Source organism: Chenopodium album, chromosome 10 (genome assembly GCF_948465745.1).
Source record: "Chenopodium album chromosome 10, dcCheAlbu1.1, whole genome shotgun sequence".
Lineage (NCBI taxonomy): Eukaryota > Viridiplantae > Streptophyta > Magnoliopsida > Caryophyllales > Amaranthaceae > Chenopodium > Chenopodium album.
This window is the reverse complement of record NC_137843.1, coordinates 13,996,145-14,068,233: the sequence shown is the minus strand read 5'-3', so window position 1 is coordinate 14,068,233 and position 72,089 is coordinate 13,996,145. Positions and strand designations below refer to the sequence as shown.

The window sequence follows — 72,089 nt, the reverse complement described above, 5'->3', positions numbered from 1 at the left end:
ATGCAATGAAAGTCTTAATGCTGCCAAAACTGTGGAGTTAATAGTTTGCAAATGGGGTCATGTAATGAGCATATTTCTGCACAAAATTAATAATGAAAAATCAAGTTTTTAGGGACATATTTCCGCACAAGTTTAATAGCCTGCATTTCACCACAAATGTTTCAAAGGCCAAGAGTAAAGATAGGTGTAGCAATACCTTACATATATCGCCTGCATGAACTAGGTCTCTTCAAGGGGATGATAAGTTACAATTACCAAAGCCATGAAATTGTACCTTACATGCTTATGTTCTATGTTATGTCCATCTGTAGCAGATATAAAAGACAAATAAAATGAAATCACCTCCTGCCAAAGAATGGTTTCATTAATTCCCTTTCCACCATGCTATCCTCATCACATCTCAACTACTGACAGTCTGTTGAAAAGCCATACTAGTCATCTCTTCATAAACTGTACAACACATGACGAAATCTTCATGAAGGTCACCCTGCCCATAAGCAATGTCCAAGCATTCAAATTTCAGTTTAAGAATAGAATTTCAAAATCATCTTGTGGCACACATTGATCTACAGTGCACCTATTGCTTTTCTCTTATCATCTAAATTGTGATACTCGCTCAAGTCCCCCCCCCCCCATGACAGTCCTTTCCTAATGACAACTTTGCCTATTTTCCTGTCAACACTTTATGACCCGGATACAATGAAATGCAGAGACTTTAGAAAGCCGAAGGCTTTATGATCGGAGAAAGGGAAGGGGCGTGGTTGGTGTGTCACTAGATCGGCAAGGGAACCCGTAGGAAGGCGAGTTACGTGAGGCCGAAATCACATCAGAAATCGCATTATTTCAATGTATCCTCATGAAGCATACTAATATAATAGTCAGTGGCGTGCACAGAGGGCACATGTTGATCTCCCTACAGTTCTATTTGGCCAAGTTCAGAACTCTAATAAACCTCAATCTCTTACTAGACCCAACCAATAGTTTAGACCTCTTAGGATCCAAGACCAATGGTTTTGTTTTTTTTTTTGGGAAAGCAGTTTTTACAATCGCAACCCCCTGCCTTCCTCAGATGTCAAAAGTTAATAGCAAACATAAGGAGCAACACTTTAGCAGGATAAGAGCATGGACGCATGGTTAGATATGTCAACTGGAAACTAAAGTTACATGTCTACAGACACCATCAAAAGGGTTACGACACATAAGTGGACCTGCATACCCAAAAAAACTACACTCCAAATCAAGTCCAAAACTGACAACAACGGACAACCACTTAAGTTAGTTCCAGAACGAAACAGAGACTAGACATCCCTTATAAGCATTCTTAAACCATAAAAAATGATCAAATACCCCAGATTATCACCATGTCCATTTTCCTAGTGCACAAAAGAGCATAGCTACACTGATACAAAACCATTTAAGACACGCCACTGCTGCCTATGAAACCATTCCCAATGTGCAATCGATTGATTCTTTATAATTTATAGCTTGGCAAATGACAGCTATTAAACTAAATGGCTTAACAGCTCTGATCCTGCAATGGCAATGGAAGAGAGCCAACCAATTACAATACATTCTGTCCAACGAGTAATTGACTATCATGAATCAGCAAAATTTAATTCCTAAGATAGTTGAAAACTGTGGACAGTGAACCAGTCAGATGAAGCAACCTTACCATTTGTGTAAAAGTATTCTGCACCTAAAGAACATTTTCTACCTTCTTCACTTGCACTCCTTTTGTAAGTTACTATCTTGCAAATCTGCAATCACAAAACTATACTTTCTTAGTGACTTTGAAGCAATGTTAATTACAGGTATAAATCATGTAAACTATTTTGCATACCATGTCATCGAACTCAGGCCTAGGTATAAGCTTTTTCTGGTAAAACCACAACCATCAATAACTAATTGCTCCACTGGATTTATAAATGTTACATGACATGGTTTGAACACTTCCTTACCACCATTGGTTCATCTTCCATCTATTCATCATCTCCATAGGAACTCTGCCTTTTCCTATTTATTTAATAGCCAGCATCATTACTAACAGCATTGGTAACTTCTTCGCCATCGTCACAAGGTGAGTGAATGCTGCATATTGAATACTTTTGAGCCACATAACCAGTCCTTATTGAAATTTTCCCAATTGAGCATCATCCATATAAGAGAATGCAATAACTCAGTTATATAATACTAGTCTTAGTAACTAATTTCATGCAAAATTTAAGCCTCATTGATGTTCAAAAGCATGAATTCAACTTCACATATATACTGAATTGCGCAATAAGTAAACTCGTTCATTGTCTAAATGAAAGGCAAAATAAGCCAACCGAAATTAGTTAAGTTCTAATACTACTGACCACAACTAACTCCTAAGGTTTGACAATTACATATTACTCCCAAACACACATCAAGTCCATTACAAAAAGGGTTAGAATAGATGAAAATTGACAAATTCTTTCCTAATCCAGTTTGCTAAACCGCCTTTGTTGTTCTCCCTTGGTCCCTTTCATTTATCTCCTTCCTTGAGCATCCCTAATGATTGAACATTGCTTGTAGCATCAAACTGAATCTGATCTTGCAATTTTGCAAAAGCAATCATATGTATAGGAAAAACATATTGATACATATGTTGCACTTCTTCAAGTGGACATAGTACCTATATTATAAAGGAAAAAAATATATTCTATCGTTACAAATCTATAATTAAATAGACTTAATATTGATAACAATAATTAAATGAAAAGTAAAATTCACTTACATTTGTGAGTTGGAAGGCGTGTCGATACATGTCTCGTAAACGAGTCAATCCTTGCTCTAATATCAAGTGTTCTAATCTCAACTGAGGAGTTGCTCCAATCATATGAGGAGTTGCTCCCATTACATTTGAACGCCGCCAGCTAGGATATGTAGTCCGAAATCCTTGAAAAAATTTGTCAGATTTATCCAAAAAGTCATTGTCGGCCTGTATTTGCGCATGTATCAGAATTGCATTTTTTGAATTACTAATAATATTTTGAAAATTTCTAGTTGTCGGCCTTGACATCTTGTAATTTTCAGCATCCGCAAACGCATCTTCAGCATCAGGATATATTACACATCGACCACTCTCCAAAGAATCATATAATTCAATGATATACTCGATTCTCATTCTATCATTCCAAAAAATCACATTTTTGAAAACCATATTAAAGTCTCTGTAAACAAACAAAAAGATCAATTAAATCAACTAAACTTAGAATCAAAATCAAATGTATATAAATGTCATTCAACAGTGAACTTTTCATATTTTTTTTTTAAATGAATAGACAATAATGAACTTTCGATTTAACCCGATCATGGCATAATGGTCATTATATAATAATAAAATTTTACAAAAATTAAATGTATACTTTAATTTGCATACGTAGCATATATTATATCATCATTTAACATACAACATAAATAAGGAAATATAAATATAAATAAATAATAATATGATTAACTCATTTTACTCACCCAAGTATATCATTATGACTAGTTGTAATCAACCAATCACCAAAGGCTTTCAGTTCTGAATATATGGTAGCTGAACCCCTTGCCTTATATTGTCCTATGCTTTTAAAAAACTTGGACAACTCAGTTGCTTCAAACATCCAATCATGATGCGCTTCTAAAAAAACAAAATCAAAATGAATGAAAAAAATCAATCAATCTTATATTATATTATTAAATCTTTTTTTTTAATAGCTTATATTATTAAATTTAAAAGAAATAAAGATGTACTAATATATACCTCTTTTTTCATAATTAGTAAAAACAACTTTATTGCCTTCACCAATGTACATATGCTGAGAATCCAATATGGGTCTAAAAGCTTTGTCTTTAAATGTTACAACATTCTTGACAATATTTGATATAACTTTTTTAAAACCCATACTAGCATACAAACGCACATTATTGAAGAATTTGTCCTCCAACTTGAAGCCTTTGCGAACCTTCAGGATTGGAAAAAACCAATTCGCATCAAATTCTGAGATTGGTTTGCCATCAACTACCTTAACCATTACTATATTTGGGTTGTTAGAACCCTCAAAAGTAAATGGAAAAAGAATAGTAGGAAACCACTCATTGCTCTCCATTTCTCTCAAACAATGATGGAGAGACTCCATTGATTCCAATTCAGTTAACCTTATTTGCTTGTATTGTAGTACATTATCACCACAACTAATGGAAATTCTATCTTCGGCGACTTGTGCTCTGTAATCATCGGGAAAATCCATAACCTAAATAATGCATACAACTTTATTACTATTTCCAATTAATACATTTCAAATCAAGAAAAAAAACAGTGATAAATTTATAAAACTAATGAAAGATGATAAAGGAGGATTGACGTGAATGTACAAATTCAAACTAAACACAAGCTGGTAATACAGAATTAATACATAAGACAAAAGATAAAATCGCAAAATTCAGTAGACATATCATATCCATGATCTCAAGAACACAAATGAAAGAGGAAAGTATTACTATTGCAGAAAAATCCGACAGACCAATTCGACATCAACTGCTGAAACCATGAAAAATTGTCAGTTAGACAATAAAGTTTGAATACATAAGGGAATATTTATATTGTTTAACTTTATTGTATTCAAACTTTATTGTCTAACTCGAGAATTTTTCATTGTTTCGGCACTTTATTGTCTAACTGCTGAAACCATTAAAATTCTCAAATTAGATGCTTTTTCTAATAATTATTTTGGTTGTTAAAAGTTTCATACACCTAATCTTTCTATCTAGTCATCACTATCAAACTTACCTTAGATATCCCTTTACCATGAAAATACTTATATAACTTATAAAACCCTATAAACAATATGTGTCAATTGACTTAATTGACTTCAATTACTCGCGACAATCTTTAAACTTTACATTTCCTACACGGCATCAATTTTTCCTTAGCTTTAAGGGAAGTTCCTTAGCAAACTCAACAAATTTCATGCATATGAAATATCGGGTAGTGCAATCCAACCTGTATAAGCTTAATAGTTATCAGAATCCATGAATAAAATACATGCAAAGGAAAATGCATGATAAAGAAGAACTGATGAACAAATTAAACTTAGCACAAGCTAGTTACACAATTATTAAAGAATATGAAATTACAAAAGTTCAAAAGATATATCTTATATATGCTTCTAAGAACAGATGTGAAAGACAAACTTCTTACCGAGAAAGAGAAAGTGAAGAATAACCGATGAATTAAGTAAGAGACTCCAACAACGATCAATAGTTCTCTGAAATAAGAGAAAGACTATAATTAACCAATCTCAAGCAAAAAAAACAACTAACCATTTAACATTTCATACGTGGAAATGATGGCATCGATCGTCACTTAGCTTCAAGGGAGGTTCCTTAGATGCTTTTGTAATTATTATGGTTCTGTAAAAATCCATACACCTAGGGGTTGTTTGGTTGACAAGGGAAATAATTTCCCATGGGATTTGACAAATTATGGGAATTAACTTCCCACATTAGAAATCCCATGAATTGTTGAAAGTTGTTTGTTATTCATGGAGGAATTTGCAAATCATGGAAATTTCAAGTTACCAAGGAGACACTTGGTAATTTAATTCCCATGTTTTGTGAGAATTGAAAATTCCCATGAATTTGAAATTCCCACATTTTTATGTTTTGTGGTGAACCAAACAAAATCCCAATATTTAAATTCTCATGATTTTCTATTTCCCCCATTTCTTTTATGCAACCAAACAACACCCTAATCTTCCTAAGTTAATAGTACCATGCATTGTCTTTTTTCCATCTCCTTTGAGTTCCTCAAAGTGTACAAAAAATCCTTGACTATTAAACCAACCAGAGTATCAAACATACACTCAAGCTATCCTATAACATGAAAATATATGATCTTATACAACTAATAAAACCCTTTAAACAATATGTGTCTTTTGACTTCATTTACTCTTTACCAACTAACCATTTTACATTTCATACATGGCATTGATCGTCACTGACATTCAAGGGAGGTTCCTTAGAATACTCAATAAATTTCATGCATATGAAATATCAGGTAGTGCAATTCAACTTGTATATGAGGGTTAATTACCAGGAAAATACTTGCAAAGGAAATACCATGATAACGAAGAATTGATGAACAAATTTCAACTAAACACAAGTTCGTATTATTATATAACCCAGAAAGAAAATATGAAACCGCAAAAGTTGAGAAGACATATGTCATATATGTTTTTATTATGAACAAATGTGAAAGAGGAATTTCTTACCTAAAGTGAAGAAGTATTTGATGAATTAAGTAAGAGATTCCAGGAGCAATCGGGCAGAAGAGAGTTCAGCATCAATAGTTCTCTAAAACAAGAGAGTCTATAATTAGACAATCCGAGAAAAAAAGTTTGAATAGAGAGGAAGGGGAAATGACTAATTTAATTCCTTGAACACCAAGTTATATAATTTAAAGTACAACCACAATGTGTTGGGCGACTACAAAGTACCAATAGTACTCAAGACTACTCAACAATTCTGCATTTCAAGTTTTCAACAATTCAACACCACAAATGACAAATCCACAATGTGACAAATTGACAATGAACAACATTACAACAAACTAACAGTCAATTACAAATTTTCAAGACTATAATTCTATGAAATTATAATTTATAAATCAATAAATGACTGAAATTAAAAATATAATTAATTAAGTAATTTACACAATAAATCAATAATGAACCACAAATCATCAATTCATTTCAATTTAATCAATCAAATGACTAAAATTATACAAAATTATAATTAACAAAACAAATTAAAACTTATAAAGTATAAATACCTTGCTGCTTCACTGCTTGGATGCTTGCTCAAAGCTCAATTGACGGTGGCTCGGTGAGTCGGTGCTCCGTGCTCGACTGACGACTGCTCGCCTGCTCGGTGGCAGCGCAGCGGTCGAGTTGAAGCCTTGAAGGACAGCAGTCGAGTTGGGCTTTTGAAGTCGAGTTGTTACTTGTTAGCGTCGTGCGTCGAACGACTGACTGAGTCACTGAATGTTGGCTGCTCCGGCCTCCAGCGTGGTTGCCGTCGCCGACGAAGTAGGCAAGTAGTGCTGTAGCGGCTGATTTGAGAGAGGGAATTAGGGTTTTGAGGTTTTCGTTTCAATTTCACGCGTTTTGGGCCTTTGGCCGTTTTCTCTTGTTTTTTGTTTTTTTTTTCCTTTTTTTTTAAATTTTTTTTTTTTTGGCACTGAGTCACTCAGTGTGCACACGTGTAAGTCCGCAACTGGTTGGGCTTAATACATGTATCGTGCGGAAACTTAAGTTAGAAACATCAAGAAAGCTATGAGTAAATTGTCATAAAGCTAGCATATAACAAGGTTTTACAAGATGTGTATTATATATGATGACTACAATAAGAAGCTCTAGTAAAATGTATAACAAATAAGACTATTAGTTACAAACTAAGTGCTTAAACGGTGCCTCCATTTTCTGAGTATAGAACTAGAATGACATTGAAAACTCAACAACGAAGGTTCTGAGCAAGTTGGTCGACTGCATAGGGGCCCTTAAGTGAAACTACTATAAAAGGGCCTTGGTTTTTTAATTTAGTAACATACTTTTCCTCAAAATATTGATTTTAGGTCTCAATTTAACAAAATTGAACCGGACGACTTTACTTTCAGTGTTAGCATTCGTAGTCTCGCCTCTGAAACTCAGTTTTATTCTATATAAGAAAAATAAAGTACATGCTTTCACATTTGGAGCAACAAGAACAACTACATGCTTTTGTAAATGTTTTGGTTGTGTAAAAACTCCAAACACACATTCTTTCTAAGTTTTCTTTTTTTGGTTCGACATTCTTTCTAGGTTAATAGTACAATGCACTCTCTTTTTTCCATCTCCTTTGAATTCCTCAAAATTTACAAAAAAATCTTTGACTAATATACGAGTCACCATTATCAAACATACACTTAACCCCCCTAACATGAAAATACCAGATCTTCAATGACAAATAACACTCTTTAAACAATATGTGTCTTTTGACTTCATTTCTTGCAACCAACCACTTCACATTTCTTACATGGCATCAATCTTCCCTTAGATTCAATGTAGGTTCTTTTGAAAACTCAACAAATTTCATACATATGACATATCGAGGTAGTACAATTCAACTTGTATATGCTTGATAATAATTATGAAAATCCATGACCAACATGCAAAGGTATTAATAGCATGATAAAGAAGAATTGATGAACAAATTTAAACTAAACACAAATTGGTATTACTGAATTAAGAAAGAATATGAAATATCTGAAGCTGAGAAGATATATCCTATATATATACTAGTAAAAAAAATGCTATTTATAACTCGCGAAGTTCACTTTTTGTAACTGGCAATTGATGGTTTCGAATGCCACCGTTACAATTAGTGAAAATTATTCGTAACCGACTAATGTTAGTTACAAATAATGTACTATTCCTAACTGGCTTAACTTAACGTCAATTACAAATAATCTATTTTCAAATTAGAAAGCATATTATTCGTAACTGGCATTAAGTTAACTGGCATTAAGTTACAATTAGGATATTATTAGTAACTAGCAAATGTTAACGCCAGTTACAAATAACATTTTTTCATATTTTTTTTTAAAAAATGGCAGTAGACTCCCTACTATGTCCCTAGACTCCCTACTGCCACCACCCACGCTACACTTTTTTTTTTTTGAAGCACCATAAATTATTAACCCAACTTTTATAATAAATACAATGAATATTAATCTAAACCACGTAAGGCCCAACTTAATCGACATTACATCATCAATTATACAATATAGAACATGATGTGCTTGTAAATTACAAATATGTCACCAACTATAAACTACAAAAGACATGTATGTCATCCAAAAAGAACAGAGTGATAAGAGATGATTTGAACTAAACAGAATAGAGCATTATTGTGATTTCTAAAACAGGACAATATGAGAACTTCTTGTAGAAATCATCCTCTCTTAAGTCAGTTCATCCTTTTAAAAGTGCTTGTACAATAAGCTTAAAATAATAAAGTGAAGAAGTAATTGATGAATTCAGTAAGAGATTCACAAACAATCAGGCACACAAGTTCAACACTAAACAGTTCTGTGAAACAAGAAGTAGTCTATTATTTGACAATTTATCTCAGACAAAAAAGTTTGAATAGAGAGGAAGATGGAAAGACTAATTCATTCCTTGAGCACCAAGGCTCCGTTTGTTTTCGATGGAAAACCATTTTTTTTTTTTGGAAAATATGTTTTCAAGGAAAACCATTTTCAATGGAATACGTTTTTGTAGAAAACATTTTCCATTCTTTGTTTGATTATGGAAAAATTTAAAGAGAAAAAAGAAATGGGAGTTAAAAGAAGAGGAACGATGGAAAGATAAAGCAAGGGGAGTAAAAGAATAGATTAGACTAGAAAATGTGGCATTTTTTTGCTTTTCAAAGGAAAATTGTTTTCCTTTTTCGGAGAGCGATTTTTCACCTTTAGAAAATGGCTCTCCTTCCTTAGCCAAAACAAACAAGGAAAAATGGAAAAGAAAAATCCAACCTTTGCACTTTTTTCTCCTAAAAATCCAAACTTAAGTTTATTCCACAAAAATTCAACCTTTATACCGCATCTTCTCCAACAAATCCATTTAACCTAAAACCTGTTAAACAAGTTAAAATGGATTTTTTTTTTTAATTATTATTATTCACTATCCTCCTACCTCCCCATCCCCCTTCCATGCCCACCATAACCACCGGTCCACCACCCCAAAAACACCTTGCCACCTAAAAATGCCCCTCACCCCTTGCTGCAGCCCTCCTGCCCCCCTAACACTCCTTGCTGCCCTGACCCCAGCCTACACCTTGAAACCCCAACATACACCTCTGTCGTATCTCCCTCGCAACCAGAACGCCGCATCTCAACCCCGACAAACCCCATTTCCCTCACTCGACCCTTGCTGCGTCGCATCTCCCTCACTCAACCATCTCCCTCGCACTCCCTCACTCAACCCCGACAACTACAGGAGCAGGAACATTCTCGATGTTTCCATTGTCAATCTCCTTAAGAAATTCAGTGTATGAGTGGATGGCTTCTTCCTTGAGGTAACCCAAAATACGATGGGCAAGCTTAGGAGACACAATGTAGGCGAGGAAGTAAGCATTGAAGAAAACACCCTGGACAGCAAACACTAGTGCACGTTCATATCTCCCTCGCGCTCCCTCACTCAACCCCGACAATCGCACTATCTCCCTCACTCAACCCCGACAACTACACCATCTCACTCGCTCAACCCCGACAACCGCACTATCTCCCTCGCCAAATAGAGCAGCCAGCAAAAATTAAATCTCCAATTCAGCCAATTCAAATTAATCGGAGAGGACTGTTGAGGTTTTGGGGGTCGGGTTGGGTTGCCGGGGAAGGAGAGGTGGGGAGGGGAAGGGGAAGAGGTGGGATGTTCTGATCAGGACGACGGCGTAAGGGTGGTCATTTGGCCGTCAAAGGGGGGTTAGGGGCTTTGATTTTTTTTATTTAATTATTTAAAATAATAATAGACCTATAAAAAGCTGACACGTGGCATATAACTTATAAAAACCGGTCACCAACAGGTAATGGATCTTTAGATGAAGATGGGGTATAAAGGTTGGATTTTTATAGAATAAACTTAAGGTTGGATTTTTAGGAGAAAAAAGTGCAAAGGTTGGATTTTTAATTTCCATTTTTCCAACAAACAAAGGATAAAGGTTAGGGGCATTTTCCTTTGTATGTTGGAAAAATGGAAAGGTGATTGGAAAGTTATTATTTAGGAAAATGTTTTCCTCCAAAGCAAACGGAGCACAAGTTATATAACAAAAAGTACAACCTCATGTTTATGTACAGGGCTATATATGTGTGTGTATCGTGAGGAGCGGTAAGTTAGAATCATGTAGAAAGCTTACATACACATTCTTTAAAAGCATATATAATTATATAAAGCTCTTACAAGATGTATATTATACATGATGACTAGAATAACAAGCTCTCACTAGATGTATAACAAATAAGACTCTTTTTGCATTAGTGTTACAAACTAAGTGCCTATACTATACTGTTAGTTCATCCATTTACCGAGTATAGAACTAGTAAGACATGGAAAACTCAAAAGTAGTCCATATAAGGAAAAATAAAGTACATGTTCTCGGGATAGTTATAGTAATTTGATAAACATTAGAAGCAACAAAAACAATTAGATGCTTTTTCAAAAACTTTGTAATTATTTTGGTTGTGTAAAAACTCCATTCACCTTTTTTATTCATTTCATAATCCCTCCATCTAGTTGATTTTGCAAAATAGAAAAATAAATCTCATACAATTTGCATGGGACAAAGGTAGTAATACTCTGCACTCTCTTTTCCCATCTCCTTTCTATTTGTCATAGTGTCCAAAAGATCTTTGACAAACAACCGAGTTATCACTATCAAACATAACACTGACATATTCCTTTTTATAGAAATTAAATCTCATACAACTAATAAAACACTTTAACAGCATCCCCATCAATGAGCATTTTTTTGCTCATGAGCAAAAATGGTAGAAGATGTTCCCCATCAATGAGCATATTGAAAAATGCTCATGAGCAAAATGAAAATTGCTCATAGGATGAGCATTTTTTTAGATGAATAGTAATCATGTGGGGTCCACAATACAAGTAAAAAAAAGAATTAAAAATAATATAGTAGAGAGAAATATAAAAGGATATTAGTAAAAGTAAGAGAGAAGATGTACTAGAGAGAGAATGGGGAAAAAAAATTTGATCATTGATGAGATAAAAATATGATCACAAAAATGCTCATGGGTTGAAAGAAAGAGAAAGTGGGTAGAGAGAGAATGAGGAAACCAATTTTTGCTCATTGGTGGGAATGCTCTAAACTATAGGAAAAATGGATTTTAATCCAACCTTAGCTTATCTTAATAACTCATAAATCCAACTTATAACACCCATATTCCCATCTTGGTCTTTTACCCTTTTTTTACCTGTTATAGTAGGTAAGTAACCGGTTTTCGTTGACTTAATGCAATTTGACCATCACCCCACATGAAACCCACCATTGCAAACTAATTAAAAACCTCAAGAACTACTGTCACACTAAATTAGGATAGCCACTATTCACTAATCAACTAAAACCACACCACACACCCTCCCCCCCCAAAACCCCAAGCACTGCAGCCATCCTTAAACCACGGCAACCGACAACCACTTAAACCACACCACCCACCTAAAACTGTTATCATCATAAACCATCTCAGCCACCAACTCACTAAAACCACACTACTTGCCTAAAACCCCAACCACCGTAAACCATTGCAACCAACAACGTTAAAACACCCTTTAAAACCACCACTCATCTAAAACCCCAAGCCCAACCACCGCTGATCCATCCAAAATATCGACAATGACTGTCACATAACCACCCACCTACATTTTCACCACCATTGCCACTAACCACAACCTCTTCACCATCACCTAAATTGAATGTGTCAAAATTCAATCAATTATAAAAAAAAAAAAAAATTAAAAAAAAACCCTAAACATTAAAGTTATCAATTGGAGAAAGCTACTTGGATAATATTCTCGCTTCTAACAATCGACTCACAACCTTTAGACCACTTTACATTTCTTAAATGGTATCAATCGCTCCTTAGCATATATGGGAGGTTTCTTAGCAAACTCGACAAATTTCATGCAACTAATGACATATTGGGGTAGTGCAATCCAAATTTGATTCATGCATCATATAGACAAACCAAACGGAGTACATTATATCCAGTAAAATATAAATCTAAATCATTCAATTTATTCTTGATGTAATTAACTTCATTCCTAAAAGTCATTAACAAGTGTACTTATTTCAAAAAAAAAAAAAGTGTGCTATCTAGGAGAATAAAAGTAATTTCTCTAATATAAGTATATAACATGAAAGTAACGCCTTAAGATGAGAACTTTTAACTTCCTATCAAATCAATCAAAGCCTATGTCCATAATTGGAGTCGGCTACATGAACCAAAATTGATTATTCCAGATAGTGACTTGCATCAAAAGTGATTATTCCATATAGTGACTAGCATCAAAAGTGATTATTCCAGTGACTATACACAAAGATCTATTAACTTCCTATCTGGCTATCTCCTACATAAGACTAGGATGTACCGCAAACCACAATCATACACAAGACTACTAACTTCACGTTATTGAAATCTGCACTCAAAAGGGAATATTCTAAAAGGTATACAAAAATATCTTAATGGAGAGTGATTATGTTTCTGCATTTTTCACAAGTGATAGTGACTTGCATAAAAAATACAAGGGATAGTGACTTGTTTACCATAGTGCCAAGACATATTTAAAATTGAAAATTGTTAAACATAATATGAGGTACCATAATTAGAACATATTTGACATTAACTAAGCATTAATTACACCGAACAACGTGTGAATTTGTTATGAATTTCTAAATTTATACTATAGTTGGCAATATATTTAGCTACACGCTCCATATAACACAAGAACATCACCCTTAAAAATTAAATACTTACCAAATAAAATTTTAAAAGCTTTAGTTATAAATAAAAAAAATAAAAACTGAATCACCTAAAGCCTTTCAGACAAGTGAAGACAATGAAATTCAACCAGATTTCTCATCAATTTCAGAAATTCAGCTAAATTAAAAGAAGCCCAAAAAAAATCATCAAAAACCCAATTCAGATTACTCTCTAAACAATTCAAATATCAAAGATTAACAATGAAAATCTGACATACCCACAATGGAATAAAAGAAAAAGTAGACAAAATAAAGAAAACCCAATATTCGGTTATAATTATCCATTTATATGAAGTTCCCCCAAAAAAAACCCATTACGCTCAAAAACAATAACGTAAAATTCAATTAAGAATCTCAAAAACGAAAATTTGTTGTATACCTTAAACAGAAATTTGACCAATCAGCTCAAAGGAAGGGACATGCAAGATGAAAATAGGACCGCCTGAGTGCCGCTATCAGCCACCACCGTCGTCTGAGTGCCGTTATCAGCCACCACTGCCTGAGTGCCGCCTTAGTCTATTTCCTCAGATTTCTTTGCTTATTGAATTTTTGAGTAATTTTTTTTTTAGTAATTTTCCTCTCAGAATTGAAAAACAATTTTCCTCTCAGAATTGAAAAACTAGCATAGTTCCCGTGCGATGCACGGATTATAAATCAAATTATTAAACCCGTAGGAAAAATAAAAATAAAAATAAAAACAAAGGTAATTCATTTACTATTAAAGAACTTGTACTAATGGTCAATAAAAAAAATTAAAGGAACGTTATTTGAATAGTATTTTATGTTATTTGAATTTCTTTTAATTTTTTATAATGTTATTTTATTAATTGAAAAATAATTGAATAATACTCCACATAGCTATATAAGAAGTGGACTAATTTATTTATATCTCCCGTTGAGAAAAAACTAAAATTTTCTTATCATACCATCCGCATCAGTAGCTACAATCAATCTAATATATACATGTTTTATTTACCCGTCGCATTATCTATAGACTTAAGTTAAGCATTGTGCCAAAAACTATATATTATATAATAGTCATATATATAACCAACAGCTGATTAAATATAGTATACGACACAAATACTTCGTATATAGGTATGGATACTGATAATTTTATATAAATAAAATATACGGAGTATATATTACTAAGATTTATCCTTACCTTAATTATAAAAAGGTTAACAAAACTCTTATAATAGTGCATGGACATTTATTTATATATCTAAAAATGTTCTTTTTACATATATTTTCCCCCATTTAATTTTAAATGTCTTAAAATTGTCTCTTGAATTCGCTAAATTGATTTAAAAAGTTATGTTTATTTCAATATTTAAAGCCATACTATTTTCATTTCCTTTTGTTTTAATTTTTCTATTTAGAATTTATTAGACTATTAGGCCAGGTTTCAAGATCGAAGTCAATATCTTTTTACCGTACAATCACTAAATCAAAGTCGCTCAACTAAAGTTTTGGACATTGCATAGCTACACAACATCCAACACATTTAATGATTACATGCAAATAATTTTAATAAAACTACGCATTTGATATAAGTTATTAAACAATTTAACTATACATACATTTTGATAGGTTTATATCTTTCATATTAACAAAATTTTACAAATGTTATTATCATATTTTGAAAAAAAAAATAGACTTTGGAATTTTGTATAAGATAGATAAAGGATAAGTTAATTCCAGTTAATTCCCGTCATATATGCATTGAGTTTTGGGTGTTCTATCCGGTTCACCCTTTGGGCTAATCTAGATTTGAGGATCAGTTCTAGGTTATTAGGTTCCACTCCCCTTTCGATTGTTGTTGTAGGGGAGCACACAGGTCCTCCCTACCAAGTGTAGTCTCAATCACCACTACACCAACAACCAATTGGTACGGTGTAGTGGTGATTGGGACTACACTTGGTATGAAGGACACGTGTTATAAAATATTATATTATATATGTATACTTTTTTATATTATAAAAAATATTATATTATTTACACATACTATTATAGTTAAAAGTATTATTATGTATAAAACAACATAAATTATTGCACATGATTGTTGTGTATCTAGTATAGTACATGAGCAATGCACGATTTTTAAATCAAAATGTTAGTTTTTCTAAAAAAAATTCATAAGTAATAGCATTGTTAATACGAATATTACAATTTAAAACATGAGTAATAGTTATAATACATTTTATATCTATCCCTTTTCCGTCAAATGTCTAATTCATTTAACTTTTATTCCTCTTGTTTAGATTGGTTATTGGTTCAGTTTTTTTTTTTTTTTTTTTTTTTTTTTTTTTTTTTTTTTTTTTTTTTTTTTAATGCAAGAAAAACAAAAGGTCATTGTAAAAGACATTGTATAGAAAATGAAAGGCCGATTAAAATTAAATTTATGTTCAAGATTATGTATTTTTTTCCAAGACAACATTTCGGCTCAGCATTCAGTATTTGTCAAGGAGTACAACAAACAATAAGTAATTTTTACACTATTTTGTATCTTTATCAAAAACTTTTGTATTCATCCGATTACTTGAATTGAATTTAGGATAACTTGCAGACTATTTTGGGTAACTTTTATCAATAAAGCATAAATAACTTTCATTCATTACAGGGTAGCTTTAATTTTATAATAGGTGCACAATATTTTATTGTACATCTGATTTTTTTTTTAAAATGTTTGTATTGATTTCATAATTGACGTCAAACTAAATATTATCGATTTTATTTAATTTTCATAAAAAAAACAATATTAGCCTTTCAAAATACGAAATATTTGTTTCCTTAATTATGCCACTTTAATCATATTGCTTCAAATTAGTTATTATTCTTTAACTTAACTAAAAATAAAGATTGGAAAGATTTTATGGATTATTTGTAGTATTGGAAAGTATATATTTATTATAAAAAATTAAATCAATATTTATGTTAGGAAATCATGGAAATCTTATCCATGTACAGAAACTTGCTTTTATTGTTTGAAGTTTAACAAAAATAACTATGCTTACATATGTAAACAGTAATTATATAGATATATTTTATACATAAGATAAGCTAATGAGAGAGTGACATTTGTCATCCTCACATCGAGGCGCTTGTCTTTTAGTATAATATATAGATGGAGAATCATCAATTACATACTACTAAAAGCGAATCTGAAGGAACACTTGGCAACATATTATTAAAAAAATTCCCGCCAAAATTACTTTCTAAAAATATCGTTATTATATAAAAATAAAGATTGCATTTAGTTATGACTTTTTTTTATATAAATTCTAAAATAAACTTCCTAAAATATCAACTTGCACATTATAACTATAAGTATTTTTTCTCACATGTTTTAATTGTTTTAATATATTTCCTGCACTTTGATACCTGATGAATCGATTCATTATTTTTTATATAATTATATTATTATCATAATTATTCAATAACCGTGCATTTGCAGTACCCCCTTATGAATAGTAGAAACTGGTGCTATTACACCCTTGCCCCCAAAATTAATATATTGCCAGTTTTGCCCTTGCTTGTGTTGACTGGTTTTACTTGCAGAGGTGGTTTTCCCTTTCCAATACTCACCCTCTTTCCTTGGTCGGTTCCTGGTTTTCCTCCCTGCCTTTCGTTTTGCCGCCTCTTCTCGAATTCCCTCAAAAACCGTCTTCTTTTTGGCTTTCTCTATTTCCATTCCCACCACCATTCCTGAGCATAGCTAACATCGCAAGAATGGAGCAGTAGCGATGATTTCCAAGGGCGGCGGCTTAACTATCAGAAGAATGGGGAGATATTCAGCTTTGAGCTTTTCGTGATATGCCTACCACCACCGATTTCCCCTCCGTCACAGCTTTTCGGTAACAAAAAAAAATGATTATTATTGTTGTTCATTTGATGGTTAATTACCCAACATTTGATTTTATTTTTGTTTATTGTGAAATGGGGTAATGTGAATTTTTGTGGGTATTTGAAAATTTGAGGTTTTTGTGGTTTAATTTAATATTGTAATTGAATTTTTCTAGGCATCCTCTCTTTAATTTAATTTTGTAATTGAATTGAGGAAATTTTAATCGGAAATAATCTGAGTAATCCATGAATGAAGGAGTGTTGATAAAATTCTAAGGATTTTTGCCCTTTTGATTCAGGCTTTCTTTTTTGTCGAACAAGAAAAAGAGGAGACATACTGCGATGAATGGCGGCAGGGGTAATGGTGATGGCGAAGTTTCCGGCATCAGACTGCCGCTATCTCAGGACTGCAACCACTTAAAATATAGACGAAACTCATTAACTTGTAATGTATTTTCTCTCCCTTTCAATTTGTTGTGGTTGAATAGAAAGATAGAAAAATTGATCATTTCTGAAAAATTAGGCTTCAATTTTTATAAATAATATTTCTAAATAGCAACTTCTTAATTCAGGCATTCTTTTTTGTCATTAAACTATAAGTTTTGAGTTTTCTTCTTATTTTGTTTATAATATTCATGGGTGTTAAAATTTCTACTTTACTTGAGCTTTTTCATTCATTTGGGTATCCATGTCTGTGAAATGATCTGATACAACTCATAATTTTTTTCTTTCTATTCTCTTAAATTTATTATCTGTAGTATGATCTTATATGATAGTAATTGTTAGTTCAATTATTCTTGCATTTGTATAATTGATCATTATCTCATAAAACCCAAAAGGGATCTTATTTAATTTTTATTATATACTTGTGTATGTATTTCCTTAAAAATTTGTTAAATTCATGTATTTGTTGGGTTGGATTTAGAAAAGATTAAAACAAAAAAAGAAAAGGGAAATTATGATGGACTAAATTTAGAGATTGATTTTAGGCAATGTATTTGATAAGACTGTTATATAACCTATATAAGCTTTGAGTAGAAGATGAAGAGTTCTAAATTTTGATTAAGAAATTGATGATTTACTAAAATTGAGTATTTTTTCATTATTAGCAGGAGTTGAAATCATTTAAATGTGTATAATGAAGATGTGATCGACAATTCAGAGTGTGAATCCTCCACTAGCACCTCCATTGCCCGGTGCACAACCTAAGAGGGATTTTCTTAAGTCCAAGGGCATGTCATCTTACGAAGACCAAGGCTCTGTGAGCACTGCAATAACGGATTTGTATGACCACCTTTTTAATGAAAAATGAGCTGATGTTGTCATTCCTATAGATGATGGTGGCCGAATTGATGCCCATGCTAATATATTGGTAAGATCTTCTAGAACCCATTTGACTATTTGATTTTTCTTTTTTTTTGAATGAAATTAGACAATTCTTAATTCAGCTTGTCAACTTTGATCAGTATATAATATGCATGGTCGAAAATTTCTGAGTTTCCTTGAATTACCATGTATTCAGTTTACCTTGATGGAAAAATGACTTATTTAGGATAAATTTTATGACGTCATTTAAGAAGACAGGTGATAGTTCATAGTTGTATATTGACAGGGTGAAGGAATCCAAAGGCAAAAATCGACGCAAATCCACCATCATTCATGGTGTTCCACGTGATGCGGTTCATGTTTTCATTTGATTTCTCTACTCTTCTTGGTAATACATTGCAAAGTTTCATTTTTATAAAATTTTATATAGTAATATTGAATCTTGTGAAAGCACATTATTTTTTGCATGCTGACTGCTGTGTTTCTGCTGTCATTCCTCTTGGTAAAAAGTCTTAAAGTTCGTTGGGAGAGCTGGACATAACTTATTTGAATCCCAACAATTAAGACAAAGAGAGATGTAGCACTTTTGGTTGAGGTTGTTAAATGGTAAGGAGTTGCTCCCTGCCAAAAAAAAGAAAAGAAAAGAAAAGAAAAGAAAAGAAACAAGGAGCTGCTTACTTCATCAATAAAGAAAAGCCCGAAGAAATAAGCAACCATATTTTGGAATTCTTTGAAAAGTTTAAATCCTCTGGTATTTCACAAGATGCTCTTTGCTTGCTTGATGCATTTCAACATTCAACTTTTGTTGTTTTAGAAAGAGCAGAGCACACTCTAATTAATTTGTATACATGATTAACAAAGGTGTTGATATGGTGTGTCCCTTGTACAGTGTTCTCCATCTATGGGATCTCCTCCTTTTCCATTGCATAGTGTTTAATTATCCCCCTTTGTCTCAGTTGTTGGGATTCAAATAAGTTTTAGTGATTCCGTTGGATCCTTTCACCAATACATCTTTTTCTTGCCACTATGTCTGAATTATCTTGTGTTTTTGAAATCAAGTTTTGTTTCTAAAGCTATCATTGTTATTTTAGGAGCATGCATATTAATTCATTAATTCAATTTACATTATTATAGATGCAATTATTTACAGTTGCTTTTTCCGTGAGTTAGGATTCCAAGCCTAACAAATCTAACTTGGTAGATTGGCAGGCGTTGTTGAACCAAGGTTTTGTTCTTGAGAACTTTCTGTGAGAACAAGCTTGTTACGAGGTCCTTTATAAACAGATGTGTTGGCCTTTGTATTAGCTGCACATTAGGCCAGGTAGGAAATGTGTTGATTTTCTACAAGGTCTTCTTGGCTTGTGTGGAGAGGAAGTTTTTATCGAGAATTTTCCTGATTATTAAATAATAATTAGGAATGTAATATATTATTGTTGTAAGTATTGCAATGAATTGGGTAGTTTTAAGGAATAATTAAGATGATGGTAGTTTTCTTAATTATGTTTTAATTTTTTATGGCACTCCCTGTGAAGAAGTTTTAAGATAGCTTCTGTCTTGCACTTTTTCTGTATTTAATTTATCTCTTTTCTTAATCATGTTTTATTTTTAATGGGTTGATGTTAATTAGGTTTCCAATCTATGCCCAGAATTTGGACTGAAATTATACGTTCAAATTGACTTTGATATTTTTTTTTTGTTTCGCTTCACTGGTTCGGATTATGAAAAGAATGTCATTGGGTAATACCGTAGTATAAACTCAAGCCTGTTAAATAATGTGTGAAACAGGGTTGAGGGGTGAAATAATCAATGCAGGTCTTGCTGACAATCAACTCTCTGTTTTCAGGTTGCTGAGAAAAACAATGATGTGCAATTGCAATAATATATTGAGAGACGAGTTCTTAAATAAACAGGTAACCTTTGTAGGGTTTCCCCTGTTTTGCTGTTTGGTTTTGACTGTTCACTTTTGAAGGGCATATTAGATGAATTTCTGTTATCATTATTAAATAATTGGTTGAGGTTAATACCTGATTTAAAAGTATGGTTTAACTTCTCTTAAAGCTCTAGCCTCATAAACTCTTCTGATTACTCTCTCTGGTAATCGTCGCTTGTATTTTTTGCTTGATAGCTTATGTTAGTGGGAGAGAGTCCTCACGGTTGGCCTAATACCTTACTAACCTTAGTGGTCTTATAATATTTAATGGTTCTTAAGTTCTAGACACTAGAGCTTTTACTTACTTAAACTGATGGTAATTTTTAAGATTTTATTTATTTTTAAATGTTTGTGTGTGGATGCTTCTTTCCTAAACTTAAGAAGAAGTGAAGGAGGGGAGAGCCAGTTTGTCCTGCTTTCGTTTTGGTAAGCAATGTGTCTTACTTCTTTATGGGAATGAATAATGGACAATCAGTTCTGGATATCTAGCTGTAGTAAAAGGTGAAATATTACTACATATTAATATTGAAAACTGGAACTGAATAAATGTTGCCTTTTTCTCTTCTTTTTGTATCATGTTAACTCCCAGCCATGAAGTTTTCCTCTTCTTTTTGTAGCATGCCCAATTGAAATTATTTTATTATTTTTCGGCAAACAATCAGTAGAGTAATATTCATAATTCAATTTGTGCAAATATGTTCACAATCTTAGTTTTGGACTTTATAACAGGGACTAAAGTTTCAATCACATGTCTAATTATTGTACGAAAAAGCAAGGGGAGTTGAGGTAGCTTACTAAGGACCAATATTATTAGATTGGTTCTCAACCTTGTGTATAAGTTGAGTCTCCTTACCAACCCACGGTAATTAGAACTCTCAGGTGTATGATGCATTATATGGTGATTTTCTGACTAACTTATAATTGATAAACCCTTGTAACAAAGTAACAACTAACAAGGCTTTCCCCTTTTGGTATTAAGTAAACCTTCTGATAGGCGTACTCAGGTTTGCTTCGGTTATCTTAGATGTTTTATTAATATTTATATTTTATAGTATGTGCTCCTTATTGGAGCCTATTATGCAGCCTCTTCCTATCCCGTTAAAAATTGGCTCATGGCTTGGAGATTGATGCCAATGATTTGATTGACTTATGATTCTAGAAACCACGAATGCATTAGGTAAATGTAACACTTTAAAAAACACTAAAGAATAGTCTTTGCTAATAAAAAAAATATTTTAGTTAATTATCAAACAATGCTATCTGTTAATGTAGTTAAAACTGTCATGAACGGTTGATACAACTTCCAGATGGTTGTGGTATTTTGTTTTAAAAAAAATCTCTTAAATATATAAACCCACAAGATTGAGATATCTGATGTTATAAAGTTTGTTTACGTAGCCGGTGTTTCCTTAGTTTTGGTAGCTATTTTCTTATGCATATGACATTATTTCCATGTAGATATAACCTATCGATCAATAATTGTAAAGTTTGTTGTTGTAGTTATAATTTTTCATAATACATATTATGCAAAGTAATGGGGGTTTTGTTAAGAGTTTAGAGCATAAATTGTGTGCTTCACAATGCCTAAGTTTTTAAAAACCCTTTGACCCCCTGAATTTGGAGTTTAGAGTATTCCCTTTTCTGATATATATATATATATATATATATGTTTGAAAGTGCACTTTTTCTCTATATATATATATGTTTGAAAGTGCACTTTTTCTCCTTATGGCTTCCCTTGCCGTACTCATATTCAGGGCTACATCTTTATAGCCAAGAGTTTCCATGACATGATTTTCTTTACGCTTGTTGGGAAATCTCTCATTCCTTTGGTTGAGTTATTAAATTGCTCTTTTGTGATTGATTGCAGAATGAGAATGCCAACGAAACCCCGCATTCACTCCAACGAGGTGCGTGGGCACTGGTAGAGCTTGTTGTAGCAGCGTTAAGCCTCTGAAATTTGTGCATGATGGATCTACTACCTTGGCATCCATGAATTTAATCCATGTGAAAAAATGCTAAATATTGGTCATATTACATTTAGGCTCCTTACAATTGTAAATGTCATGTACATTTGAACTTTTATGTTATGGGGGTATTTCTGTTCTAACTTCTAACCCATATAATTGCAGAATTTGTTTTTTTTTTTCTCTATCTCTCTCGTGACATTAAATCAATTTGTTTTTTAGTGTGAGAGAAATGAAACTGGTTTTTTATGGGTAATGCTTTAACTGTCTTTAAAATACTCCTTTTGCATCTTTATTTTAGCTCCACTTTCTATTTTGGGCGTTTTAAAAAGATACGGAGTATAATCATGTTGAATCTATTCCTCTTTTAGACTTTGTTTTCCTAAAATACCTTTTCAGTCATAATTTTGCTTTGAAACTATCACCATATTCTACTTAGATTTTCCCCCTACATTTTCATGATATAACTACAATAAAAAAAAATTAAATAACCATATTTTTTTAAACTCTTGACGTCTCTCAATCACATCTTAATCATTCTAACATCTTATATTCTAAATAAACAAAGAGCCTCTTTGGTTTGAAAGCTAAACAATTATAAATTGCCCTAATTTTTTCGATAATCAAGGTCAATCACACGAAGCCCAACAACCACTATGTCTTCAATTCTAAAATTTGGCTCGGTTGAAAACATAGGGCTTTTGGTGGTTGGATTTTGAAAAAAGTATTCAAGTCATTGTAGAAGAGAAAGTTAATGTCCTTGAAGAAGACAGAGTGGTTGTTGAGGACGGGGTAACAAATACATAAAATATTTGGAAGAGAAAGAAGGACTAGCACAAAAACCGATAAGAGATAGAGAGAGAAGGACCAGGAGAAAAAGAGAGTAAGATAGAGAGGGAGATGGACTAGGAAAAAAAGAGTAAGAGAAAGAGAAAGCTAGATAAAGGTAGAAAAAGGCCAGAAGAGAAAGAAATAGAGCGAGAGAGAGGGGGGGCTCTCGGAAGTAAAAGAGAGATAAAGAAGAGATGGGTTGGGAGAGAAAGATAGATAAGGAGGCCGGAAAAAAGCCGAGAGAGATAGAGAGTCTAGAGGAGGGAGGGAGAAAGTGCAACCTATGATTTTTAAAGGCTCTAAGAGGATGGATCAAAAATAAGAAAGATTATGAATGAATAAAAGAAAGAAAGAGAATGACAAGTAGTTTCATGATGTTTGGATAATAATAGTGAAAGAAAGAGAGCAGAAAGAAAAAGAGGGAAGGGAAAGGAAGGTGAAAGGAGGGAGAAATGACCTTTTATTTCCTTCCAAATCTTTCCAACAATAGAGAGATTTTGGTTTATTAAATGGGGAAGGAAAATAAATCCTTCTGATTGATGATGCTTCAATTCCCTCATTTTGCTCTTCTTTTCCCTCAATTTCTCTTTATCCGCACATAGTTTTTGGGCCAATAAAGAAAGAATCGAGTGAGAGGGGAGCAAGTGTAACCTATTTCAAAGCATTTAAAAAAATGAGAGAGAGAGAGAGAGAGAGAGAGAGAGAGAGAGAGAGAGAGAGAGAGAGAGAGAGAGAGAGAGAGAGAGGCTAATAAAGAAAGAATCGAGTGAGAGGGGAGCAAGTGTAACCTATTTCAAAGCATTAAAAAAAACTAGAGAGAACAAGGAGACAAGGTCAGGGAGAGAGAGAGAGATAGAGAAAGAGAGAGGGGTTTTAGGGAAATAGAGGAGGGAAGAGGTAAGAAACACTTCAACTCTTTGTACGTGTTTAAAAGATACTTAGAAACTATGGGAGAGGAAAATGGATAAAAAAGAGGAATGTAAAATGAAGAAAGAAAAATGGCGAGGGGCTTTGAGGAAAAGGAACAAGATAAATAACTCTTTAGATGACAATCTTTAGTATGTAATCAAGGAGTAGGTAAACAATACTTTTTGAAAAGAATTTACATTTTGTAAAATCATATGAATCAAGTGTTAAGCTGTAAACGCAGATGGAAAAGGGTTAGAAGGGGTATAAGAAGCTAGAGTGGGGAGGAATACCAAGTAGGGATTAACTTTGTAAATTATGTTACATCATTGGATAAGGAACGAAGAGGGATAAATTAGAAAGAGATATAAAGAGCAAGAGAGAGAGAGAGAGAGAGAGAGAGAGAGAGAGAGAGAGAGAGAGAATAGAGGAAGGAGGAGTTTGGAAGCACTTTAAAAGACCATTCTTACACTATGTTTGGATAACAATAGTATAGAAAGGAAGGGGAAAGAAAAAGAGGGAAGGGAAAGGGAGGTGAGGGAAGGAAAATGGAGGAAATTGATTTATTAAATAGGGAAGGAAATGGGTCCTTCTAATTTCCTCCCTTCCGTCCTTGCATTAGATGTCTAAACAAAGGATATGCATCCCTCCTCTTCTCTTCTCTCTCTCTCTCTTTTTCCATTTCTCTCTATCCAAACATAGTGTTTTTAAATTGTGGAATTGAAGAGGCTACGAAATAGGATGGAGAGAAATTAGAAGTATGAATATAATGTAATTCTATGAGTATGGCCATATCTCATGATAGTCACATGAATGGAACTGATAAATAAAATCAATATTATACATGTTTATTAATGTTAATATATACCTTTGCACCTATAATGGTGTTCATATATGTAACATTATTGTTTTATTTTCCGTATTCATCTCACACTTTGATTCTTTTTATTTTTGTCGGGTACACTTTGATTCATTTGCTACAAGATTGCTTATAAATCAATTTTTTTTTTGTAACATCACATATGCTTCACTAAAAACTTGCCTTGATACAAAAACCCAATATAAATCACTTATTTACATTATATATACCCACATAATTAAGGCATACAATATAGTATACTATTATGCAATTCATCCTACATCTTAACGATTCTCAAGATAACAACACGAAAACACGCACCAATATCCATATCATGACGTTAGGGGGGCACGCGCATTGCGCGAGCACCAACAACTAGTTCTTTAAAATATTTGGGCAAACAAATAGGGGGAAGTCCTGAAATTTTCCGAGAGCTTCTAAATTATTCATTATACAATTATCACATACCGTTGCATCAGCTCCCTTTTTTGTTGAAACAGCTAGCCTATTGCAACGGTTCTTTAGAACCGTGGCGTTAGCTCTACCTTTAAGAACACTAGAGTGTACCCGTGCAAAATGCACGGGATATATATTTTATGGGTAATGTTATATGTATCCCTAAGGGTTATATATAAGCATTAAATATACTCTTGGAAATTGTATAAAATTAGGAATTCATGAGAAAAACACGCGTAAATCAGTGTTATTAATGTTTATATTTTGATGGTTTCTTAACTTTTTACGATTTTCAAGTGTAAATTTAATGCTTATATGTAGCCCTAAGGGCTATGTATAACATTTTCCATATTTTATAGAAAGATATTACAAAGATCTAATAACAAAAATATATTTTAAATACGTGAAGTTGTTTGTGACATAGTAACTTACTCTTTTATGTGGGTTGGATACTCCGTGTAGCTAGCATAGAAGTTACTTTGTCAATGTTATAGGGGTTACCCGTTCAGTGTTATCCGCTAGTGTTATAAGGGTTATGCGTTTAGTGTTATAAGGGGTTACTTCGTCAATATTATAGGGGTTACTCCAGTCACACTACTTGTCGAAAAAAAACGTGTTGTTGCATAAAAAACATTATGTATATATTTTTTATTTCGATGATTATTGAATTAATAATTAAGTTAACTGATTTTTTTTTTTTTTGACAGCTGTGAAACAAGATAGTTTCAAATCACCAGAGACCACTCACGCCCCTTTCCTAGCTTTCACAGCCAGGTCATGGGCTCTAGCGGTTATAGCCCTAGGTACATAACAACAACAAAAATAAGTACACTGAGCACTAACACAAAGGATATCACTGACTAAGTTCCGTAACTCCTTCGGCGCCTGTGATGGGTCCTCAAGAGCTTTAACACTCAGCTTGCTATCAATTCTAACCTCTATTTGCTGGTACTGTGAAGAAGCCTCTGTTAAGCCTTCCTTGATTGCCAGCAGCTCACAATGGAGAGCTGAGCTCCCTATGGTTCTTTTCCCACCCTCTTTTATTACTCTCTCATCCTTCAAAATCACCCACCCTATTGCTGTTGAGTCAAGTCTGCCCTCCATCTTCTTCCAAGCCCCATCCACCACTACTGTTATTACTTGATGAGAATCATGAGTTCCTCGCTGCCAGTAGTTCAACTCTGCATCCTCCAAACCATGAGCTTCCTTCCCCCTCGTGTTTACAGAAAAACCATAATCTTGAATCCGTTGTAACTTTACCAACTCCTCACTGCACCTCTTCATGAGCCTGTCTGGATCAGTGCCCGTTCCTCTGAATATGATGTCATTTTTGAACTTCCAAAATACTCCAGATGGTAGGAATAATGGATCTTGCCAATTCAGGGTAGGTCTTCTCCATATTGAAAGCGTACTTCAACATATTCTCCAGCCATACCTCAAAGACCGGGTCTCCATCCTTCACTCGTACTCCTAGGAGACCACATTGCCAAATTCGTCGGGTCACCTGGCAATCTCTAAACAGATGAACTGATTTTAAAAAATATAAGAATTTTAAAAAAGGAAAATAGTGGAACTTATAGTAACGATATTAAAAAAAAAGTGCACACAATTTTGGAAAAAAAATGTGCAATTATTGTAATATTGTTGTTTTTAAAGAGAAATTGGGTAGTATAATAAAAATACTATGTAGGTAGTTTTTTGGGTAGTGTGTGTTATTAGGAAAAATAATAGTGGAAGTTTTGTTTAGAGGGTTTTTTAATTTTTTTTTTTTAAAAAAAAAGGATAGGTGGAAGTTATGTGGAGGGCAAAATAAGTAAATAAATATAGAGAAAAAAAAAAGAGTGAATGAGAATTGAGAGATTGGGTTTTGGAGTGATGTGGTGAGAAGTTGAGAAAACATATCTTAAATTATATAAAAGATAAGTGTTAAATCTGTAGCATTAGCCTACTCTATTGCAACGAAAATTAAAATACCGTTGTATTAGCCTATAATAGGCCGTTACATTTTATTTTTTTTAAAAAAAGGCCCTTACATTTGGTAAAAAAATGTAGTAGTGTCCTTAAACCTAGGTGTGAAAAGGTATAATTAACTGAGGGTTGGACCAAGATTTGGACCAAATCAACTCTACTTTTATTTAATTTAATTTACATTTGATTTATATTTTTATTGAAATTACTAACAAAATATTCATGATGTAGCAATTTAAAGGAGCGCGCGAAATGTGAGTAATTAATTAATTAATTTAATTACTTATTTTATTTTTATATTGCTAGTTTCATAATTAGGTTGATTATGATTTTATTTGACTAACAATTTATTATTAAATTGCTTACAATATTAATGTTTATTCTAATATATTTTTTATGATCACCATATTGCTAATGTGTGGTTGGTGCACCCAGGTGCACCATGCGCATGGTGCACCCAGTTGAGTTTGAAATATATGCTCTTTACATTATACAATATGCTCTTTAATGTTTAAAAAAATAAAAAAAAATCGAGTAACCAGGGAAAAGAACATGTTCTTTAATGTATTATCATATTCTTTTTGTAAAGACTTTATGTTCTTTGGCTAGAGGTGATCAAAGTTAGACCGGCCTAGGCCAATTTTGGACGGGTTTTGGGCTGAATTTTTTCGCCCCCAAATCGAGTCGAACCCGGCTCATAAATTTAAATTTTTATTGCGGGTTTGGGAATGCGTTTTTATGCATTTTAGTTGATTTTTTTACTCGACCTGAAAAGCCCGTACGGTCGGACCATTTTGGGCACAAAAATTTCGGCCCAAACTTGTCCCAACCTGAGAAGTGAGCTAATTTTTTAACCTTGTCTGGCCCGCCCAATGATCACCTCTATCTTTGTCAAATGCAAACATGATCTTTTTTGTAAAATATTATGTTGTTTTTCAAACACGTTCAACGACCCGAGTAACCATGAAAAATAACATGTTCTTTTTTTGTCAAATATAATGTTCTTTTTCAAACACGTTCAACCACCCGAGTAACCATAAAAAATAACATGTTATTTTTGTAAAGATTTTATGTTCTTTGTAATTTCATGTTCTTGTCATACACAAACATGTTCTTTTGTCAAACACTAGCATGTTCTTTTTTTTGCCCATGTTCTTTAAGATATGTCTAATCGGGTGCACTATACTATTTTCACCATATTGCATGTTTAAAGGGAATATGTAATTGAAATTCATGCCTAATAAGATAATTTGGACAAACGGTTTAGGTTCCTTTTTAATCTTGTTGTTTAATCAAGTGATCACAATATTTTAGAATTATGTGTGCATTAATATTAAACAATTTTAGCACAATAATAGTTTGGAGCATATTAAATATTTTGTTTGCATGTCTTTGAGATCACATGAATCACTTTTCACTATAAGAATCGAGTAAAGGCCAATACGGGCGAATGTGACTCCATGACTCACTTCGTACCATCATCCCCGATCCTCCTTTCGTGGTTCTGAACCATATGGAGTTAGTAATCTCATGGATTATGAATGGGGTGTAACCTTCACGGGTCAATCGTTGTTGTCTATCATCGTCCCTTTATCGTGGTTGCCTTTTATGATCCGTGAACGGTTTACAAGTTCCTTAAAAACTTATTGGCGACTTCCTACTTTCCTTGTTCCTAATCGTATATGTCAATTCCCACTTCCTATGAGTGTCAAGCGTATTCACACATGCTTTTACGTAGGCGCACTTCAAACGACGCCTACACTAACAATCAAATTACTAATTTATTAAAAAAAATTAGTAATATTCATTACTATATATTTAGTAGGGCTATACGGACTCGAACCGTAGATCTTCTCGGTAAAACCGATCAAACTTTGTATTCTCAAAATGATTTGAACTATTTCAAAAACCCAACATGAATTTTTTTGCATTGGGATTTTTCATTAATTGATATAGATATCAGCTAGTCTACCATATTTTTCTTGATAGAAAGAAAATGGTTCCGTGTGCTCAAATTCATTATTCATTTGAGCTTTGATTCAAAAGCACTACGAAAGTGTTTCAAAGAAGAGTTATCTTGATGTAGGTCTGCCTTTGGCCTAGATGAATTTGTAAATTAAAATGAGTCCCTATCGTTTCGCTTAAAGAATCCAATATGAAACTTCATACACCTTAAAGTTCATAGGACAAAAAGAGATTTTTTGAGGCCCGCCTTATACTCATTATGCCTAACATTGAATAGGTTGGGTATTCACCCTATCAATATGTCAAATCAATAATGGGTTCTATTTGGTAACTAAATAGACACTTGAATTGGACCAAACTAGATTTCATTGTCAGGCTATTGTTCTCTTGTTTTGTTTCCTCAAAGCCTAGAGTAAGACATCGATTTTTCAAAAAGATTCATTCTTTTGATTGCATGATGGACTTCCTTGAAATTAATTGGCGCACGTGTAAACGAGGTGCTCTACCTAGCTGAGCTATAACCCTTGTGTTTATGCTCCATATTTTAGTATGTAGATAATTTCTTGACAAGAGAAATATTCTCCGATATACCATCATATCTCTTTGATCTGTTTGATTTCTATTGCTTATAAGCAGTATTCGGTTTATAATCAATCTATGGAATGATTATATTTAGTCCTCTTTGTATTGATAGAAGGCCTACTTAACTCAGCGGTTAGAGTTTTGCTTTCGTACGACGGGAGTCATTGGTTCAAATCCAATAGTAGGTAAAACTTATTTGATACCAAAGTCAGAGTCGAGAGTATTGAATAATTTTTTATACTTACCCTTTGGATTATTAAGACTATTAAATAGGTTCTCTTTTTCTTTTTATTTTGTTAATTGATTCTATATATAGAAAGAGTGTACAAACAGACCTTCTTTTGATTATGATTATTTAGACGCACGCACCGACTGGTTACGAAGAAATCAGATTGCTAGCCTCTACTCGTGTCCTAGCTCGTCTCAAAGCTAAATTTGTTTCAATTACTTGTCTCTTTCCTTTTGCTTTCCTCAAGTTAGCTTCTGCTATTTCAAGAGTTTGCTGAGCTTCTTGTGAATCAATGTCACTACCCCTCTCAGCATCATTTACTAAAATCGTAATCTCATTATTGCCTATTCTAGCAAAACCGCCCATCAAAGCCATTATTAACCATTGATCGTTAAGACGTATTCTTAAAATTCCTATATCTATCGTTGTGGCAGTAGGGGCATGGTTTGGTACTACACCAATTTGGCCACTATTAGTAGATAAAATGATTTCTTTTACTTCTGAATTCCAAACACTTTGATTAGGAGTCAGTACACAAAGATTTAAAGTCATTTCTTTAATTTGCTCTCTATTTCTAAGTTCATAGCTTTCGCGGTAGCTTCGTCAATGTTACCTACCAAATAAAAAGCCTGTCAGGAAGACCATCTAATTCTCCGGAAAGGATCAATAGAAACCCTCTAATTGTTTCTGCTAGACCAACATATTTTCCTAGAAAGCCCGTAAATACTTCTACTATGAAAAAAGGTTGTGATAAGAAACGCTCAATTTTTCGTGCTCTTGCTATGGTTAAATGATCTTCTTCGGATAATTCGTCCAATCCAAGGATAACTATAATGTCCTGAAGTTCTTTGTAACGTTGTAAGGTTTCCTTAACTTTTTGCGCAATTTCATAATGTTCCTCGCCAATAATTCTAGGTTGGAGCATAGTTGACGTTGAATCTAAGGGATCCACTGCTGGATAAATCCCTTTAGCGACCAATCCCCTTGATAGTACGGTAGTAGCATCTAAATGTGCAAATGTCGTGGTAGGAGCGGGATCGGTCAAATCGTTCGCAGGCACATAAACTGCTTGAATCGAAGTTATGGAACCTTTTTTTTGTAGAAGTAATTCTTTCTTGTAACGTACCCATTTCGGTACTAAGGGTAGGTTGATAGCCTACAGCGGAAGACATTCTACCTAATAAGGCAGATTATATCCCGCTTAGACAAAACGGAAGATATTGTCGATAAATAGAAGTATGTCTTGTTCATTAACATCTTGAAAATATTCCGCCATAGTTAGGGCAGTCAACTCAACTCTCATACGTGCCCCTGGCGGTTCATTCATTTTCCCGTAGACTAAAGCCACCTTTGGCTCTGCAATATTTTGTTCATTGATAACGTTGAATTCTTTCATTTCCATGTAAAGATCATTTCCTTCACGAGTACGTTCACCTACTCCGCCAAATACGGATACACCTCCATGCGCTTTTGCAATATTGTTAATCAATTCCATAATGAGTACTGTTTTCCCCACTCCCGCTCCCCTAAATAGTCCGATTTTTCCTCCACAACGATAGAGGGCTAAAAGATCTACCACTTTAAGTCCTGTTTCAAAAATAGATAATTTTGTATCTAACTAGGTAAAGGTGGGCGCAGATCTATGAATAGGAGATGTTGTGCGAGTATCAACTAGACCCAAATTATCAACATGCTCTCTAAGCACGTTAAAAATGCGACCGAGAGTCGCTCCTCAGACTGGAATGCTTAAAGGAGCTCCTGTGTCAACAACTTCCATCCCTCGCGTTAGACCCTCTGTAGCACTCATAGCTACAACCCTAACTTGATTATTTCCTAATAATTGTTGTACCTCACAAGTAACATTAACTGGTTCACCAGTAGTATCTCGACCTTTAACTACTAGAGCATTGTAAATATTGGGCATCTTGCTTGGAGGAAAAGCTACGTCCAGTACCTGACCAATAATTTGAGCGATATGCCCCAGGTTTTTTTTTTAAGTGTGGAAACCCCAAGACTAGAAGTAGTAGGATTGATTCTCATAATGTAAAGTATGTCAAAATTTTTTGCAAAAATGAATATTATCGAATAAAAAAAAATGTCTAAAAGCAAGATGATCGATTAATTAAAAAAGAAATTGGAGTTAGCAATTCGTTTTGCCAATACCAACAAAAGGACTGCAATTCAATTGCTTACTTTACGTTTTTGAATTATTGTATTCAATTCAATAACAATCCTAAGAAAGTCTTTTATTTGCCTATCATTATAGACAATCCTTTATGTATTATCTATGGAAATCGAACCCGAACTCTAAAACTATATTTTTTTATGATTCCGTATTTCTATCGCACTGGGACTTAGTTTAGATTTAATAGATAGATTTATATCTAGCCTATTCTTTTACCCTTTCATGATGGAATTCTGCCTATTTTCACATCTAGGATATACATATACAACATATACCACTGTCAAGAGTCAATTTTGAATTTTTTAGTTCTTTCAATTCAAATGGGGATACGAAATTCGAAACTTGAAAAACAACGGTTATGATTGGGGCCGCCATACATATGAAAGAGTATACAATAATGATGTATTTGACAAATCAAATACATGGTCTATTAACGAACCATTTTGATTAGTTGATAATATTAATTGATAATTTTATGAAAGATTCCTATAAAAGATTTCATTAAGGCCTAATTTATGTCGAGTAGACCTTGTTGCTTTGTTGTAAGAAATTAAAAATTGAAGTTGTAAGGAGGGACTTATGTCCCCACAAACAGAGACTAAATCAAGCGTTGGATTTAAAGCTGGTGTTAAAGATTACAAATTGACTTATTATACTCCTGAGTATGAAACCCAAGATACTGATATCTTGGTAGCATTCCAAGTAAGTCCTCAACCGGGAGTTCCACTCGAAGAAGCGGGGGCTGCAGTAGCTGCTGAATCTTCTACTGGTACATGGACAACTGTATGGACCAACGGACTTACCAGTCTTGATCGTTATTGTAGGGAATATTTCAAGCCATCCCACACTTGAGCTCCATTGCTGTGATCATACACTTAAGCATAGATGCTAGTTGCGTATTTCCCACAATCTTCCACCAGCTTCATGACTCTCTCTCGAACTATTAAGTGAGGGGTGTCTTTGTTGTGGAAAATTTTATCATTCCGCCTGTTCCATATATACCACATGAGAGCCACTCTAGTCGCACACTTCTTCGAACCAGATTTCCTCCAATGCATAAGCGTCTCTTTGAAATCATCAGTGGGGTTAAATTCCAGAAGAGACACACAGTCACATTCACGCCACAGGTCGTGTACTGCTGGGAAATTAAAGAAGGTATGGTGAAGAGTTTCAGACGAGGAAACACACCAGGGGCACACATCCGTATCAAGCATATGTCTGCTTTGAAGGAGAACTCGAGTAGGTAGCGAGTTCGTGCAAATTCTCCACAAGAAGTGCTTTACCTTTGGGATTGTGTCCAAGCTCCAAATGTCAACCCAAGCCCTGTTAAACTCGTCCAAATTGCACGATTTCTCGAGTATATAGGCTGTTTTCACAGAGTAGATGCCATCTCTTGTGAAAGCCCAAGTCAGCTTGTCCTCCTGTATTCGAGAGCTCAGAGGAATTGATAGGATGCACCGTATATCCCTTTCATCAAAGTTTGACACTAAAAGATCATAGTTCCACTCTTTCGTATCTTCATCCATTAAATCTTGTACTCTATTAAGCTCCTCCTTCCGAGACGAGGTCACAAATCTCCCATGTTCATCCGCTAGCCATGGGTCGTCATAAATATTAATATTATGACCATCCCCTAACCTCCAAATTAATCCCTCTTTAACTAGAGCTTTTGAACCCCAAATGCTCTGCCATGAGTAGCTCTCATTCATTCCGAGAGATGCATTCAAAAAGTCAGAATTCGGGAAGTATTTCCCTTTCATAACACGCCCAAAAAGAGACTTGGGAGAGAAGATGAGCCGCCAAGCTTGCTTTCCCAAAAGTTCTTCATTAAAGACCCCTAAGTCGCGGAACCCCAGACCACCTAAGCACTTCGGTTTGCACATAGCCTCCCAATTTACCCAGTGAACTTTTTGCCTAGTATCCGAGTGCCCCCACCAAAATCTCGCCGTTAGAGACCGGATCTCATAAATGACACTAAAAGGCAATCTGTAAACTCCTATCAAATAAGTTGGAATCGCTTGGATGACTGATTTTATAAGAATTTCCTTCCCAGCTCGCGACAATAGTTTCTCTTTCATGCTCATTCACTAGTCGCATATTCAAAATTTCTATCAACTCTTCCTGCTTTGACATATTAACGCCTTTGCTAAAAGAGACCTCCGATTTTTTCGTAATTAATTTTCTGCCCAGAAGCTGCTTCATAAATGTTGAGAATATCAACTATCTTAGAGCATTCCACTCGGTTGGCTCTTGCAAATAGCAGACTGTCATCTGCAAAGAAAAGATGGGAAATTTTTGGTCCTCTCCGGCTTGCTCCGGCCCCATGAATAAGTCTGTCACCCGATGCTTTCCTGATCAGAGAAGAAAAGGAATCAACAATCATGATGAAAAAGTAGGGAGACAAGGGATCACCTTGACTCAGGCCTCTAGTAGGAAGAACCGAACCTGAGACAACTCTGTTAATGATGAAGGAGTAAGAAACAGTCGACACACATTCCATCACCAGTCTAACCCAGCACTCTGCAAATCCCATTTTCAGCAATAATTTCTCCACAAAGAACCATTCCACTCTATCGTACGCCTTGCTCATCTCAAGTTTCATAGCAATAGTCCCTTTCCTTCCGTTACTCCGCTTCTTCATAGTATGAAAGAGCTCCATTGCTATTAAAGCATTGTTTGTAATTAATCTACCCGGCACAAAAGCACTCTGATTTGTCGGAAATAATACCAGGAAAAATTGATTTTAATCTCATGACAATAGCCTTAGAGGCAATTTTATACAGAACATTACAAAGAGCAATAGGGCAAAATTCTGTCATAGTGATCGGCGTCTTAACTTTCGGAATTAATGCAATATTCGTGCTATTTACTGATTTTTGGGAGCAAAGGCCATGCAAAATATTTTTGACAAAAAGAAATACCTCATCACCCACGATGTGCCAGAAACGCTGATAGAAGATGGCGTGAACACCATGTGGCCCAGGCGCCTTACAAGGGTGCATTGCACAAATTGCTGCATATATTTCATCTTTGTCGTAAGGTCGAGTGAGAAACTCATTATTGTGGCTCGAAATTTACGGGGTGATAGCTTCAAGGACTCTCTCGCAATCCGCAATCGAAGGGTCACTAGATGTAAACAAATTAGCATAGAAGTCCTCAACAATTCCTTCGAACTCCTCCTCTTCAACCCTCCACACTCCAGTAGCATCAAATAATCCTCTTATTTTGTTCCTTTTCCCCTTTGGGCAGCCTTGTGGTGAAAATATTTTGTGTTCCTATCTCCGTCTCGAATTTCTGATACTCTAGAGCGAAGATACCAATGAGCTTCTTGCTTCCCGCAAAGATCTTCAATTTTAGCCTCAAGGGAAGTGCAAAGTTCAATATTTTCTCTCGAGACCATCCTGCCTTGAGCTTCATGAAGCTCCTTCTCTGCCACGCTAATCTGTTTATCAAAGTGTTCAAACTTTTTCCCACCCCACTTCTTAAGAGAGCTCAGCAATACCTCCATCCTCAACCCAATGTTACAGCCCGCACTACTACCCCATGCTTCTTTCACAGCCTTCTCGCATGATGCATCCAGTAACCATGACGTCTCGAACTTAAAATTCTTTTTTCCCCTCCTACGTTTCTTTTTAGGCCTTTTCAGTCTTGCCAAGATAGGCGAGTGATCTGACTTTATACGCACCAAATTCTCCACTATAGCATCAGGATACAGACCAAACCAATCTTCATTTCCACAATACCTGTCTAGTCTCTCCCCGATCATAGTTTCCTCGGTTAATCCCCTCTCCCATGTGTAAAACTAACCCTCATATCCCAAGTCACGAAGATGGAGGCTTTGAGGGATTCCCTAAAGTCAGATATAGCTCTTATTTCCGAATCAGCTCCTCCCTCCTTTTTAGTGTAACTTAGGATTTCATTATAGTCACCCCCGATAAGGATAGGTACCGAGTAAGAACCACATAAATCACGCAAGAGTTTCCAAGTTTTCCATTTACTTCCCGTCTCCGGCCACCCATAAATGCCCACCCATTGCCAAGGGAGACCTCCCACCTCCAAAATGTCACCGCAAATGTGATTCTTGGAGTACGAGATCAGAGAAAAAGAAAAAAAATCACTCTTCCAATACAAACATAAACCTCCTGATAAACCTTCACTACTGACACCAAACGCACAGTCAAAACCGAATTTGTCTTTTTGTTTCTCAGACTCACTTTTATTAATTTTCGTTTCCGAAAGAAAAACCAAATCAGGGGCAAAATGTGAACACCACCTACGTAGTGCCTTAACTGCTAGAGGGTTGCCAACCCCTCGACAGTTCCAACACAATATATTCATTGTTGTTCGCGGGGTTGGTTCTCTCCAACACCCGCTACTTTCTCCAAAGCTAATGTTTCATGAACACGAGCTTTTTTCGACACTTCATCTACATCCATCTTACTGCCTACTGAACATACCTTATGTTTATCCCCACTGCACATAACAACACCTGATTTTCTCTACTGCCACTACCTCCCTCCCTTCTAAGCTTCAACCCCTTCTTCAATCCATAGTGTTTCGATCCTGTCCCAATATTGAATTGTATAGGGACAGGGGAAGACCCTGTGTCAGCACTTTGTTTTGATCCCATCATAACGTCCTCTCCTATCTCTTGAATAGCATCTCTGTGGACTTGTGTAAGATTTACATCATTCCCCGCCTCATAATCTGTGCCAAAGCCTGCTTCATACGCATGCTTGGAGTCCATGTTATTTCCTCCATGGTGTTGTTCAAGAGTCTGCAATTCAGATGATTTGGCCTCTACATTTCCACTGTCGATGGCAGACTTTTTATTCACAAAGAGAACTTTCCTGGATGCTTTAACTTCCTCCACCTCTTCTAGTAATTTTTGCCTCCATATCCTGGGTGTTGCACGCTACCTCAAACTCCAGCCCAGGCCCTGGTTCTGTTCTTCCTCCGTTGCGCTAAGGCAGTCTTTCTCACTATGTCCCATTACACCACACATCAAGAAGAAGAAAGGTAATCGTTCGTATTTTAATCCAAATCGAACAATCTTTCCATCCCTCCCCTTCATATTCAAGAAACGGCGCAGAGGCTTCGTGATATCTAGGTTAATCTTGACTCTCCTATACTTGTCCAATCCCAGTTCATCCTTCTCAATGTCAATTACTTCACCTATGGATGCTGAAATTGCCCTCACCACTTGGTCAGATCGGCGATTAAACGGTAGGTTTTCCAAGCAGACCCAAAAAGGAGAATGAGTGAGTTTAACATCAGAGGGTTGTTCATCCCCTCCAATTTCATTAATTGCCAGAAGATTGTTCTCAAAGCACCATGGGAGTCCTTCCAACACCTTCTCTTTATCCTTCCAATGGAAGAATTGGAAAGCAAAGAGGTTTACCCCAATTGATCGGATCACCACCCTCTTAGAAACCGACCAAGCCTGCGTCATCGTTCGCTTAAAGGCTTCCAGATTGTAATTACAATCCGAAATTAATTTCCCCACCAACATTAGGGAAATTCGATCCTCTGAATCTTCCTCCTCCACTTCTCCAATGTCAATAATTTCATGTTTAGGGTCATTGATTTTCAAATTCGAGTATTAGTTTGCTAATTCATCGGCCATGGTTGGCCGGACACACGCCTGTCTTTCGAGGTAGGTCAAGCCTTTCTTTCGAGGAAGTCGCCGCCCTCTCTTTCAAGGGAGTTTTTTCCCGTATTATTTTGCTTAAATGAATTATAATCATATTAACCCTAAATAAGATTATTAATTGTCTTATTAAGCGTAATTACAAGTACAAATTCCTTTTAAACATGCATAAAAGGCGTGATCAAGCAATAACAATAAATATAAATATAATATCAAGCAACATAATAATAATAATAATAATAATAATAATAATAATAATAATAATAATAATAATAATAATAATCAAAATAATCATGTTAAAGCATAATATTAATAGCAAGATCCTAGGCATGATACTAACAAGATTAATAACAAACCCTAGCATGTCATTAAACATTAAAGATTAAAGCTTTAGCCATAACATGTTACTAACATGATATTAAGAAAGAAATAGGAAGCATCAAAATAATCATACTTGATATTAGAAATTTTAATTATCCCTAAATATGATACTATGAAGCAATATAACATCCTAACATGATACTAGGAATCAATAAAATAATCTAAGCATGATTTCTATATCAAAATATTAATAAAACAATTAAAGTACTTACTTCGATGCCTCGTACCTCTTTCTAATAACAAAATACACACGTTAGTAACTTCAAGAAAAATATTAAAACAATACAATTTAATTAAATGATTGAAATAGAGATAGATTTGGGACTAAACCTCAGAAATTATCAACCTTTCACGTCTAGGGCGAAGACAACTTCGAACTTGGCTAGGTATTTCTAGAACTAATGTATGAGGAATTTTGAGAGAGGGAAGGTTTAGAAAAAAAAAATAGAGAGAAAAGGCTTCTAGCTTTTAGTGAGAGAGAAAGAGATGAATGTTGTTAATGTAGGTTGTAGATGTTGATGATTTTAAAACAAGGAGAAACGACCCCTATTTATAATCTTAATGAAAACCACTTTTAGCATTAGATTTTGATGATTGCAAAATCAAAGCTTTTGATGATTGAAAAATTAATCTTAATGATAACCACTTTTAGCATTAGATTATTAAAAATAAAAATTCTCTATTGATGTATAACTTCTTCCTCAAAAAAAAAAAAAAAAAAAAAAAACTACTTCTCCATTGACGTACTATTTTACCATCATTCAAAACCTCACACGGTAAAATAGTACGTCAATGGAGAAGTAGTAGTTGTTGTTGTTGTTGTTATTTTTTTTTTTATTTTTTTTTTTTAATATCTAATGCTAAAAGTGGTTTTCATTAAGATTAATTTTGCAAATACAAAAAAAAAAAATTTCTTTGGATATATATATATATATATATATATATATATATATATATATCATGGTCAAACAAATGAATAAATAAGATCTCCTTTGGTCTAGATCAAAAAGTAATATAGTGATTTTTAACTTTTCTAAACTTCTCATCACTTTTAAAACCTAGTCGTAATTAGTGGATAGAGTTCCTCTCTAGGGTGAGTGAGTCCCGAGCTAGGGTTTGTGAGTGAGTTTCCCTCAAAAATCCATAATTTCGAGCAATTTCTTCATTGATTTACTCTATTTCCATTTGCAATTCTCCCTGTTTTGATTACCTGAGCAATAGGATGGCGGATGATTTAATTAAGGACTGGGAAAAACTCAAACTGACCGAAGACGAAGGTGTAGTTCTAGGGGGCGATTACGTGGAGATTGTAAGTGATGATACGAAGGCCAAATTGAATCTCACCTTGGTGGGAAAACTCTGGACTGTTAAACCCTATAACATCGAAGCGATGAAAAAAACCCTGACTAATGTATGGCGTTTGAAAGAAAAATTTGCATTTAGGGTTGTTGAGACAAATCTGTTTGTTTTTCAATTCTTTTGTAAGGAGGATAAAGATCGTGTCTTGGAGGGAAGACCCTGGTTCTTTGATGAAAAGCTATTGCTACTGCAAGAAATTCGTGGAGACGAACAACCATCAGAGATAGTCTTCAAATATACTCCTATGTGGGTGCGTGTCTTAGATGTGCAAATGAATAAGCGAACGTTGGAGGTGATGTATGATGTAGGTGAATTTCTAGGGGATTTTCTTGAAGCTAATGATGAGGACCCTTTGGGATGGAGTGATTCGGTTAGAATAAAAGTCCTTGTGGACATCAATAAACCACTGAGACGTGGTCTGTTCCTTGCAACTGGGAAGAAGCAATCTAGATGGGTGGATTTGCAGTATGAGAGGCTGGCTGATTTTTGTTTCTTCTGCGGAAGGTTAGAACATACTGAGAGGGAATGTCAGTATAAAGAGCAAATAGAAGGTGAGACTACGGAGCTGGTGTATCAGTATGGCCCGTGGCTTAGAGCAACTCCAAAGAAGAAAGTGTAGACACCTAAAAATGTCTCCCCAAAACCAAACCCGATGATGAACAACCTTTCACCGCCACTATTGGTCGGGTTCAGTATTTAATCCCGAGAGTGCTTTAAAAATCGTATTTGATCAAATTTGTATTTTTGAACAGTCCATGGATTAGTCTTGATGTTTGGTAAAAGCATGGTTTTAATTTCAGCCCAAATTTATTATTTAATTTCAGCCCAAACCTTTTTTATTTTATTGTTTTATTATTTTTGGCCCAAACCTTTTATTTATTTTATTTAATTATTTTCTTATTTTAGTCCAAATAATAATAAATCAGAAAAAGGCCCGAAATTATCAATCGGCACTTAAATTGCTAAACGAAATTAGGGTTAAAAATGTATTAAGACGGAAAAGCGGGCTGGGAATTCCCGCGCCACGGCAGGTACCCACCGTGTCACGGGAATTTCCGTGTCCTTTCCGCGTAAACCCTTAACACGTTTTCTTCCCCGTTTACTAAAAATTTCCCGCGTCACACTAAAACTGCACCGTGTCACGGGAATGTTTCCCGTCTGACGGTGGGACTTCCCGTGTCACGGTACATTTTGCCGTGTCGCGGGATACTTTTTTAGGGTTTTTATCATTTTAGGGTTCCGTGTGCTCCCTCAGCACATTTTCTCTATAAATACCCCCTCATTTCCGATGTACGGGGCACCAATTAATTCTCTATTTTTCTCTCTTCTATGATTTAGCCTAAACACTAGCCTGCCCTTCTTATTTCAAAATTCCTTCTTCAAGTACTCCAAGGAGTCCATACTTTACTCGTGGTTCTGTCCTTAAGCCAAGGCGTGAAAGGTAGAACTGTTTGAGGGTTTTGCCCCAAATCAACTCTACTTTATTTAATTTAATTTTATTGTTGTTTTATTATTATTTCCTTGAAGTTACTAACTCGTTTATTATTTTGTAGTTGTAAACAAACAGAATCAAAGTAAGAATTATGTTCCTTTTATTTCTATTATTTTTCTAACGATTTTACATTGTTGGAATTATTGTTAAATTGCTTCCAATATTAATGTTAATTCTATTATTATATTTTATGATCACCATATTGCATGTTAAAGGGAATATGTAATGGAAAATCACGACTAATAAGATAATTTGGACAACCGGTTTAGGTTCCTTTTTAATCTTGTTGTTTTAATCAAGTGATCACAAATATTTTAGAATTATATGTTGCATTAATATTCAACCAATTGAGCTTAATAATAAATTGGAGCAAATTGAATTTTTGTTTGTATGTCTTTGAGATCGCAGGAGTCACTTTTCACTATAATAATCGAGTAGAGGCCAATACGGGCGAATGTGACTCCATGACTCACTTTGTACCATCATCCCCGATCCTCCTTTCGTGGTTCCGAACCATATGGAGTTAGTAATCTGATGGATTATGAATGGGGTGTAACCTTCACGGGTCAATCGTTGTTGCCTTCAATGTCCTTTATTCGTGGTTGCCTTTTATGATCCGTGAACGGTTTACAAGTTCCTTAAAAACTTGTTGGCGGCTCCCTACTTTTCTTGTCCCTAATCGTATACGTCAATTCCCACTTCCTAAGAGTGCCAAGCATAATCACCACATGCTTTTAACGTAGGCGCACTTTGAATGACGCCTACAGAAAGCAAGGGTGGATTTGGCAGAAAGGGAGAAGGAGAAAGCGTATATGGAGAAATTGAAACACTCGGCAAAAACAAAGAAGGTGTCCAATTATAATGACCCTGATGTTATCAAGTTAGGCCCCGTAGGGGCAGCAAGGAGACTTGCTTTCTCATCTCCATCAGATAAGGGTGATATGGCTGCTGTGGTGAATGTAAAAAGCAGAGAGTCGGAGCTCATTGCTGTTCCTGACAGTAGTGGTTTGAAAATGGTTTTGCGGACTGTGGGGACTTCAATGAAAGGGGAGGGAGTGCATCTCACTAGGCCGAGTCAGATTCAAGAGGAGGGTGAAGGAAAAATCGAAGAAATAAAAGAGAAGGGAGTGTTTACTTCAATTGGGAGTGGAAGTAGTAATATGGACGAGGGGATGGATACTCACAACAATGAGTTAAATTTTGATAAGTTTTTGAGTAGTGGGAATGTAAGGGAGCTTAGCTCTAAGGGAGGTGGGATTACTGAAGGGGAGGGAAGTGAGGTTGTAGGGAGTTTGGTGAGCAAGGGAAGGAAGTTAAAATCAATTAAGGTGGTGCAGGGAGGGAGGAGGAACGAAAGGACAATTGAAAAAATTCTATCAGGGGGAAAGAGAAGTGGGAGGGAGGAGGAGGAGAATGAGCATGAAATGATGGTGGACGGAGAGGAGACTGAAGAGGCGAATAAGAGAAGGAAGGTGCAAGTTCCTACTGTAAATGTGGCGGGCCCCACACCCATGGGCTCTTGGTGATCAATGAATAACATCCTAAGTTGGAGTTGTATAGGTTTGGGGAATACCTCGGCGGTCACGGCTCTAAAAAAATGTTGTTTTACTTGAAAATCCCCATATTATATTTTTGTCAAAGATGAGATTGAAAAGTCAGGAAGTTGAAAAAATAAAAACAAAACTAAAATTTCATAGTGTTCTGGCAGTTAGTTGTATGGGAGAAGATAGAAAGAGAAGTGGTGGTCTTGCTCTTTTATGGAAGGATTTTATAAATGTGGAGATTAAGTCCTACTCTTTAAATTACATTGATTCGTGGGTTAAAATGCCTAAGAAAGAGGGATGGAGATTCACAGGAGTGTATGGCTTTCTCGAAGAGGAGAATAAACACAAAACGGGAACTTTATTGGAGAATTTGCGTGGCAATCGTGATACCCCTTGGGTGTGCGGTGGAGACTTCAATTTGATGCTTTTGTTTAGTGAGAAGCAAGGTGGGAAAGATTTTCGTGTAGAGGAAGCTGACATCTTGAGAAAAGCAGTAGCATTATGTGATTTAGAGGACTTGGGGTTTGTTGGCCACCCTTTCACGTGGACTAACAATAAGGGTGGTAATTTTAATCTATAGGAACGACTTGACAGATTTTTAGCTAACCGAGAATGGAGGGACCTTTTCCGGGATCTTTCGTGTCACATTTATCCAAGCGAAAATCTGATCACATTCCCATCCTTCTATGCATCAGTGAAGGTGTCGGCAAGCAAAAGAAGAAAAAAAAAGAGGAAGCTGTATAGATTTGAGGAGATGTGGTTGAGAGATGAAACTTGCGGTGATATAGTAGCAAATACTTGGGGTGAAGGGGGAGATATTTGCTCAAAAATAGCTCACACGTCTCTTAATTTGAGTGCTTGGAGTTGGAACAAATTTGGTGACTTTATTAAGGATTTGAAGGATTGTAGAGCTCACATGGAGACCCCTATGGCGGAAACTCAAACAGAAAATGTCATTGCCCAAATGCGAGCTCTAGATGATAGAATGGATGAGTTAGAGAGTAGGGAGGAAATGTATTGGCGGCAACTATAGGGATTTATAGGTACTACGCAGCGGAAATAACATGAATCATATTCATACAGTACCTAATCCAAGGATCTAATGCATAACACATAAAGAACAAATAATTGTACCTTTGAAGCGTGATTCCACGTGCGATCGAGCAAGAACAAAGGGAGATAAAGAACCCCAAGCGTGATTCCTCTACTTGGTCCACGGGCACAGATTAAGACCTCCACTAATGCTAGTTAGTCGCGACTGAACGCTTCAATCAACCTTCAACGGAGAGGAGAGACATACTAACCAAGAACCACCACGATAACCATCACACGCGCCACCAAGGGGTGGCCGGCCGTACGGACCTAAGGGGAGGATGAGGGCCGTGAGTTGGAGAGAGGATTAGGGTTTTGGGATTGGTTGCATTGATGTCAAAATTCACAGTGTGTGAATTATGACTGCTTACTACAAACCCTAGGCATGGATCTTATTTATAGATCTCATCTCTAAATAAGAGCCCATGTCAAAAGCCCAAAACCCTTATCCTAAACACACTACTCTAGCCCAACACTCTACATGGTATGTCATAATCTCGTGAGGCCCATTAATGGGCCTCTTACTTGTTTAACCCAATACCCTTGTTGTGTGACCTCATAGGATCCATTCTATAAGGCTTTGGGCTATTTAACTAACCCAAAGCTCAATTATCATATCTAGCACCAGATATTGACGACCCTATAGAATGAACTTATTATCTCCATAATAGTGATCCTTGATATATCTAGTAATTGCACTTATCGAAGACATAATTCCTTCTGCAACGTAGTAGACAGGATTGGTTGAATAGGGACAAAAATACGACTTTCTTTCATACGAAAGCTAGTCAGAGAAAATCCTGACACCATATTAGACAGATAAAAGATGCTGCCGGAAATTTATATGATGAGGAAGAGCAGATTATGGAGGTTATGGTGAATCATTTCTCGGAACTGTTCTCTATGGGTGTCCAAGTGGAACCCCTTCCATTTGAGCACGGCCATGCATTTTCTGAATTCTTCCTCTTCAAGGGGCCAAGACACATTCCTAATTAAATAGGTAGACTCAATTCATTCTTATGGCAACCAAAGCTTCCACTCAACTCATGAAGTAACCGAGAAACATCCTTTATAATCTCCAGTTACGGCCAGACGTTTGAATGTACCACAGTTAAAACAATCATTGAATGAAATCAGTGTTCCACTCATGTCAAAGGAATCCACTAATATATCCGGAAGCTCTATACTTGAACTTCAAAGTAGGTCTATAGTTCGATCATGCATCATTCATGCATATCCATGTGATTGACCGAGCATCACTATGCTCCTATAGCCCATGAAACTGCGCTATCCAATCAATCTTAACATGCTAGTCCATTATTGGAAATCATTTATGTCCAGTTTAATGATTCCGAACTAGGAACTTAAATAATATATGAATTTAGTTCACCTGTGGGGTTTCATTCAAAAGGTCATCAACCTAGTGAGCCCATCAATTCATAATTATTTTGGACATTTTATTTAATCTTGAAACCACGATTAAATAAGATTGAAACTTTGTTTCAATTGATAAACATAATTCTGCAAGCTAATGTATTTACTTTTGTAATATGCCTTCTTAAAACATACACAACTAAAATTACATAACTTGCTTCAATCCAAAAATCTTATTAGTATGACTCTCACACCTTGGTCATGGAAGGGGTTTAGAAAGTAAAGTTCATGAGACATTCTCATAAACATGAATTTTGCAAATTCTAAATCTTATAATCATTTTCATCTCCATACACTAAGAATTTTCCTTCGCCCTTTCGCAAGAAACTTTGGAATTTCTAATTTGTATTCCAACGTTACATTTGATTTCGATTGAAATCTATCATCACTTGTTCTTTAAAACACGGGAATCAAATAGACGAGTATAGTCCATGGCATGTGCATGATTCATCCTTTGCGAATTGCATAAGGATCATCACTCAAAGTCTTAATTTCATCAACCTTTCTCAAGGTATTGAATCATTAAGCAACGTACCATGTCACATGGGATTGAAACTCTTTTCAATATAACGTTGAACCTTATAAGAATCTTATCAATATAAGCTTCTTAACCTAAACTCAAACATCCTTTGAGACCTATCTATATAGATCTTGAATCCCAAATGTACTCATCTTCTTCTTCAAGATTTTCATACAAAATGCATTACCCACCACTTGACTCTTCAAGCAATGAATAATTGCTCTTTATACTAGACCAAGAAGACTTCATAGCTCCCACTAAACATCTTGTACATACAAGACCTTTTCTTCATTTTACGAGAACATCAAACGATTTGATTAACTCACAAAATTAGGAACATAACTCCCTGATGCTAACTTCAATCCATTATGGATCTTTTATGCATCCCTAGGATTATTGGATCTCCAAACTTTTGACTGTATCATATACAAATCTTATGAAAGTGTTTTGAAATCCATCTACCAAATCTTATAAGGTAAAAATCACTAAATATCTTTAATAGATCTTTGCAACATGTAAAGGTTTCATCGTAATCATAGTCATACTATGAATTAGTTGAATCCTTTAACAAGTCTTTGCTTTAGTTAGAAAACATTTTTCTTTCTTGTCTGCTTTGCTTACAATGGGTTTCACCCAATTTAGGCAAATTATTCAAGTGTCATACACTTGCTTACAGACTTAGAATCTATTTCAGATTTCATGGTTTTAAAACCACTTGGAATCATAACTTGTCAAATCATCTTTATTACTTGCATAATCATCATGTTCCAAAATAAATATTTTAGAACTCTTAGTCAATATGAAATCATATTTCTTTGACTAAGTTTTACATATGCTAGTCATCCTTGTGGGTTTTACGCAACAATTGAAACTCATACAACAACTTTGTTTAGTTTTCGATGAGAAATGACAATAGAGGATGTGCACTTGGAATGTACTACCTTCGACACATGGTTATTAATCCCATTACACATAATGAGACCACGCGTTGTCATTTGTAACATGAGGTAAATCATGCTCATATTGTTGCTTTTATTCGATAACTTCTCAAATTTCTTCGAGATTTTCGAAATCACTTTTCTTGAACTCTTTCAAGGTTCTCGAACTTTTCGAGATTCTTATACTCCCACTTGCCTTTTGAGGAGGCATATTTAGCATAGGGTGAACCAATCATGGTTTTGAACCATGTTTGTTTGTTGCTTTTCTCGAACTCTTTCGAGATTTACACTACTCCCACTTGACCTTTTGGAACAATTTCCACAAGGGCACCTACTTGAGCAACAAACATTTTGTGCTAAGTATGGTTTTTGTAGTAGTACCCCTTGCTGTATATAGGAATCGAGTGTGCATTAAACGTTTTAATACAACTTTTATTCCTTACTTTGTAGAAAGACTATATAAGAACTTTTCTTATCCATATCACATATGAAGCCTTTGCTACATTTGATTTGACGTATGTAGTTTGTTTAGTTTTGTAGCTTTTCTTAAAAGTATATCCCTTGAACAATGGTTGGAAGATAGGTAATTTACATCCATTATCAAAATATATCTCATATAGATTGATAGCTTCCTCCATAAACACTTCACAAGGTTTTCTTTCGGATTTTGTTGTAAAACGATTTCACAACTCTTGGATGTTTATCAAGGTCTTGGCTTAAATTCTCATTATTACGATCATATCGCAATACTTTGAATGTGTTTCCAAGTACATGTCTCGACTTAAATTTTCACAATTACAATCATATTGTAGTGTAATCATTATCTTGTCAAGTTGATACTGAACTTCATACTGAACATTTTGAACTTTTCAAAATTTTCACTTCCATGCTTCAACTAAGCATAAATAGTGATCGTATCACAAATGAAGTTTCATTGTCTGTCTCTAGCCTTTGAATCTTTGGTTTTCTTACATCGATATGTATTCGACCTTGTGTTCACATCATCATTTCTCTAAATGATGACTTTGTCAAAATTTCAAATTAGAATGATAATTACATATATCAATGGATTCATAATCCAATGATATTGAAAGTCCACCCCTTTGGATCTTCCGCATGCAATTTTCATTTTCATTCGAATTAATTGACATTTTTAGAGACAACTTATATATATATATATATATATATATATATATATATATATATATATATATATATATATATATATATATATATATATATATATATATATATATATAGAAATGGTTTAACTATTTCTATCATATAGAACTTTAAACCTATTTAGCAATTCAAAACACATTATGACTCAAAGAAGCATAGAATAACATTTATTCCACGTTTTTGAATCTTCGATGCTTAGTCATTACTAACATTGAATGGTGTTTTGATAATGGTAAGAATGAATAACATTTATTTAATTCTAGCCCATTATTAGTGGTGAAATACTGGTTCTACTTGTAAAGTTGCAACTTTTGCTTCCAAACTTGTAGATTCTACTTGTGAAGTAGCAACATTTGCTTCTAAACTTGTAGATTTATTTCTCTTTAGCAATAAATTCTTCCTTTAGTTCAATCACATTGTGCAATGAGTGATCTAAACAAGACATCATATGTCCAAGAAGTAGCAATATGCTAAATCAATTTCTATTATATAATTCTAAATTGGAACATTTCCATTCTTTTACCTTCCAACTGTTATGAGGTAGTTTCTAATCAATTGGAATTGATCCATTTAATTTGAAACATTTGTTGTTCATAACAACTTTTAGCATGTAAGTAGTTCTAGGTTTGAGAAGTAGCAACTTGTTTGCATTTCTTAGCCTATAACTTCTTAATGCAATCCTCATATATTCCTAAACCTTTCCCATTTGAGCCACCTAGAACATTTCTCTTAGGTTCAAAATGATACCTTGCTCAACTACTTTAATCACTTTTCATGATTCTGCTAAGTCTATTATATCATTATTTATATTTGAGTTTAATCAAGTATTAAATTCTATATAAAGTAGATGAAGAATATTGTCATTTGATCAACTTTTGATCATTGAGATTTCCAATCACTTTCTTATATTCAATCATATTGAAGATAAGAGATTTTATTGGACTTTTATACTTGTCTTTTAGAGGGTTTGTACCTCTCATCTCATTATATCCCTTGAAATACTTTTCAAAATGAAGATGTGCTGGCATTTTACTCAAACATTTTGAATAAAACCAACCTTAGACATGTAACATGGATTTCTAAAACTTGCCTTTTAGAACAATCTTAGCAAAATTGGAATATAGGTTTACGGATTATCTTTTAAACCTTTTGAGAACGTTTCTCAACTTTATTTTCAATCGAGGAGATTATATATAAAAATAAAATTAGAACGATATGTTACTTACAAGTAAACGCAAAATTCAATTATGTTTATTAAAATTTAAAGTACCATAAGCGAATTAAATTGGTAACTTTAAAACACTCTATTCAATTTAAGTGATCCCAACTTGAATTAAGTGATTCCAAGATCCTTTATTCGTGCAATAATTAACCAGAGTGAGGCTCTGCAATCAACCATTACATTTTCAAGGTGAGTAAACTCTTTACTGATTACAACTCTTGTAATTCTTGGTTGAATAATTAACCATCGCATGTTTAATTATTACTCTTAGCTTCAAGGTTCTAAACGCTTTAGGTAACCTTGTTGAATATAACCAATTAAAAGTGTAGATATGCGGTCCTACCCCCACTTCCCCAAGATATATTATGATGCTCTGCTGAGGCCGACCCATCATAAACTATCAAGGTTTTCGTCGGGTTTTTAATTGGAAAAGCTGCATCAATATTATTGGGATCTAGATTTATTATGTTGTGATTAAATAGTGAACTCTAGCGCATCATCACAAGACATCAATAAAATCTAACATGCATAAAATACTGAATGCACAAACAAGACATAGCATAGCCCCTAATCCTAAGAAAACTAATAAAGTAAATGCTCCCACTTGAATCATCATGGATCGCATCCACCTTGCTCCTTTGGGCCTTCACTTCATGGGCTTCTTGGATTAACTAAAACCTGTAATTCTACTCTATTCTATCTACTACTTAAATAAAATAAAATAAAATTACAAAATACTTTATCGGTACGTAGACCGTACTAAGATTACAAAAAATACATCACGATGCGCATATCGTATTTAGCAATCTACTGGGCCATACTAGTCATTATATAGCAATAAAACAACATCATATATTATAAAATTGCCACATAATAAATCACTCATCATGCTTTCCTAAACTACAACATCGAATGTTCACAATTAAGGAAACATGGCATCTAAATATCTCATATTTTAATTAAAGCAATTAGATAATATCATATATTATTCATGATCATCAATAAAATATCATATATTCTAAATTAGTCATGAGATAGAATCAAATCTTATTTTAATCTTAAAAGATAAATCATATTTATCCTCAAAGATTATCCTAACAAAGTTAGGAAATTCTATCCTAATCACTAGCCAATCACAATATTTTAAATCAATTATATCCAAAAATAATTATGGGATAATCACATTATTTAAATCAATTATTATCCTTTTGGAATATGCTCAGAATATCCTAACAAAACTTATCCAAAATTAACCACTTTAGTTTAGGATAATTACCAAAATAACAAACTAAATATGGATAATATCAAATATAACAACTTTTGAATATTTGATTTTATCCTAAAATAAAAGATTTTATCCAAATAAAACCAACTTTATCTTTTAAAATAAAAGATCATATTTTGAAAATATTTGAACTTATCCAAAATAAAACCGATTTTATCCCAAAATAATTCGTAATTATTCTGAAATAATTTTTCAAAACAGAATTTTTATTTTTTTGAAAATACCGCAACCACCAACGCCGACCACCGTGGTTGGCTAGCCGAAGCTAGCCACGGTGGCTGGCTGCCGTGACACCAGCCACTGCCTCAAAGGGCAGCAGCGTGGAGCTAATTCTGCTGGGCTGTAGGCCACCGTGCGGTGCAAGGCAGCAGCAGCACCAGCGGTGGCAGCCGCGGCAGCAGCCGTGCAACGGTTGCACGCTGCTGCCCACAGCCACCATAGACCGCCGCCCTCCCTAACCCTCCCTCTTGGACCACCACCTGGTCGGCAGCCGCCGTGGCTGCGCCAACCAGCCGCGGTTGCCGACCAAATTTTTTTTTTTTTTTGTGTTTTAATTTAATTAAAATAACATTTATCCTAATTAAATTAAATCAGTCCATAAGATTAAAATTAAATCACATTCAACTTTAAAATTAGGGTTCATCATAAAATTAATCCATTTAATTCTAACATTTAAAATTAAATCTATGATCATACATAAAACATTTTTATGCATAAATCAACCCAATTAAAATTATGAAACATAAAACAAATCAAATTCAATCAAAATCAAGCACAAAATCATATTTTAGGGCTAGGATTTTCGAAAATATTCGAAATTAGGGTTCTAGGGCTCGAAATTTTTGAACATATTAGGGCTTAATTCGGTCCTCTACATGGCTATTTGAGCATAATTAAATCGCATTTAATCTATTCCAAAAGTTTAATCACATTAAAAGAAACAATTGAACCATAATTAAATATTCTCCCTCCTAATTGAATTAAAATTAAGGATTATCAAAGAATTATTGGCAATATGCGTAAATACAATAGGCTAACTGATACCACTGTAGGGATTTATAGGTACTACGCAGCGGAAATAACATGAATCATATTCATACAGTACCTAATCCAAGGATCTAATGCATAACACATAAAGAACAAATAATTGTACCTTTGAAGCGTGATTCCACGTGCGATCGAGCAAGAACAAAGGGAGATAAAGAACCCCAAGCGTGATTCCTCTACTTGGTCCACGGGCACAGATTAAGACCTCCACTAATGCTAGTTAGTCGCGACTGAACGCTTCAATCAACCTTCAACGGAGAGGAGAGACATACTAACCAAGAACCACCACGATAACCATCACACGCGCCGCCAAGGGGTGGCCGGCCGTACGGACCTAAGGGGAGGATGAGGGCCGTGAGTTGGAGAGAGGATTAGGGTTTTGGGATTGGTTGCATTGATGTCAAAATTCACAGTGTGTGAATTATGACTGCTTACTACAAACCCTAGGCATGGATCTTATTTATAGATCTCATCTCTAAATAAGAGCCCATGTCAAAAGCCCAAAACCCTTATCCTAAACACACTACTCTAGCCCAACACTCTACATGGTATGTCATAATCTCGTGAGGCCCATTAATGGGCCTCTTACTTGTTTAACCCAATACCCTTGTTGTGTGACCTCATAGGATCCATTCTATAAGGCTTTGGGCTATTTAACTAACCCAAAGATCAATTATCATATCTAGCACCAGATATTGACGACCCTATAGAATGAACTTATTATCTCCATAATAGTAATCCTTGATATATCTAGTAATTGCACTTATCGAAGACATAATTCCTTCAGCAACGTAGTAGACAGGATTGGTTGAATAGGGACAAAAATACGACTTTCTTTCATACGAAAGCTAGTCAGAGAAAATCCTGACACCATATTAGACAGATAAAAGATGCTGCCGGAAATTTATATGATGAGGAAGAGCAGATTATGGAGGTTATGGTGAATCATTTCTCGGAACTGTTCTCTATGGGTGTCCAAGTGGAACCTGATGCTGTTATTGAAAAAATTGACAAGGCTATCTCTGCCGAGTAATTTGCCGAGCTGGCTGCCCCTTTCGATGGTGAGGAGGTGCGTGAGGCTCTTTTCCAAATGCACCCTACTAAAGCCCCCCGACCCTAATGGTATGTCTTCTATTTTTTCCCGATTTTTGGAGTATTGTTGGTAATGATGTGATTTCAAATGTGCTAAATATTCTTAATAATGGAGGTGATATAGGTTCTATTAATCAGACACATAATGTTTTAATTCTGAAAAAAAAGAATGTGAGTCTCCTGTTGATTATAGGCCTTTAGTCTATGTAATGTACTCTATAAAATTGTCTCTAAAGTCCTAGCAAATAGACTTAAAAAAATATTGCCTTCTATTATTAGCGAGTCTCAGAGTGGGTTTGTCCCTAGTAGATTGATCACTGATAATATTCTGGTAGCATATGAGTGCTTTCATTTTCTTCGGAAGAAAAAAACTGGAAAAAAAGGTTTTCTGGGCCTTAAGCTTGATATGAGCAAAGCTTATGACAGGGTGGAGTGGGAGTTTCTTGAGAAGATGATGGGGTCTTCCGGGTACTTTTGTGAAAAATATTATGAATTGTGTCTCCTTGGCTTCTTTTGATGTTCTTGTGAATGGTCAACCTTCGCGCGAATTTAAGCCTAGTAGAGGGCTTAGGCAAGGTGATCCTCTTTCACCTTTCCTTTTTATTATGTGTGCAGAAGTTTGTCGGCTCTACTCCGAGATGCAGAGAGGAAGAGAGACATTCATGGGGTGAAGATTGGAAGGCATGTTGAGCCTATTTCTCATTTGTTTTTTGCTGATGATAGTCTCCTTTTTGTCCGGGCAAATGAAGAAGAAGTGGAAAAAGTTCTTGATATCCTTACAACCTATGAGATGGCGTCAGGTCAAAAATTGAATATGGAAAAATCAGAGGTGTCTTTTAGCCGAAACATTGATCGTGAAAAGCAAAACATTCTTCAGATGAAGTTATCCTTTAAGGCTGTCGAAGGACATGATAAATATTTGGGACTCCCAACTTACATTGGTGGTTCTAAAAAAAAGGTTTTTCAGAGTATTCAAGACAGGGTCTGGAAGAAATTGAAGGGTTGGAAGGAGAACTTTTTATCTTAAGCGGGTCGGGAAATTCTTATAAAATTTGTAGCTCAGGCTATCCCGATCTATGCTATGCAATGTTTTTCCATCCCTGTTAGCATTCTTAATAAGGTGGAAAAAATGTGTAGGAATTTTTTTTGGGGACAAAAAAATGATGAAAGGAAGACTTGTTGGGTGGCTTGGAGGAAAATGTACCGCTAAAAAAATCTTGGGGGGATGGGTTTTCATAATATGCAGCTTCTCAATAAGGCGATGTTAGCGAAACAAGCTTGGCCTATTTTGACTAATGAGCAATCCCTAATGCCTCGGGTTCTCAAAGGCAAATACTTCCCTTCCTCTAATTTTTTGATGCAAAGGCAGTTGCGGGGATGAGCTTTACTTGGAGATCGATCTTGGGTGTGAAAAGTGTAATTGAAAAAGAAGATATAAAGAGCATTGGTAGAGGTAACAACATCAGTATTTGGGACGATTTTTGGATCCCTTCCCTTCCCAATTTTCGTGTGGTATGACAGGGTAAAGTCGTATCCCCTAATCAAAAGTAATACCTAAATCCTCTAACTAATGTAGATAGGGAAGTAGGGTCGAACTCCACAGGGAAACAAGTCTTTTTACTCCTAATTATTTATTATAATCTAAATTATCTAAGTAACTAATATTTTTGGGAATAAATTTTATACTACGAAGAATAAGTTTTAGGGAGAAAAGAAACAATAATAAGGAAGCCTAGGGTCACAGGTTCACCAACAATTAATATTCCGGGATAGAACGAAGTAATTAATAATTAACAATGCACAAATAACATGATTAACATGCTCTCGCAATTTATTAATCAACATAGATCTAACAGGCTCTCGCAATTTAATAGATCTAAGTTCCTATTGAAAATAGCCTTTAATATTAAATTAATATCTGCTCGATTCATCAATTCAATATTGCTAAACATTCACAATCAAATTACATCTGCTCGATTCATAATCTAATTGCAAAGAATTAAAACAATTCAATAAGAAATTATCATGCAATATCAATAATCAATAATAACAAATTATCCCTTCATATTAATTATGGATCCCCATAAACCCTAGAATGAAACTACTCACGCATCATCATAACTAAACTAATAAAATAATTAAATAAAAGCATAATCAAAGAAGCAAGTAAAATAGCTGAAATTAAAAGGGAAGAAATTGTTACCAAAAAGAAATCTGGAATTAATGGAAACAATTAAGAACAAAAGTTGAGAGAAGAATTAAGAGAGAGTAAAATTCTAAGTAGAGAGAGAAAGTCTAAGAAAGAAGGTAATCTAAAAATCCGTACAAAAATCGTACTTAAACGTTTCCTAAAACAAAAATTAAAACTAAACTAATCGGGCTACATAAAACACGCGCCCGATCGGGCGAAGGGCCGCCCAATCGGGCTCGCCTTTTACTTTGCGTTCCTTCCCAGCATCATTGCCCGATCGTGCTAGATGCTCGCACGATCGGGCGCGCTTATCGCCATGCATAGCACCAGCAGCGCCGCGCCCGATCGTGCTAGAGGTTGCCCGATCGGGCCCTTGCTCCATTTTGAGGCTCGGACTTTGATTGGGCTTGATTTCTTGGTCCAATCCGAATTTCCTCTTCGGGTCTTGAACACTCGGTCCGAATACCTTGGGATCCCAATTACCGAGCCCTTAATCACTAGCTCTCACCGATCCCGGGCTCCAAAAGTGGTCGTGTCCTAGTTTCCGTAGTTGATCCATAAAGCCCGGGAAAATTCTCCAAGAGTATAATTTCCTGTAAAATACAAGTAAAACTACGAAAACACTAGAAAACACAAATTAGTAATAAAAGTGGCCCAAAAGAGCCAAAAACACTACTAATAACGACCAAGGGACAAGGGTAAAACACTATATAAAATGGACATATCAAACTCCCCCAAGCCAAACCTTTGCTTGTCCCTAAGCAAAGAGCTCATCAATGAACATATAAAACATACTTCACCCCAATAATCAAATCAAGCACCAACGATTCAAGGAAAATCTAATTAACATGCTTCAACATCAATCAATCTTATTCATCTAATCACCCTTCCTCCCCAACAATTGTCAAGTAGAGCAAACCACAAGAGCATATAGAATTCAAGACTAGTGCTCACACACTCAACTCTCATTTATGTGGCGAGTAAAAGATGTACTCGATCGCTCTCCAACCAACCCTTTTAATGTGAACAATGCCCTCCCAACTCACACTCTCGTGTGTATAAAAACAATGAACGCTCATCCTACTAGTCGACTCAAAATATGCCAAGTCATAACTTGCATTGATAAACAACACTTTCACATTTACATAACTTCTATGCACAAGGTCGGAAGGTCTTTTAAAACTTGTAATGTAAGGCTAGGGTAAAGGTAGGATAAATTTGGGATTATGTGAGAGAAAAGCTATGCATTAAGGGAGCCAAATTCTAATAAACCCATGATCAAAATAAATGATGATCATACATCTCCATCAACATAACTAACTCCAACAAAAACCACCAAATACAACTTTAATCATCATAAACAATCCCAACACTTACAATAATAATCACACATAAAAATATGATAATGTAGAACTTTGAGTGAAAAACAAACTTTGAACTCATTCTTTTTTTTTTTTCTACTTGAATTTTTTTCTTTTTTTTTTTCTTTTGAACAACCTTCAAATAGAACACTTGAGCATTAATTTTTTTCTTTTGCTTTTTTTTTTTCTTTTTAACTCATATTGGAAAATTCAACTTTGAAACACAATATCAATATTTTCCAATCAAAAATCAAAGAACAATAACTCTTCTTTTATTCCCACATTGTGCAAATAATATGCACACCACAACTCCCTAACCTCACCAACTAATAGCTCCCCCAAGCCAAGCTTGGGACTAGTAACCAATGGGGCTCATATAGGCTTGTAATGTGGCTAAATAAACAATAAAAGGGCACAAGCAACAACATGGGTAACAAGAGGGAACAAATGTATCTAATACTCTGAAGGCTACCTAAAAGAATGAACGCCTTCGTCCTCCTCATGTGCATAATAATAAGTCATGAAACACTACTCATAGTTGCAAATCAATACTCAAATTCATTGACATACCAAGAATTATGGAACTATCACACATTTCCTAACCGAATCAACTAGTCAAGCATTATATTCACAAATAGTTGGCAAAATTGACTCATGTTTAGGAATCCAAGCAATTAAACTTCAAATCATGACCAACAAATCCACAATGCTCATTATCAATAACCAAGAATCAAAACAAATTTTCTCAAGTATGGGGCATAGGGAAGCATGATTCATAATTCATTGGAACGTATTTTTGAATTTTTTACTTTTCAATTTTTTTTGTATTTTTCATATATAAGAAAGCAATAAAAACTACACTAGGAAAGCAATAAAAACTATACTAGAAAGCAAATAAAAAGAGAAAAGGAAGAGAATTACCAAGCGAAAGAACACCCCCCAAGCCAAATCAAGCAATGCCCTCATTGACTTGGGAGTGTAGCCTACTCCTCATCCTCATCCATCCTCAAATAGCCCCCTCCGTGGCTAGAACCGGCTCCTCCATGGCTAGAGCCACTACCTCCATAACCCGAACCACCTTCAAAGTAGTTAGGGTCCACATTCCCCCCAAGCCCACCAAAAGGTACATCGGTCCCATAACCATGGACCGATGAGTAGTCGACGTAGGTACCAAAGGCACTTGGGTTCGTATACCCACCTTGCGGATATTGGAACCAATCGGGGACAAGTGAATCGGGGGGGAATAGCCCCCCGATGGGCGTAGTCATCATACATGGGGTATAAACCCCTCCCTAGGTTCCTCTCCACATACCCTACCCTTCTATCTAGAAACCCTACTCTAGTGTCCAAATCCCTAACCAAACCCTCAACTCACCCTTGCCCCATCTCAATCCTATCCAATTGGCTCCTAAAAGCCGAGAAGTCATAAGGGGCGTTGGGGTCTATGTTGTAGTTGGTAGAGGAAGCGGGAATATCGTATGTAAAGGGTGGAGGTGGTGGATAATGTGGTGAATGGTGATGAGGTGAGTGGTCTAAGGAGAGTGGTGGGGTTGAGGTGAAGGGTGAGGTGATTGAACCTCACCTTGACCGCTAAGCTCGAAAGTGTAAGAAGGCTTCCCCTTCTCAAATTTGGTCAAGGTGGGGTTGGGTAAAGTGAAAACATTATCCCTCCTACCCAATTCCCGTTGAATCACCCACCAAGTCTCCCCTCCCATGACATTAATCCAATTAAGGCCACCTAAATAGGGTAGGTCCATAATAGTAGGGTCGGCTACCTTACCGTCATCGTTAGGGACAAAGCTAAGGTGTTTGACCGCTATGTGTGTAACTTGGCCACCAAAGTAAATGGGTACCCTAGACCTACCCGCTTCGGCCTCATTGGCCACCCGTTGGAAGTGGTTGACCATTTTGTGGACTATATTGAGCTTTTCACTCTTAGGGATCATGTATGACCCTAGCAATTCAAGCTCATCCCGCCTAACATTGGCGGGTTCATGCCTTCCAAAAATGGTAAGGCCAACAAACCGTTGCCAAATCTTTGGCACGGGATGTTGTATCCAAGTGCCCTTGGCATGTTGGAGGTTCAAATTAGGATCCCCCGTAAGGGATTGATAGACAACGACAATGTTGTCTTGGGGCGGTTCAAGGGGCCTATCCGATTTCAACTCAAAAAGTTTACCAAATTCTTTCAATGTCAATCTAACATCATTATTAAATAATCGAAATTGAACATGAGAAATTAAAGCATTTGATTTTATGACATTAAAACTAGAAACGAATTCTAAGGTTAAATAATCATAAGTATCGTAATGCATGTTAAAGAAACCACTCATGCCAACTCCCTTGAACAATTTTTCTACATGCTTATCAATTCCTAATCTAATAAGGGTGGGGTGATGAATAAAATGAGTGGGAATTACTTGCCTTGTAGTGAGGTTGAGCTGAAGGAGTTGTGTCTTCGATAAGTGCAGTTACTAGATATATCAAGGATCACTATTATGGAGATAATAAGTTCGTTCTCTTGGGGTGTCATCATATGTTGCTAGACTATGAGAGATGATCTTTGGGGTAGTCAAATGGTCCAAAGCCCGCTAGAATGGATCCTATGAGGTCACACACAAGGGTATTGGGTTAAGCAAGTTAGAGGCCCATTAATGGGCCTCATGAGCAATTAATTGATCATGAAATGGATTGGGCTAGCATAGCTAGATTAGAATTAGGTTTTGGGCTTTTGACATGGGCTCTTATTTAGAGATGAGATCTATAAATAAGATCCATGCCTAGGGTTGCAAGTAAGCAGTCATAATTCACACACAGTGAATTTGACATCAAGGCAACCAATCCCAAAGACCCTAATTCCTCTCTCTAACTCACGACTTTCTCTTTCCTCCCCTCGTCCGTACGGCCGGCCACCTTGGTGGCGCGTGTGGTGGTTCGTGGTGGTTCATGGTGGTTCGTTGCTCGCACTTCTCCGTAGAAGGTCAATTGAAGAGTTCAATTGCAACTAACTAGCATTAGTGGAGGTCTTAATCTGTGCCTGTGGACCAAGTAGAGCAATCACACTTGAGGTTCTTTATCTCTCATTGTTCTTGCTCGATCGCACGTGGAATCACGCTTCAAAGGTACGATTATATGTTCTTTATGTGTTATGCATTAGATCTTGGGATTAGGTACTGTATGAATATGATTCATGTTTTTCCGCTGTGTAGTACCTATAATTCCCTACAGTGGTATCACTTAGCCTATTGCATTTACGCATATTGACTATAATTCTTTGATAGTCCACAATTTTAATTCAATTAAGAGGGAGATTAATTTAATTATGGTTCAATTATTATTTTAATGTGATTAAACTTTTGGAATTGATTAAATGTGATTTAATTATGCTCAAATAGCCAAGAAGATGACCGGTTTTAGCCTTAATATGTTCCAAAATTTCGAACCCCCTAACCCTAAATTTCGAATTTTACGAAAATCTTAGCCCTAAAATATGATTTTTGTGCTTGATTTTGACTTAATTCGATTTACTTTATGATTCATAATTTTAATCGGATTGATTTATGCATAAAAATATTTTATGTATGATGATCAATTTAATTTTAAAAGTTAGAATTAAATTGGGATTAAATTCATGAAGAACCCTAATTTTGAAATTGAATATGATTTAATTTTAAAATTAGATGGACCACATTAATTTTAATTTTAATAAAATGTTTTATTTTAAATTAAATCACCAAAAAGGGGGGGGGGGATTGAGGTGCGGCAGCCGTGGCTGGGTGGCGCAGCCACGTCGAGTGCCGCACCGGTGGTGGTCCAGGAGGGAGGGTGGGCTGGGCTCCGGTCGGTCAATGGGCAACACATCAGTGCACCACCCCGTTGTGTGTGCTGTTGCTGCTGTCCTTGCATCGCTGCAAGGGCAGCGTACACCGCAAGGTGTACGGCCACCGTGGTCGGCTTCGGCTGGCCACACCACGGTGGCTGACGCGGCTTTTAAAAAAATATTTTGAAAAATTATTTCAAGATAATTATGAATTATTTTGGGATAAAATCAGTTTTATTTTGGATAAGATAAAATATTTTGAAAATATGATCTTTTATTTTAAAAGATAAAATTGTTTTTATTTGGATAAAATCTTTTATTTTAGGATAAAGTCAAATCTTTCAAAAGTTGTTATATTTGATATTATCCATATTTATTGTTGTTAAATTGGTAATTATCCATGATTAAAGTGGTTAATTTTGGATAAGATTTGTTAGGATATTCTAAGCATATTCCAAAAGGATAATAATTGATTTAAATAATGTGATTATCCCATAATTATTTTTGGATAATAATTGATTTAAAATTTTGTGATTAGATAGTAATTAGGATAGAATTTCCTAATTTTGTTAGGATAATCTTTGAGGATAAATATGATTTATCTTTTAAGATTAAAATAAGATTTGATTCTATCTCATGACTAATTTAGAATATATGATATTTTATTGATGGTCATGAATAATATATGATATTATCTAATTACATTAATTAAAATATGAGATATTTTGGTGCCATGTTTCCTTAATTGTGAACATTCGATGTTGTAGTTTAGGAAAGAATGATGAGTGATTTATTATGTGGCAATTTTATAATATATGATGTTATTTATTGCTATATAATGACTAGTATGGCCCAGTAGATTACTAAATACGATCTGCGCATCGTGATGTATTTTTGTAATCTTAGTACAGTCTACGTACCGATAAAGTTTTTTTTTGTAATTTTATTTCATTTTATTTAAGTAGTAGATAGAATATAGTAAAATTACAGGTTGCAGTTAATCCAAGAAATCCATGGAGTGAAGGCCCAAAGGAGCAAGATGGATGAGATCCATGAAGGTTCAAGTGGGAGCTTTTTGCTTTATTAGTTTCTTAGGATTAGGGGTCATGCAATGTCTTGTTTATGCATTCAGTTTATTATGCATGTTAGATTTTATTGATGTTTTGTGATGATGCGCTAGAGTTCACTATTTAATCACAACATAATAAATCTAGGTCCCAGTAATATTGAGGTTGCTTTTCCAATTAAAAACCCGATGAAACCTTCGATATTTATGGTAGGTCATGCCTCAGCTGGGTGTCATACTATATCTTAGGGGAGTGGGGGTAAATCACGTTTTACACTTTTAATTGGTTATACTCAACAAGGTTACCTAAAGAGTTTAGAACCTTGAAGCTAAGGGTAATAATTAAACATGTGATGGGTAATTATTCAACCAAGAATTACAAAGAGTTGTAATCAGTAAAGAGTTTACTCACCTTGAAAATGCAATACTTGATGGTAGGGCCTCAGTCCGGTCAATTATTGCACAAATAAAGGATCTTGGAATCATTCTATTCAATAGGGATCAATTAAATTGAATGAATGTTTTAAAGTTGCCAATTTAATTCGCTTATGGCACTTTAAATTTTTATTAAACATAATTGAATTTTGCGTTTACTTACAAGTAACATGTCGTACTAATTTTATTATTATATATAATCTCCTCGATTGAAAATAAAGTTGAGAAATTTTCTCAAAAGTTTAAAAGATAATCCATAAACCTATATTCCAATTTTGCTAAGATGATTCTAAAAGACAAGTTTTAGAAATCCATGTCACCTGTCTAAGGTTGGTTTTATTCAAATGTTTGATTAAAATGCCAACACATCTTCATTTTGAAAAGTGTTTCAAGGGATATAATGAGATGGGAGGTACAAACCCTCTAAAAGACAAGTATAAAAGTCCAATAAAATCTCTTATCTTCAATATGATTGAATATAAGAAAGTGATTGGAAATCTCTATGATCAAAAGTTGATCAAATGAAGCTATTCTTCATCCACTTTATATAAGAGTTAAATAGTTGATTAAACTCTATTATAAATAATGATTGAATAGACTTAGCAAAATCATGAAAAGTGCTTAAAGTAGTTAAGCAAAGCATCATTTTGAACCTAAGAGAAGTGTTCTAAGTGGGTCAAATGGGAAAGGTTTAGGAATATATGAGGATTGCATTAAGAAGTTATAGGCCAAGAAAAGCAAATAAGTTGCTACTTCTCAAACCTAGAACTACTTACATGCTAAAAGTTGTTATGAACAACAAATGTTTCCAATTAAATGGACCAATTCCAATTAATTACAGACTACCTCATATAGTTGGAAGGTAAAAGAATGGAAATGTTCCAAAATTTAAGAAGTATATTATAGAAATTGATTTAGCACATTGATACTTCTTGGACATATGATGTCTTGTTTAGTTCTCTCATTGAGAATGAGGTTGAACTAAATGAAGAAGTATGGCTAAAGGAGAAATAAATCTACAAGTTTAGAAGCAAATGTTGCTACTTCACAAGTAGAGTCTACGAGTCTGGAAGCAAAAGTTGCAACTTTACAAGTAGAGCCTATATTTCACCTTACCTTGTTATTGGCTAGAATTAAATAAATGTTATTCACTCTTGCCACTATCAAAATACCATTCAATGTTAGTAATGACTAAGCATCGAAGATTCAAAAACGTGGAATAAATGTTATTCTATGCTTTATTGAGTCATAATGTGTTTTGAATTGCTAACACTACAAAAAAAACTACATATAGAGGCAACTCCTTGAGGCAACCAAAGTCAAGTTGCCTCTAAAAGTCCCTTTTAGCATCACATAAACAAGGTTGCCCCTAAAACATATGTTTTAGCGACAAGTGTGTGGTGGTTGCCTCTAAAGATACATTTTTAGCATCACATGAATATTGGTTGCCTCTAAAACATATTTTTTAGGGACAAGTATATTGTGGTTGCCTCTAATGATACATTTTTAGCATCACTTGAATGTTGTCTGCCTCTAAAACATATTTTTTAGCGACAAGTCTATTGTGATTGCCTCTAAAGATACATTATTTCGCAACACTTGAATATTGGTTGCCTCTAAAACATATTTCTTAGTAACAAGTCTATTTTGCTTGCCTCTAAAGATACATTTTTAGCAACACTTGAATGTTGGTTGTCTCTAAAGCAATTTTTAAGCATCACATGAAATAAGTTATCTCTAAAGCTTTTTTTTTAGCATCACATAGATTTTTGTTGCATCTAAAGACTTTGTTTTGTGCCACATGAATTGTGGTTGCCTCTTCTAAAAGTATTTTTTTTACATCGCCTACATTATAATTACCTCTAAAGACAATTTTTTTTGGTGCTAAGAGAGTGAGCCACAAGGGCGGGGATGAGAATCGATCCCAGGATCTCCTGGAACCGGGAGGGAAGCTTTAACCACTTGAGCTACCCCTCACTCTCCTCTAAAGACAATTTTCAGTATACCAAATTTACCTAACTATACCACCTATACTATAGCGCTTTTTCAAATACATTGTAATATGTTATAATTTATAGCACATCAAAATTAAGCGCTATAAAAAGTATTAATAAGATAGCGCTTTTAAGCAACGCTCTATAAATAATATCAATAAGACAATGCTATTAAAAACGCTATCTTATAAACATTGTAGTTTAAGTACATATTATAGAGTTTATATTATAGCGCTGTAATTAAAAGCCACATATCGTAGTGTTTTGATCAAAATGTTGTAGTTTAAGTGTAATAAAAATTAGGGATTTTCTATGAAATACCCCTGAGATTTTGCGTTTTCTACAATATACACCTACAAAAAAATTCGTCCATAATATACCCCGAGGTTTAGTAAGTGTGTATGTGATAACCAAACATTAATTTTTCATTATCTTAATATAATTTTTTTTGGTGATGATTGATGCTTTTTTAAATTTTTTTGGGTCATGGTCGTTGCCTTTTTAATTTTGTTTGTTTTTTTAAATTTTTAAAAAAGTATATTTAACCATACGAGTGGTTAAATTTAACTATTAAGGTTATATTGTGATTGTGATGCTTTTGCAGGGGTATATGGTAGAAAATGCAAAACGTCAAACGTATTTGATAGAAAATCCCTAAAAATTAAAAACAACCCCACTAATTACTATTCTTCTCTTGGTTATTTCAACCCAACTGAAAACTTCCTCCTCCTCATATCACAATGCAAAATCCCTAAATAATCTACTGAGAAAACAGACGGACTGATTCAATTACCTCAATTTGCTTAATTCAACTGATTCGACAACTCAATTTGCTTACTTCAATCATTTGATTCGGTATGTCATTTCAATTCTTTGAATTATTTATTTCTTTTCATACTGATTTTCTTGTTCGAAATTCATCATATTTTGTGCGAATTTTGTTTCTAATTCTGTGTTTGAATCGATTTTTTACCCATAAATTCGCTTTGTTCGACTGAAAACTCTCGCTGCTTATCAAGAACTCCGTCAAATCTGTTTCCCAAGGTAAGTTACTTGAATTTTTAAACAGTTAAAAAAATCAAATTTCATGTGGTTTTTGAATTCAGTTTCAATTGTGTTTCGATTTTAGGTTGAATTTGTGTCGTATTTATATGTCGATTTATGTTTTTGGAACTTGGTTTAGATTGAATTTGTGCAAATTTTGTGTTTCATACACTTTCAGTTTGATTTCTAAATTTAGTTTCAATTTGTTGATTGGTGTTTGTGATGTGGTGATATGATAAATCTATGTGTATCTTATGGTTTGAATTTTATAAAGTTTTTTTCCCCTATCAAATGTGTGAATTTGTTTTCTACTATTTTAAGTTTCAATTGTAGTTTAATTTAGATTAAATTTGTGACATATTTTAGGTCGAATTTATGATTAATTTTGTGCCATATAGTTCGAATATGTGACGTATTTTAGGGAGAATTTGTGGCAGATTTTAGGTCAAATTTGTATTTATTAATCCCTCACCCACCTCTTCATCTATAATAATTTTGTCTCTCCTCCTAATCACACATTCTTTGCCTATTACCTTTTGTAGGTGGGGATGATGATGCGTCATAGTATATATTAGGAAGTTAATTGTAGGTGGGGATTTTTTTGGGGGTGTCTATGTATTTTAGTTGGCATTAAAATACAGTAAAATTAGTCCTAAATTTAATTTTCATTGCTCATAAATTTTGCCAAAAAATTACAAACCTGATTTATAGCAACAAATTTGCTCAAACTAACTCAAAAACAACCATTCTAACATGGAAACATTCTTTTGCAGCAAAGACTTAATTTAACCAACTAGTAATTGAGCTCCTATGTGCTGCTGTGCTCTGCTTCGGTGTGCTGCTGCTTGCTATAATAAACGTTCTCTTATTGAATTTTGTTGGGGATATGCTTATTACTTCCTCCATTTCAAATTACTCGCTACACTTTCTTTTTGAGGATGTTTCAAATTACTTGCTACACTTCCTTTTTAGGTAAAACACTCTCTCTATCTCTCTCATCCCACATGGGCCCTCTTATTTATTTCTCTCTATCTCTTTCTTCTCCAAAAATTTGCCTAGAAGTCAGCAATTTAGGAAGTGTAGCGACTATTCTGAAACGGAGGAAGTATTTAACTTGGTGTTGTTAGGGACAATGAAAAGCTGAAACCCATTTCTCAATTTAGTACAAGCAATACTAACTAGTACCAAAGATGAGATAAATATTACTCTCTATCAATGATGAATGTCTACTGGGCTATAAGGGTATAAATTACTATAAGTACAAACAAAAAAGAGTAAGATTCATCATGTCGTAAGTGTCTCCCCAACATTAGTATGTATAAGTTCCAACTTTCATATATGAGTACGGAAAAAGGTTGGGCATATTAGTCAGCAAATAGGTTATCAATAGATTAAAATGTTCAGAGTCAAGTAGTCAACAAATAAATTGCAGGGAAAAAAAAATAATTATTTAACATATTAACAGCATTCAATCAATTTGGTGTTTAAGTATATACTTATGAAGGACAAGGTGTTAGAGGGTGGTTTGAGGGTGGCTATGATAATTCACCCATGACTAATCTTAAATTCGCTATAGACTTGCTCCTAACCACGCCCTGTGTTCTACGATTCAAGTTTGGCTACAGCAGCACCGTCATCAGTAGGTCATTTTTTTACTCCTAAGTCCTAACCATACCCTGCATTCTACAATATAACCTTTCTTCTACTTGAATCTGACATCTTTGCGCAACAAGTCACTGGTCAATAATTGTACTCTTGAGCTTTTTAAAGTGTCGGGAATTTCACATAGAAGAACAAACTTGGGCAATATTAATGAACATTGGAAGTGTTAACAATCACATAAGCTTAAGGCACTTTAAATTCTTGCTTTTGATTTGGAATTGTTTAGAGACATATTAATAGTGAAATGATATGAGAACATATCAGTATGGGGTTGTAGGTTTATGTGACCTGTAGGTCTGTTTTGAGGACTTGGGAAGAATCTTGCAAGTCTCGTAGACCTGTCGTTGTGCTGTGTATGTTGTTGCGTATTGTGCAGGGTCGATAGGGTCCATGGAGGCTTGCTGCAAAGGCTATTCGGGTGGTAGGAGTCGATAGTAAAGCTAAGTAGCCTACTGGTTGTGTGTGTGTTTGGTGTGGGATGGTGAATAGACTCATCATTTTTGCATTTTTTTTACCTTGATTTTTCGTACATGATATCAATAAATCCTAATAGATATTAGTGAGCATGTGCTCTCCCACTAGAGGTATTAGTGAGCCACTACAAGCCTTGTAATGGTAATGATAGGAGGATAAGAAGTGTTGCCTAGCTTGTTACCTGTCCCAGGAAAAGCTTTCATCTGTATAATACATCTCTTTAGTGTATGCTGCAAGTTTATAATTGAGGCACCATCACAATACCCTGTTTTAAAATAGGAAGTGATTTTCTAGTGTTTGTTGCTATTGTTTTTGTACTTTTGCACTGTAAATTTTGCCATTATTTTCAGAGTCAACTGATACCATAGTTCGTTCATTCTATCTAGGAAGGTTCATCTTTCTTTATATTGTATTTTTTATTTAATTTTTTTAAGAATTAGCTGCTGCTTTATTGTTCCGATTTTATGTTCAAGAAACGGAGGAAGTACTTATAAACATGAGTATGCAAGCCACAGGGTGCTACAACCTTTAGTGATGACTGAAATGTACGACATTTCACTTTGGATATTGCAGAGTGATGCTTACCAAGCCATAAGTTGCTACAACCTGCTGAACTGCCCGTTAACATTTGCAATTGGTAATTCCATTGTTTATGATGTTGTTCTGAGTTTAGTTAAAATTATTGCCCAATGTTTGAATTTAGTTAAAATAACACAATATTTCCAGTTTGATTAAAAATTCGTAGTACATTTTAGGTTGAAACAACACTCAATTTTTAAATGCAGACTGACTTTCTGTATGATCAAGTAATTTATTTTTCTTAGTCATACATTGCAGGTTCAAATATATATTACGAAACTTTGGCTCAGCAGGTCCATAATCCCTGGTTCAGCACCAGTAGGGTATTATTGGTGCTTTGGCTCGTGAATCGCCAAGTGATGAGGGTCTTGGTCCATATAGAAGCCGCAGCATTGGACTGTGCAGAAGGTTGCCACAGGTTCTGTGCCGACACAACAGACCCGACAACAGCAGGTCAGGCATGCCTTGGGGGATCAGTGCAGCGTAGAGGTGCAAAAGTAGCAGTAGCAGCCACGAAACAGCATCAGCAGATCCAACAACAACTTATGACCCTTGATCCTGATCATGATCAACAACAGCAGCGTGACGTTGACCAATGAACATAAATGGTGATGTTAATGCTGCTTGGACGAAGGTTCGATCAAGGGCTAATAGGCGTGTCAATTCATTGATTGATGTGTGTACTATTGTATTGCGCGTCACAGTATTATTGAACCCTTCTATTACTATGTAGCTTGGTATTATATATGCATAATCAATCATTTGTAATTATATAGTTTCATTGTTTATCAAATTGTCCCTAAATTTATTTTGTAGTTACGAAATAATATTCTCTTTAAATATATAAAGAAAGCAAGTGGGTGCCTTCTTTTATAATTTGTGGTAAGATTTACAGTTGCCTCTAAATGTTCGTGGTTCTGGCAACAATGTGTGCCTTAAATAGGGGTATTAGAGACAACTAATAAATAGTGATGGAGTTATGGTTGCCTCTAAACACAAGGGGTCTTATTTGAAATATATTTTGTCTGCTTCTAAAAGGTGGCATTAGGGGCAACTTACAATTAGTGATAGTGTTATGGTTGCCTCTAAACATAAATGTCTTTACCAGTAATATTACTTGTTTGCCTCTAAATGGTGGCATTAGGGGCAACCTGTAATTAGCGACAAACTCATGGTTGCCTCTAAATGTAAGTGCTTTTAGTAGCACCATGATTTGTCTGCCTCTAAAAGGTGGTATTAGAGGTAACCTACAATTAGCGACGGAGGAATTAGAGGCAACCAAAAAATTGCTTCTAAAGACCATTAGAGGCAACAAATATATATTTAGAGGCAATTTATGGCTGCCTCTATATGTAACTTTTCTTGTAGTGTAAATAGGTTTAAAATTCTATATGATAGAAATCATTAACCATTTCTATATATGAATTGTCTCTTAAATGTCAATTAATTCGAATGAAAATGAAAATTGCATGCGGAGGATCCAAAGGGATGGACTTTCAATATCATTGGATTATGAATCCATTGATATATGTAATTATCATTCTAATTTGAAATTTTGACTAAGTCACCATTTAGATAAATGATGATGTGAACTCGAGGTCGAACACATATCGATGTAAGAAAACCAAATGTTCAAAGGCTAGAGATGGACAATGAAACTTCATTTGTGATATGATCACTATTTATGCTTAGTTGAAGCATGGAAATGAAAATTTTTAAAAGTTCAAAAATGTTCAGTATGAAGTTCAGTATCAACTTGACGAGATAATGACTACATTACAATATGATTGTAATTGTGAAAATTTAAGTCAAGACATATACTTAGAAACACATTCAAAGTATTGCGATATGATCGTAATAATGAGAATTTAAGCCAAGACCTTGATGAACATCCAAGAGTTGTGAAATCGTTTCACGACAAACTCCGAAAGAAAACCTTGTGAAGTGTTTATGGAGGGAGCTATCAATCTACATGAGATATATTTTGATAATGGATGAAAATTACCTATCTTCCAACCATTATTCAGGGGATATACTTTTAAGATAAGCTACAAAACTAAACAAACTATATATGTCAAATCAAATTGTAGCAAAGACTTCATATGTGATATGGATAAGAAAAGTTCTTATTAAGTCTTTCTCCAAAGCAAGGAATAAATATTGTATTAAATCATTTAATGCACGATCAATTCCTACACAGAGCACGGGGTACTACTACACAAATCATACTTAGCACAAAATGTTTGTTGCTCAAGTAGGTACCCTTATGGAAATTGTTCCAAAAGGTCAAGTGGGAGTAGTATAAATCTCAAAAGAGTTCGAGAAAAGAAACAAACAAACATGGTTCAAACCATGGTTGGTTCACCCTATGCTAAAAGTGCCTCCTCAAAAAGGCAAGTGGGAGTATAAGAATCTCGAAAATTTCGAGAGCCTTGAAAAGTTCAAGAAAAGTGAATTCGAAAATCTTGAAGAAATTTGAGAAGTAATCGAATCAAAGCAACAATATGAGCATGATTCACCTCATGTTACAAATGACAACGCATGGTCTCATTAAGTGTAATGGGAATAATAACCATGTGTCGAAGGTAGTACATTCCAAGTGCACATCCTCAATTGTCGTTTCTCATTGAAAGCTAAACAAAGTTGTTGTATGAGTTTCAATTGTTGCATAAAAACCCACAATGATGACTAGCATATGTAAAACTTAGCCAAAGAAATATGATTTCATATTGACTAAGAGTTCTAAAACATTCGTTTTTGAACATGATGATTATGCAAGTAATTTAACAAAGATGATTTGACAAGTTATAACTCCAAGTGGTTTAAAAACCAGGAAATCTGAAATAGATTCTAAGTCTGTAAGCAAGTGTATGACACTTGAATAATTTGTCTAATTGGGTGAGACACATTATAAGCAAAGCAGACAAGAAAGAAAAATGTTTTCTAACTAAAGAAAAGACTTATTAAAGGATTCAACTAATTCATAGTATGACTATGATTACGATGAAACCTTTACATTAGTCACGTTGCAAAGATCTATTAAAGATGTTTCAGTGATTTCTACCTTATAAGATTTGGTAGATGGATTTCAAAACACTTTCTTGAAATGTTCATGAAAGAAGATTTGTATATGATACAATCAAAAGTTTGAAGATCCAATAATCCTAGGGATGCATAGCATCATGGAGTTAGTGTTCTTAATTTTGTGAGTAAATCAAATCGTTTGATGTTCTCGTAAAATGAAGAAAAGGTCTTGTGTGTAAAATATTTTTAGTGGGAGCTATGAAGTCTTCTTGGTCTAGTATAAAGAGGAAATTATTCATTGCTTGAAGAGTCAAGTGGTGGGTAGTGCATTTTGTATGAAAAACCTTGAAGAGAATGATGAGTACATTTGGGATTCAAAATCTATAGAGATAGGTTTTGATTGATGTTTGAGTTTGGTTAAGAAGCTTATATTTATAAGATTCATATAAGGTTCAACATTATATTGAAAGGAGTTTCAATCCCATGTAACATGGCACATTGCTTAATGATTCAATACTTTGAGAAAGATTGATGAAATTAAGGTGTTGAGTGACGATCCTCATGCAATATGCAAAGGATGCATCATGCATGTCGTGGACTATACTCGTCTATTTGATTCATGTGTTTTAAAACAAGTAATGATAGATTTCAATCAAAATCAAATATAACGTTGGAATACAAATTAGAAATTCCAGAGTTCCTTACGAAAGGGCGAAGGAAAATTCTTAGTGTATGGAGATGAAAATGATTATAAGATTTAGAAATTGCAAAGTTCATGTTTATGAGAATGTCTCATGAACTCTACTTAATAAAACTCTTCCATTTCCAAAGCATGGGAAACATGTTAATGAAACTGGATTGAGACAAATAATGTAATTAGAAGTTGTATTTGTTTTTGGAGAAAAACAAGTTACATATGTAATACATTCATTTGCAGAATTATGTTTATCAATTGAAAAAAAGTTTCAATCTTATTTAATCTTGGTTTCAAGATTAAATAAAATGTCCAAAATAATTATGAATTGATGGGCTCATCAAGTTGATGACCTGGTGAATGAAACTCCACAAGTGAACTAAATTCATATATTATTTAAGTTCCTAGTTCGGAATCATTAAACTGGACATAAATGATTTCAATTCATGGACTAGCATGTAAGATTGATTGGATAGCGCCGTTTCATGGGCTATAGGAGCGTAGTGAAGCTCGGTCAATCACATGGATATGCATGAGTGATGCATGATCGAACTATAGACCTACTTTGAAGTTCAAGTATAGAGCTTCCGGATATATTAGTGGATTCCTTTGACATGAGTGGAACATTGATTTCATTCAATGGATGTTATGGCTGTGGTACACTCAAACGTCTGCCCGTAACTGGAGATTATAAAGGGTGTTTCCCGGTTATTTCAGAAGTTGAGTGGGAGCTTTGGTTGCCACAAGATTAGATTGAGTCTACCTATTAAATAGGAATGTGTCTTGGCCCCTTGAAGAGGGAGAATTCAGAAAAATGCATGGCCGTGCTCAAATGCATTACATAGTAATCACTTGTTC

At 34.8% G+C, this 72,089-nt stretch overlaps 4 protein-coding genes and 3 long non-coding RNA genes across 12 annotated transcripts in view; 3 read left to right on the top strand and 4 right to left on the bottom strand.

Annotated features, from left to right (window-relative positions):
- The window catches only part of LOC145563625 (uncharacterized), a 2,665-nt gene extending 591 nt beyond the window's left edge, over window positions 1-2,074 (bottom strand). The window contains exons 1-3 of one of the 2 annotated variants that reach the window (XR_014094572.1): window positions 1,841-2,074; window positions 1,673-1,757; window positions 1-487 (exon numbers count right to left, since the gene is read on the bottom strand). The exon at window positions 1-487 is cut by the window's left edge and continues 26 nt beyond it. This is a non-coding gene — a long non-coding RNA (uncharacterized LOC145563625). Of the gene's footprint in view, window positions 488-1,672 lie in introns of both variants that reach the window. The other variant, XR_014094571.1, reaches the window with a different exon arrangement.
- A 156-nt stretch (window positions 2,075-2,230) lies between these two features.
- On the bottom strand, window positions 2,231-3,828 carry LOC145563624 (uncharacterized). The gene is made up of 4 exons (XM_081624063.1): window positions 3,773-3,828; window positions 3,496-3,649; window positions 2,759-3,194; window positions 2,231-2,656 (listed from the first exon to the last, which is right to left on the bottom strand). Exons 1-4 carry the CDS (start codon window positions 3,822-3,824, stop codon window positions 2,507-2,509), a joined length of 792 nt encoding a protein of 263 aa, XP_081480189.1. The 5' UTR covers window positions 3,825-3,828; the 3' UTR covers window positions 2,231-2,506.
- A 130-nt stretch (window positions 3,829-3,958) lies between these two features.
- Window positions 3,959-6,970, bottom strand: LOC145563623 (uncharacterized). Of its 2 annotated transcripts, XR_014094570.1 has the most exons (4): window positions 6,842-6,970; window positions 6,282-6,361; window positions 5,210-5,276; window positions 3,959-4,262 (listed from the first exon to the last, which is right to left on the bottom strand). It is a non-coding gene; the product is annotated as an uncharacterized LOC145563623 (long non-coding RNA). The 2 variants fall into 2 exon arrangements; XR_014094569.1 differs by lacking the exon at window positions 5,210-5,276.
- A 28,899-nt stretch (window positions 6,971-35,869) lies between these two features.
- On the bottom strand, window positions 35,870-36,415 carry LOC145564896 (uncharacterized). Its single transcript, XM_081625060.1, has one exon. It carries the CDS (start codon window positions 36,413-36,415, stop codon window positions 35,870-35,872), a length of 546 nt encoding a protein of 181 aa, XP_081481186.1.
- A 3,487-nt stretch (window positions 36,416-39,902) lies between these two features.
- LOC145564895 (uncharacterized) lies at window positions 39,903-40,658 on the top strand. The gene has a single exon (XM_081625059.1). The coding sequence runs from the start codon at window positions 39,903-39,905 to the stop codon at window positions 40,656-40,658; it is 756 nt and encodes a 251-aa protein (XP_081481185.1).
- A 2,514-nt stretch (window positions 40,659-43,172) lies between these two features.
- Window positions 43,173-53,914, top strand: LOC145564894 (uncharacterized). The gene is made up of 5 exons (XM_081625058.1): window positions 43,173-43,638; window positions 43,771-44,089; window positions 52,675-52,824; window positions 53,167-53,355; window positions 53,503-53,914. The coding sequence occupies exons 1-5, from the start codon at window positions 43,173-43,175 to the stop codon at window positions 53,912-53,914; spliced, it is 1,536 nt and encodes a 511-aa protein (XP_081481184.1).
- A 10,493-nt stretch (window positions 53,915-64,407) lies between these two features.
- Window positions 64,408-68,389, top strand: LOC145562268 (uncharacterized). Of its 4 annotated transcripts, none has more exons than XR_014094308.1 (4): window positions 64,408-64,609; window positions 64,774-64,798; window positions 67,508-67,571; window positions 67,772-68,389. It is a non-coding gene; the product is annotated as an uncharacterized LOC145562268 (long non-coding RNA). The 4 variants fall into 4 exon arrangements; XR_014094309.1 differs by having other exon boundaries at window positions 67,450-67,571; XR_014094307.1 differs by having other exon boundaries at window positions 67,408-67,571.
- The last annotated feature ends 3,700 nt before the right edge of the window (window positions 68,390-72,089 follow it).

Excerpts from the sequence above, each read along its gene's own strand:
- LOC145563624 (XM_081624063.1), bottom strand. The coding sequence starts at position 3,824 with ATGTACATTGGTGAAGGCAATAAAGTTGTTTTTACTAATTATGAAAAA. Across the intron at positions 3,650-3,772 it reads TACTAATTATGAAAAAAGAG|AAGCGCATCATGATTGGATG; the intron begins GTATATATTAGT and ends TTGTTTTTTTAG. Across the intron at positions 2,657-2,758 it reads ACGCCTTCCAACTCACAAAT|GTACTATGTCCACTTGAAGA; the intron begins GTAAGTGAATTT and ends TTTATAATATAG.
- LOC145564896 (XM_081625060.1), bottom strand. The coding sequence starts at position 36,415 with ATGATCGGGGAGAGACTAGACAGGTATTGTGGAAATGAAGATTGGTTT.
- LOC145564895 (XM_081625059.1), top strand. The coding sequence starts at position 39,903 with ATGGCGGATGATTTAATTAAGGACTGGGAAAAACTCAAACTGACCGAA.
- LOC145564894 (XM_081625058.1), top strand. The coding sequence starts at position 43,173 with ATGAGATTGAAAAGTCAGGAAGTTGAAAAAATAAAAACAAAACTAAAA. Across the intron at positions 43,639-43,770 it reads GTGGACTAACAATAAGGGTG|TGAAGGTGTCGGCAAGCAAA; the intron begins GTAATTTTAATC and ends TCTATGCATCAG. Across the intron at positions 53,356-53,502 it reads AAGATGATGGGGTCTTCCGG|AAGTTTGTCGGCTCTACTCC; the intron begins GTACTTTTGTGA and ends TTATGTGTGCAG.